General features: G+C 50.8%; 1 protein-coding gene across 2 annotated transcripts; it reads left to right on the top strand.

Annotated features, from left to right (window-relative positions):
- The first annotated feature begins 25,204 nt into the window (after positions 1 to 25,204).
- Positions 25,205 to 50,154, top strand: LOC130030247 (peptidyl-prolyl cis-trans isomerase FKBP1A). Of its 2 annotated transcripts, none has more exons than XM_056121477.1 (5): positions 25,205 to 25,308; positions 25,434 to 25,481; positions 45,094 to 45,206; positions 47,287 to 47,447; positions 49,111 to 50,154. In XM_056121477.1, exons 1-4 carry the CDS (start codon positions 25,272 to 25,274, stop codon positions 47,413 to 47,415), a joined length of 327 nt encoding a protein of 108 aa, XP_055977452.1. In that variant the 5' UTR covers positions 25,205 to 25,271; the 3' UTR covers positions 47,416 to 47,447; positions 49,111 to 50,154. The 2 variants fall into 2 exon arrangements, with proteins under 2 accessions (XP_055977452.1, XP_055977453.1); XM_056121478.1 differs by having other exon boundaries at positions 49,108 to 50,154.
- Positions 50,155 to 50,477: the final 323 nt, after the last annotated feature.

Here is a 50,477-nt window from a genome sequence, read left to right as displayed (position 1 = left end):
GTGGGCAGCATTTGCCTGTGGAGGCCCAAATAAATAAATTTTAAAAGGCATATATCAATTTCTGGAGTCCTTTTGGAAGCCTGAGAGAGAGAATAGAGTGGGCAGAGTGCTTGCCTTGCACTCAGCCGAGCCAGGTTCTATCCCTGGCATCCCATATAGTCCTCTGAGCCCTGCCGGGAGTCAGCCCTGAGCACAGCTAGGTTGACCCAAAAACAAAAAGAGGATTATGGGGCTGGAGCAATAGCACAGCGGGTAGGGCATTTGTCTTGCACATGGCCAACCCAGATTTGATTCCCAGCATCCCATATGGTCCCCGAGCACCACCAGGAGTAATTCCTGAGTGCAAAGCCAGGAGTAACCCCTGAACCCCTGAGCATCACTGAGTATGACCCAAAAAGAAAAAAAAAAGGGTTAGTTCCTTGCCCTAACTGCCACCAGCAGGGTGACCTGTGGACAGTTCACTACTGATAGGTGCAGCGGCTGCCGTGATTTGAGCACTAATTAGGTTCAACAAGCATCTTGCCTCATGCAGTCTGACACCATCCAGAAGTACTGTGGTTGACCTGGGTTTTTTTTGGTTTTTTTTTGAGGAAGACACTGATTCTTAGGGCAGCGAAGAGATTTCCTTGAAATCACACAGCAAGTGAAAGGCAGAACCGGAATTTCAGTTCCTGACTGTCTGGCTCCAGAGCCGTCGCCCTTGACCACCAGACTCAAGTGTTATGAAAAAGGCCTAAGGACAGGCAGAAGGGATGAGGAGGAGGGCAGGGGGAAGAAAAACAGTTTCTCCTGCTTTCTTCTTTTGGGAGGGGGGTGCTCACCCAGCAATGCTCAGAGGTTACTCTGGCTTTGCACTCAAAAATTACTGCTGGTGGTGCTTGGGGATCAAACCCAGCTCTGCATGCAAGGCAAACACCCTATCTGCTATACTATCTCTCAGTTTCCCAAAAGGAGCCGGACTATCATTCTAGCCCCTCTCTTGCTTTCTGATGAAATTTAGAACAGACCCGAAAGAGGGCCAAAGAGTACAAGGATTAAAGCATTTGCACACAGCCAGCCCAGGTTCAGTTCCCAGTATCACATATGATCCACCCCAGCTCCACCAGGACCCAGGTTCGATTCCCAGCATCCCATATGGTCCCCTGAATGGCAGTCAGAATTCAGGAAAGACTTTGGCCATCTGAACACTCTGAGCTGACCTGATAGAAATAGGAAGTGGGGTGGAAGTGCCTGGGGGTGGGAGATCACCAAGGCCTGACCAGAGTTTAAAGTTCTTTGAGCACAGCACCAGGAATAAGCCCTGAGCACCACCTGCTATTCCCCAAAGCAAAAAAAAAAAAAAAAATAGAATCGCCTCTGCTCTGCAGTTTTCCCATCTGTACAGTGCGCGCTCAGCAGAATTAAAGGAATCAACACACAAAATGTTCTTTAATGGCCTGTATTGCTGGTCACCTGCTGAATCCACGTGTCCCACATCAGCACTATTGATTTTGACAACCTGTCCTGCTTGCAGGGTGAATCTGGGACACATGAATATCCCGCAGATGATGAGATTTATCTGAATTTGTCAGCCTGGCAAGGGGGCAGTGCAAATCCCATGATCCTCTTGTCCCCTTCCCCGGGGCTCATCTTCTGGAGGACTTCCAACTCGGAACCCCTCGGGCAAAGACAGTCCACCAGACTTGCGAGGCTTGTCAGCATTGGTGGTCAGTGACTTCAAGAGCTCAGGGACTTGGCACGGCTTCCTCTCTGAGAGGCCATACAGTCCCTAGACCCCTGGTCAGGGGCAGTCAGAATTCAGGAGAGACTTTGGCCATCTGAACACTCTGAGCTGAACTGATAGAAATAGGAAGCGGGCTGGAAGTCCCTGGGGGTGGGAAATCACCAAGGCCTGACCAGAGTTTAAAGTTCTTGAAACAGCACCTGTAGTAGGAGGAGGAACCAAGACAAGTGTCAGCGCCCCAGATTGGGTCTGTATTTGATTTTTTTGTTTGTTTTTTGTTTTGATTTGTTTTTCTTTTTTGGGTCACACCCGGCGATACACAGGGGTTACTCCTGGCTCTGCACTCAGGAATTACTCCTGGCAGTGATCAGGGGACCCTATGGGATGCTGGGAATCGAACCTGGGTCAGCCACATGCAAGGCAAACACCCTACCCGCTCCAGCCCCTTGGGTCTATATTTGAATCTTGCTCCTCGTTTCTGGCCGAGTGTCCTTGGACCCATTGCTCCCCTCTCTGAGCACCGTGTCCTCATTTCTAAGGAGGGTATTAATTATATCTTCCTCAGAGGGTTACCGAGAGAATTAAGTCAAAGAGCGTATACGGGCACCTGCTCAGAAGTTCGGTGATCCTCGATTGCTACTTGCATTGGGGTGAAACGTGGAGAGGCTGATCCCAGACAGTTCTCAAGGTTTGTGGGTCACAGCTGAAGTCTGATCACAAGGTAAAGCAGGGTTTTGTTTTGTTTTTTTCAAATACAGATCCATAGTAGATTTAGATTTAAAACAAGTAAGAGAAGTAGAGCCCATGGTAGTTTGCAGTCAATAAGGGTGGGTGAGTACATGCTCAGTGCCAGGCCCAAGAGTTCATGGTGAAGCATCAGCACTTCAGGGCCTCACCACAGGGGAGAGGGAGAGTAGATAAAGGGGAACAAAAGCAAGCGAAGGGTAAGATGAGTCAAGAATCTTCTCTGTCTGGGGTCCATGGAGCTATCCCCAAGAAGGGGATCTTGGAGCCCAGAACTGGACATTGTCTGGGAAGTAGCCAAGTAGTCAGAGCAGGTGAAGAATGTTCCAGAACATGCAGAGGCCAGAAAACCTGAGACAAAATGGTGCATTCTAAGGAACAGAATGAGGCCTGCACGCGTGACCGAAGGGATTGCTTTGGTCTGTTGGCTTGGTTTGGTTTGGTTTAGGTTTTGGGTCATACCTGGTGATGCTCAGGGCTCTGCATGCAGGAATTAAACCTGGTGGTTTAATTTAGGTACCATATGGAATGCCAGGGATTGAACCTGGGTCAGCCACAATCAAAGCCCCTCCCCTCGTACTATCTCTCTTTTAGTTTTGGGTCACACCCATTGGTGCTCAAGGCTCACTGCACTCAGGGGTCACTTCTAGTGTGGCTCAGGGCACCATATGGAGTGCTGGGATAGAAACCAGGTTGACACAGGCATGCCGCCAGACCCCACGCCAGCTGTTTCATTTGGGGCAAACTGGAGGTGGGTGGGTGAGGCCCCTCCCCACCCCAACGGAGCTAGCCCGGACAGCCGAAAACCTCCAGAACTGAACCAACGCTATGCTCACACGCTCAGGCTGAGCCTCACCCTGGAGTGAACCTATTCCTGGGCATCTCATACTTTACACCACCAATATAGCAAGTATAGTGCACCACATGTGATGGAGTTTAAAGTAGAAGGCAACCAAGCTTAGGGGGAAATATACAGATACAGATATAAAGACACAGGCTCAACCTTTCACAGCACGTTATTAATCTCTTATTGAAGGGCTTAATGGCTCCTGAGTGAAATACAACAATCTTCACACACTTTCCTCTAAGAAAACTTTTATGTCTCGTATTTAGTGGATTTTTCATAAGCAATAAAAAATATATTATTTCGGTTCTGCTTTGGGGACAGGATTTGGGGTTCAGGATGGAAATATGGTCGTGGGAAGGTTTAATTGTGGTGGGATTGGTGTTCAGATATTAAATTAATCAAATATTGTGAAAAGCTTTATAAAGTTTAAAAAAATCTGTACCCAAGGACCGGAGTGATAGTATAGCAGGGAAGGTGTTTGCCTTGCACGTGGTCAACCCAGGTTCAATCCCATATGGTTCTCCAAGCACCACCAGGAGTAATTCCTGAGTGCAGAGCCAGGAGTAACCCCTGGGCATCGCTGGGTGTGACCCAAAAAGACAAAAAAAATCTGTACCAATCCCCTTCCCCCCCCCCCCAAAAAAGAAAGAAAACCAGGTTGACCACATACAGGGCAAACACCTTTCCCTTTATACTTTCTCCCTGCCCAAGATTTTGGATGAATTTTAATTTTTTTTTCAACCCAGTCAGCCAAGATAATAGATTATAAAATGAGAGCCTGACACATGAAAATGGATATTCTCCAAGATACCTGATAAGCCAGTTCCAGTAAAGGATTTACCATGGGCTGGGCACTGTTCCTGAAGTATTCCCCAATCCCTGATCCACGTCCAGCCCCATCAGGGAGAGAAAGAACCCAGATGGGGAGGTGGTTACTTCCCTACGGTCACCAGCAGTAGATGAACCAGAGAAGATTTAAACCTGAATATCTGTAGGGCCAGTATTGTGTGTGTGTGTGTGTGTGTGTGTGTGTGTGTGTGTGTGTGTGTGTGTGTGTGTGTAAGAAAACAAACAGCAGAGAAGTGTGAGTAGTTTGATTCTAGAGGCGAGGCAATATTCTGCCCATCTAAGTTTGGATTGTTGGTCCTGATTTCTGGGCCACGCTCAGGGGCTACTCATAGCACAGTGTTCGGAGGTCGATCCCAGTGGTGGTGGATTGGGGACCATCACACTGCCAGGATGGAATTAGGAACTTCCTCATGGAAATCCTGTGCTCCCTTTGAACTATGTCCCCAGCTCCCATATTAGTGTTTTGGCCAGCACTCAAATGAAAGGCAGCTTAACAGGAGCAAAACAGGGCCAGAGCAATAGTACAGTGAGTAAGGCACTTGCTTGCAGCTGGCCCGGGTTTGATCCCTGGCATCCATATGGTCCCCAGAGCCCAGCAGGAGTGATTCCTGAGTGCAGATCCAAGAATAACCCCTGAGCATTGCTGGGTGTGGGCCCCAAAACAAAAACCAAAAAAAAAAAATCAAAGCAAAACGGTTCAATATGCATGCAGCACACATCTCATGGAAGAAGCCCAACAAAAGTATCTCAAATGGCAGCTTAAAACTCCCACTTGGAATGTGTCTTCAGCAAGGAACAATAAATCTAGAGAAATGATAGGACAAAGGAGAGCCGCTGAGGTTTCCAGGGGCTGGGACTGTCGGGAGGTGGATCCATGGGCGGAAACCGAGCAGTGAGAAGCTTGTCTGCTTGTCCCCACCTCATCCCTTCCCCGCCTCATCCCTGCACCCCTAAGATAAAAGTCTGGCTCCAGTAAAAGGAGAATCAATGCCCTGTCTTAAGGCAGAAAATAGGGAGTTTTTTCTGGGTTTGCTGCTGCTTAATTACCTTCAGCTCAAAATAATTTTTATGTCAGAGAGGCATATTTTGGGATAATATATTCTAATTTCCTTCTTTTCCATATTTATGTGGGAGATAAATGTGTGTATGCTGATGTCTGCATAGACCCCACTCCCACGTTCTGTAAGATCAGCCAGATGGTGGGCCAGAGAGATAGTACAGTAGGTAAGGCGCTTGCGTTCTACACAGCTGACCCCGGTTCTATTCCTGGCATCCCATATGGTCCCCTGAGCACCACCACGAGTGATTTTTGACCGCAGAGCCAGTAGTAAGCCCTGAGCACTGCTAGGTGTGGCCCCCCAAACCAGAATTAAATAAATAACATCAGCCTGATGGTAATTGTGATTGTGGGCAGGGACTGGCTGTGTGCTAGAATGGGAGGGACATTGTATGCTACCGTCTGTTCTACTGTATGTGTATGTGTGCTTTAGAGTTTTGGAGTCAGGGGCTGCAGGGAGAGCCCATTAGACTGAGCACATGTTTTTCATGCAGAAGCCTGAGTTTGATCCCTGTTACCATATGTTCCCTGTACACCACTGCTGTGACACAAAAGGTAAAGGTAAAGGTAAAGGCCCTCCCGTTGTTCGTCGATTTGCTCGAGCGGGCCCAGTAACGTCTCCATTGGAGACTTTGTTGTTACTGTGTCTGGCATATCGAATACGTCACGGGGAGCTTGCCAGGCTCTGCCGTGCAGGCGAGATACTCTCGGTAGCTTGCCGGGCTCTCCGAGAGGGGCGGAGGAATCGAACTCGGGTCGGCCATGTTGGCTGCGTGCAAGGCAAATGCCCTACCGCTGAAAATTATTTTGAACCCTGTACTTTCAGTGCCTTTTAAAGATCACAAAGGCTGGGGATAGATCCCAGCATACTAATGCATGCATTCCCATCAATAGGAGTATAAATTTTTAGGAGCATCTTGGAAAAATGAATGTTCCCAAATATGCACACAAGAGAAAAAAGGAAGTAGATCCCAAAAGGCAATTTTAATTTTTTCAATTGTTTAATTTAGTAAACAACCTAAATGTGCCTTAATAATTGAATATACAGGGGCTGAAGCGATAGCACAACAGGTAGGGTGTTTGCCTTGCACGCAGCCAACCCGGGTTCAATTCCCAGCATCCCATATAGTCCCCCAAGCACCGCCAGGAGTAATTCCTGAGTGCATGAGCCAGGAGTAACCTCTGTGCATCACCGGGTGTGACCCAAAAAGCAAAAAAAAAAAAAAAAAAAGTTGAATATATAATACATGTGTATTTATACAGTAGGATGAATACCTTACTGAGTACCAGTGAGCAGATGAGCGATACAAACATACTGATGATTTCACAAACATTGATCAAAATAGTCCAGACACAAAAAAGTACCTTCCACATCATTTCATGTATATAAATGTAATTTGTGTTGGGCCAGAAAGATAATACACGGTTAGGCGCTTGCCTGGCATCCCACAGACACCTGTTCAAATTCTTGGCACCGCCAGGCTTACTCCCGAACAGAAAACCAGGAATAACCTCTAAACACTGAGTGTAGCCTATGCCCATTCCTCCCGCCTCACTCCCCAAAGCAATCTGGGGCCAAAGCAGTAGTATAGTGGGTAGCTATACTTGCATGTTGCTTACCTGGGTTCAATCCCTGATGCTACATATGGTTCCATGAGCCCCTCTATGAGTGGTCCCTGAGCACAGAGCCAGGAGTAAGCCCTGAGCACCTCCAGGTGTGGCCCAAAACACAAATAAAAAAAAAAAAAAGAAAAAGTCATCTGTGACATCCAAAAATCAGGATTGAGAGAGTTCTCTCTGGAAAGGGAAGAGGAAAAAATACAAGAATTTCAGAAGACCCCTTGCAGGGTGGAGGGGGGAGGCTGGCCAGAGGGTATTTCTCAGTCTGATTTCTCAAATTGTTCTATTCAAGGAAATTCACTGAGCTACATGCTGGATTTTTCTGTTATTTAAGCTTATTGCATGTGACTGTTTCATGACTAGAATCTAAAGAAGGGAGAAGGCATGGTATTTGCCATTGTTGGGGTTACCAATGAGCAAACCATGGGCTTTGGCCTATGATGTTGCCCGTGGGCTGCAATGGGGGGGGGATTTCAGGGTTGCTTGGGGTGCTGAGATTTGGGGGGCATGGGGTGCAGGGAAGACCCAGCTTCTGGTCTGCAGCTCCCCGTGGTGGAGAAGCTGAGGCCACAGGGCCTGTGGGAGTAGAAGGGCTTGACTCTGAGCACCCTGAAAGGCCAGTGGCTATGGGCCGTGAGGGAACTGTATGGAGATATCATTAGGTGGCTCTGGGCCACTCACTGGGAATCCACTGTGTCAGGAAAAACACAGCCTGTCTCTCTGAGCATTGTCCCTGGGCCTTTGGACTTGAAACCTGCAGGTCAGGGGTGATCCTGCCCCTCTTGGTCCTCAGGCTCTACGGGTTCCTATCACATGACCCTTGGCCTAACTCCTCCTGATGGAGGCAGATAGATGGGGGCTGGGGAGGACAGCTGGTGATGAGTTCTTGAAAAGTAATGAAATTAGGTGGGATTTAGTGACATTACTGTCACCAGCCATAGTCCAAAAGCAGGAAAGCTGAACCCAGTCTGTGGACACAGGAATTGAGGTCTGATAAGATTCTAAGAGGCCCAGCAGGCTGGAGCAATAGCACAGCAAGTAGGGTGTTTGCCTTGCATGCAGCTGACCTGGGTATGATTCCCAGAGCATCCCATGTGGTCCCCTGAGCATCTCCAAGAGTAATTCCTGAGTACAGAGACAGGAGTAACCCCTGCGCATCGTCAGGTGTGATCCAAAAAGGAAAAAAAAAAGATTCTAAGAGGCTCAGAGAATGCTGGACCCCCTCCAGAGAGAAGCAGCACCTGGAACAAAAGACTGATGAGGGTATGAAGGTGAACAGCAAAGTTCCAGACTCTTCTCCCCGACAGCGCCCTGGCAGTAGGCTCCTATGTGCATAGGAGGCCCTGCACGGAGGAGTTTTGGGAGTTAACCTCTACAACCAGCTGTGCAAAGGCAAGTGGGCACTTCCCCATTCTAGGAGGTGGAGGGGGGTTGACCCCGAATCTCCTCCTGAGATGAGTTCTCTCATATGATGGCTCTCCTTTCTGGAGAGACCTACATTCTCTCTTCATTGTTTTTTTTGTTTTGTTTTGTTGTTTTTGGTTTTTGTTTGTTTGGGTTTTTTTTTTTTTGCTTGTTTATTTGGGGACCACACCCAGCAGTGGTCAGGGGTCAATCCTGGCTCTGAGCTCAGGCATCATTCCTGGCAGTGCTCAGGAAACCATATGGGGGCGCTGGGGATTGAACCCAGATTGGCTGCATGCAAGGCAAGCGCCTTACATGCTCTCTGGCCCCACATCTCTCTTGAATGTATTTTTCTCCGCGTGTCTTTCTGTCCCTCTGTCTCTGTCTGTTTCTCTCTCCCTCCTCACCCCCTTTCCCTTTCTCACGATCACGACCATCCTGTTGTTCGTCGATTGCCTTGAGCAGGCCCCAGTAACATCTCCTTCATCCTAGCCCTGAGATTTTTTAAAAAGTGCCATATTCAAGGCTCTTTCAGGGTTAGGAGAATGAGACCCATCATTGTTACTGGTATTTGGCATATTGGGTACGCCACAGGGAGTTTGCCAGACTCTGCCGTGTGAGCAGTTTACATTCGGTAGCCTGCCAGTTTGTCCAAAGTAGGAATGAGATAATAAGATGTCAGGCAGCCGCAAATGTGGCCGTGCGCTTCCAGGAGCTGGATTTTATAGTCTCTGGGTCTTGGCCGTTGATGGGATTACACGGCGCCAGGGGGCCAGTTGGTGGGTGTGACCCCTGCCTACTGGAATATGAAGGATCTGGGTGGAGGATGCTCAGCCCCGATCCAAGCAGGCTTGGAGATCTCAGCCCCAGGACCCGCATGCCTTTGTTCCTCTGCCGGTACCTTCATGCGTGTGGAGAGTGGTCTCAGCATGGTTGTGGCTGGTTCTGGAGGTCTTCGGCTGCCGGAGCCCTGGTCGGGGCAGGGAGGGAAACTCAACCCACTCCCCTCCAAGGGGCCCCAGCGAGGACAGCCAGGCGCGGAGGCAGGAGACTCTGCACTGTTCTCTTTCTCAATCTCTAAATAAAACGAACTTCACTACCTGTCTCCTCCTGAAATTCTTTGCTGTGAGGGAAGGCAACATTCCTAGAAGATCTGGGTAGACATTAGGACTGATTCTCTTTCTCTGCAATGAGCAGTTGCTCACTCCAGCCTGGGTTCTGCAGCACCCCAAGAAATCAGGTGGTGGGGATCATTGCCCACGCCTTGGAGTCCAAGTGAGACGTGAGGTCTGCACCGTGCAGTTGCTCTGAGCAGACTCATCAGTCCTGGATTTCCCAGGCACACCCCCCTCCCTCCTCACGGGTTAGAGAGATGAGACAGACGCCTTTCCCACGCCCTCTCCTCTCTCCTCCCCACCTCACTCCTTCCAGCAAAGGCCCTGGGGAACATCTCTTCCACCTTTTCTCATCCACCAACATCCCTGAGCCACAGTCAAGGCGATGGACACAGGAAACCCATTTTCATGCAAAGAAACAGCATTGTAAGTGCCCAAGAACAGAGGAGTGAGTGCGGGGCTAGAGCGATAGTATAACAGGTAGGGCATTTGCCTTGCACATGGAAGACCTGGGTTCGATTTCTGGCATCCCATATGGTACCCCCAATGCCACCAGGAGTAATTTCTGAGTGCATGAGCCAGGAGTAACCCCTGTGCATCACTGGGTGTGACCCCCAAAAAACAGGAGTGAGTGGGTAAGGAAATGATGGTACATCTAAACAGTGGAAGACTATGCCGCTGTTAGAAAAAATTGAGTCATGAAACTGGCTTATACATGGATGGACATGGAGAGTATCATGCTGAGTGAAATGAGTCAGAGGGAGAGGGACAGAATGATCGCACTCATTTGTGAGTTATAAAAATCATAATAGGAGGAGCTGGAGCAATAGCACAGCAGGTAGGGCGTTTGCCTTGCATGTGGCCGACCCAGGTTCGATTCCCAGCATCCCATATGGTCCCCTGAGCACTGCCAGGAGTGATTCCTGAGTGCAAAGCCAGGAGTAAACCCTGCACATCGCCGGGTGTGACCCAAAAAAAAAATCATAATAGGAGACTAATACCCAAAGAAGGTAGAAACAAGGGCCAGAGCACTGGGTCATAGTAGGAAACTTGCCACAAAGGTGGGGGAGGAGGAGAGGACAGTTAGGACAGAGAAGGGACCACTGTGACAATGACAGTTGGAAATGATCATTCTGAACACAAACTGAGTGCTGAAAGGAGGTAAAATGATATGCATGATGCCCTTTCAGTAACATATTGCAAACCAAGTGCCTAAGAGAGAGAGAGAGAGAGAGAGAGAGAAAGTGCCTTCCATAAAGTGGCTGTAGGGGTGGGGGCTAGGGGTGGTGGGAGGGAAACTGGGGACTTGGGTGGTGGGAAATGTACACTGGTGAAGGGACTCGTGTTGGAACATTGTATGACTGAAAAGCAATCATGAACAATTCTGTAACTTTACATCTCACAGTGATTCAGTTAAACAAAAAAAAACTAAACAGAAAGCCAATAAAATATTTTTTGTGAATTAAAAAAAATAAAGTGGTGTGCCACTACAGAACTCAAACATTCTTCTCCTTCTTCTTCTTCTTCTTCTTTTTCTGTTTTTTTGTTTTGTTTTGTTTTGTTATTGTGGCCATACTCAGTGGTGCTGAGAAATCACTCCTGGCAGGGCTCAGGGGACCCTTTGGGTGCTTGGGATCCAAGCCAGGTCGGCCACAGGCAAGGCAAGCACCTTAACCCTTGTACTGTCTCTCCAGCCCAGCATGCCACTTTTCACTTCTTTTGGTTTGGTTTTGTTTTCGGGCCGCACTCAGCAGTGCTTAGGATTTACTCCTAGCTCTACATTTAGGGATCATTGGCAGTGCTCAGGGAACCATTTGGGGTCCTGGCGATCAAATCTGGGTCAGCTGCATGCAAGGCAAGAACCCTACCCACTGTACTTCCAGTTTTTATAGGCCATAATTTTTGTTTTGAATACCACCGGGAATGGATGGATGGATCTATCTGGCATGTTCCAATCCACTTGCAGTCATTATATACACATAAAATCTGCTGTTCTGTGGACTTTGGAACTGTTTTTAATTGGAATTTTTCCAATGTGTCAGAGTCCCGGTTCCTGCCGGAAGTAAGCCCATATGAGCAAGCATAGTCCAATTTTAGAATGCTCATGTCTCTGAATAGCATTTGTTTTGTTTGATCCTCAAGAGGTTGAACAAAAATTCCTAGCAATGTTTTAAAATTAGGAAATTTCATACACAAACCCTCTGAATCTCTGACTTCCTTTTTAAAAATTAGCATGAAAAGAGACTCAGCATTATTAGGAATTAGAAAAATGCAAATGAAAACGGCAGTGAAATGCCACTTTATATTCACTATATTGACTATAATCAAAAAGACAGACCGTAACAAGTGGTGAAATGAAGAAAATCTGAGCCCTATAGACATTGCCGGTGGGAATGTAAAATGGTTCAGCCTTTTTGGGAAAACAGATCAGCAGTTCCTCAGAAAGTCAAAATAGGCTCGGGGATGTGGTTCAGCAGTAGAGCACTGGCCTTGTTGTGTGAGGTCCCAGGCTCAATTCCAGAATCATCACTCCTCTCCCCCCAAAAAATACATCAAGCATAAAGTTACCATGTGGCTACTATATGAGACACATAAAGTGCTCACAAGCTCAACAGCAAAGAGATCCAATCACCCATCATTAAATGAGGAGGGTTCTACCTGGCAGTGTTTAGGACTTACTCCTGGCAGGGTTCAGGGGACCCCATGTGATGCCAAAGATAGAACCAGGATCAGCTGCATGCCAGATAAATGCTTTATCCTCTGTACCTTTTTTTTTTCTTTTTGGGTCACACCCGGCAATGCACAAGGGTTACTCCTGGCTTTACACTCGGGAATTACTCCTGACAGTGCTCAGGGGACCATATGGGATGCTGGGGATAGAAGCCGGGTCGGCCGCATGCAAGGCCCTCCCACCGTACTATCACTCCAGCACCCCACCCCACCCCCGTACCATTTTTATGACTCTGTTAAAACTTTTTTATGGGGACTGAAGAGATAGTAGAGTGGGTAGGGCTCTTGCCTTGCACACAACCAACCCAGATTTGATCCTTAGCCTCCCATATGGTCTCCTGACCACCATCAGGAGTAATTGCTGAGTGCAGAGCCACAAGTTAGCACCAGAACAACACCAGATGTGGCTCAAACAGCCCCCCTCTAATTTTTTTTTTATGAACACTGCTTTCAATTCTATGTTAGATCTCCCTAATAACTGATTCATTTCTGCAATGGGTTTGGGTTTTTTTTTTTCACATTTCATTTGTCTTAGCTCTTTTTATTATCAGTGACCATCAATCGTTTCTGGGTCCTTTTGCCAATTATGCATGGGAGTTCTGGTTTCCACTATGTTTTTCACTCTAGTAGTCAGTGACCAGAGTGAGGCTTAGCTTGCAGATCCTTGACAACTTTTGTGGCAGTATAGTTTTTGTTTGTTTTGTTTTGGGCCACACCTGGCAATGCCTAAGGGTTACTCGTAGCTCTGCACTCAGGAATTACTCCTAGCAGCACTCAGGGGACCATATGGGATGCTGGGGATCAAACCCTGGTGGACCGTGCGCAAGGCAAGAGCCCTCGGCACTGTGCTATCACTCTGGTCCCAGTGTAGTTTTCAAAGCCTTTGTGTCACTCTCTTGGTCACTTTGGTTTCTCTGGTCAAACTGGGTCTCCTGCTATCCTCGCCCATGCCCAAAGGGTGCGTGGTGTTTCCCCCACCTGGTCACACGACTTTGGTGGCAAGACGAGAGTCAGATCCACTGTGGTTGCTTGTGATGGCAGGTCCTTTCTGCCTGATCCACAGCTGGCGCTACCAGTCTCTCCCAGTGGGGAAGAAGAATTGCCCCCCGGTGTGCTCACTGTTGGCAGGCCCCGCTCAGCACAGAGTGGCCTTGCAAGCCAGGCCTGCCTTCCCCACTCTACTGGAATTTGGTAACTTCTCGGTCTGGATTACAGCCTTCTCCAGGGGAAGTCGAGGATAAAAACACAGGATACTCCATCGCTGTCACTCCCTGAGTCCTGGGGTCCCAAGCTACATCCCCCTCCTCCACTGCCTGGCGGTGTGCTCCTCTGTCCGTCTCTTGCTCTCCAGTTGAGCTCATCAGGGAGAAGCAGGCAGACATGAATCTCTGCCAACTTTTTCAACCAGAAGTTGGGCAAGCACATTTTTTTTAGGCCAGTGATTTTTTTTTTTCATTTGTTTCTTTTTGTAGTTTTTCTGTTGGTTGGTTGCTTTTTCTTTTTGGGCCACACCTGCCCATACTCAGGGCTTACTTCTGGCATTGCACACAGGGATCATCACTCCTGCTGGGCTCAGGGGACCACACAGGTGATAGGGATGGGTGATCTCTCTCATATGCAGAGATAAAAAGAAACAGTCATAACAAATACCCAAAGGCAACAGAAACAGAATTTGGTAGGAAGCTTTTCAAAGGGAAGGGAAAAGGAGGAAAGGGAGGAGGATTGGGGCGGTGGGGGGGCAGGGAGGGAGGAGGATGAGACAACGGTAGAGGGAAATAGATACTCCGGGGAAGGGTATTGTGAGGGATTGTGTTATGCATGAAATCATATCATTAACACTATTATAAACCACATGCCTAACATAAAAATGTTTAAAGGTTTTTATTTTTATTATTTTATTTTTATTTAAATTTTGGGTCAAACCCGGCTTTGCACAGGGGTTACTCTTGGCTCATGCACTCAGGAATTACTCCTGTCAGTGCTCGGAGGACCGTATGGGATGCTGGAAATTAAACCCGCATCGGCCACGTGCAAGGCAAATGCCCTACCCGCTGTGCTATCGCTCCAGCCCTGTTTAAAGGTTTTTCACCATGAGATCACAGTCTTCCCGTTGTTCATTGATTTGCTCAAGCGGGCCCAGTAACGTCTCCATCGTGAGACTTCTTGTTACTGTGTTTGGCATATCAAATACGTCACGGGTAGCTTGCCAGGCTCTGCCGTGCAGGCGAGATACTCTCGGTAGCTTTTTAAAATGTTAAAAAAAATAAATAAGGCCTTAGACCATTGGGGAATTTTTTCCCCCTTTTTTTGGGTCACATCTGGCGATGTTCAGGGGTTACTCCTGGTTCTGCATTCAGGAATCACTCCTGGCAGTGCTCGGGGGACCATATGGGATGCTGGGAATCAATCCGGGTTGGCCACATGCAAGGCAAACGCCCTACCCTCAATGCTATCACTCCAGTCTCCCATTAAGGAATTCTTTGACATAATGGAGAGAAAGTGCTAGGAAGTTAGATACCACCTGGGAATTGGACAAATATTGGTGCTCTACCCAAATTCCCCATGACAGACTTACGGACAGACACCTCCCCTGAACAGACTATATATAGAGGGTATCCAGAGAGCGGGGTTCCGACAGAGAAAACATGATTCTGCCACTGAAATCCTCCTCTAGTCCAGGAGAACAAGCAGAAGTCAAGAGCTGTAGCTGAAATGTAACGTGTGTACATTAACCTTCAAGGGTTCAGCTCCCAGTTGGAGAGGTAGTACAGGGATTAACACTCTTGCCTTCAGTGCTACCAACCCAGTTTGTTTGTTTTTTTAACTTTTTTTATTGAATCACTGTGAGATAGACCCTTACAAAGCTGTTCATGATTGGATTTTAGTCATACAGTATTCCAACACCCATTCCTCCACCAGTGTACATTTCCCAGCACCAGTGTCCCCAGATTCTCTTCCATCACTCCCTAACCCCTGCCATCCTCTATGCAAGGTGCTTTTCTTCTCTTTCTCTCTCCTTCTGCCCTCCCTAACTCTCTCTCTCTCCTTTTGGACATCAAGGTTTGCAATATTGATACTGAAAGGTTATCAAGAATATCCCTTTACCTATTTTTAACCCTCAGATCTTGTCCAGCGTGATCATTCCCAGCTATTATTGTCATACTGGTCTCTTCTCTATCTTACCTACCCTCAGCCCCCCCACACACATGAGGTTAGTTCCAACCATTGACCAGTCCTCCTAACCCCTGTTTTCCCTGGTCATGGATATTAGTTTTCTACTATATATCACTGTATCGCTGTATCACTGTCATCCCCTTGTTCATCGATTTGCTCAAGCAGGCACCAGTAACATCTCCATTCATCCCTGTCGCTTGCTAGTGTAGCCCAAAGGCGTATTGGAGGTTCCTTCAGGGTCAGGGGAACGGGGAACATCATTGTTACTGTTTTGACATATCGAGTACATCATGGGTAGCTTGCCAGGCTCTACTGTGTGGGCGGGTTACTCTCGGTAGCTTGTCGGGCTCTCTGAGAGAGACAGAGGCTTTTGGGGTGGCCTCTAATCACTTTTACAGGTGTTCCCAGTCTATCAAGTGAGAGCTTTTGGTCGACTGGTATGTTGTAACAATCTGTACGTTGATAGACACGCACCTGCCTGTGTCTCTGGGACGTATGTGGCCTCAGGTTGATCTTGAGGTTGATGGAGTGCACCCTGAGGTTGTTGAGCAGCTGGCAGAGCAGGACCCTATCTCAGAGAGTCTGTGCCAGGTTGAACACCTGTGCCGAGTCTCATGTCACCAGGTGGTCAGCGGACAGCACTCCAAAGTGGATGAGCCACTGTGCGCACTGCCGCCACCGCTCCATGTCTGACGGCACCAGGACTCGGTCCGGCAGTGGAGTGTGGTAATTATGGAAAATGAGTAGGGAGTGTCTTATGATGTTTCCAGGAATATGTTCACTTGTATGTGAAGCTCGGCCCAAGCATGTGGAAAGCGGCCTGGAGAATGGCAGCAGTTGGGTAGTGGAGGTCGACTGCTGAGGCTGGGTCCCTTGGAGTGGGGAGGGCTCTCACCCGCCCCCCTCTGCGGCACCCCAAGTGAAAACAGCTTGGTACGGAGTCCAGTGGCATGGTTATTGGGGGGCCTCATTTTATGCTCCCTTCTGGGAAAAGTAGCCATGAGTTCTGGATGGTGGCCAATGAGATTATCTGGCAAGCAGGCAGAGGATCTCTGCTCCCGGGTCTCGTTGAGCCCAGAGTCCAAGGTCACAAAGTTCCGCATTTCCTGAGTTCCATGGGGCTTCACTCATGCATGAGGCTCGGCCTGAGCGTGTGGGAAGAGGCCTTATATCTATCTACTATATATACATATATATTTTTTATATATGCCACAAATGAATGCAATCATTCTACATCTGTCCGTCTCCTTCTGACTCATTTAACTCAACATGATACTCTCCATGTTCACCCTTTTATAAGAAAATGTCACGACTTCATTTTTCCTAATAGCTGCATAGTATTCCATTGTGTAGATGTGCCATCGTTTCTTTATCCATTCATCTGTTCTTGAGCAATCAGGTTGTTTCCCAATTCTGGCCATGGTGAATAGTGCTGCAGTGAACATAGGAGTGCAGATGGTGTTTCTGCTGTGTGCTTTTGGGCCTCCAGGGTATATTCCCAAAAGCACCAACCCCAGTTTGACCCCAGATACCATAGACCATCCCCTTGGAGCCACCAGCAGTGATCCCTGAGCACATTGACAGGAGCAGCCTCTGAGCACCACTAGGTGTGGCCCAAACTCTTCCCCACCCCTTAAAAAAAAGACTCAACTCATACACAAAGGAGAGAGGGGAGAGGGAAGAAGTCAGAAAGAAGTGAGTTGGTGGGCAAATAGGGAAACAGAACATGAGAAGAGGGGAGAAGAACAAAGAGAGAGACTGAAGAACACGGAGTAGTGAGGATAGAAAAAGAGAAAGTTAGAAGAGCAGAGAGTAGTGAAGAAAAGGAGTCACTGATAAAAGAAGTACGTGATTGTGGGGATTATTGTACAACAATGTGAATGCTACTGAAATACTTAATGTTACTGCAGTTTATACACTTAAAAATGGTAAAGGATGGGGCTGGAGAGATAGCACAGCGGGTAGGGCATTTTGCCTTGCACGCGGCCGACCCGGGTTCGATTCCCAGCATCCCATATGGTCCCCTGAGCACCGCCAGGAGTAACTCCTGAGTGCAGAGCCAGGAGTAACCCCTGAGCATTGCCAGGTGTGACCCAAAAAGAAAAAAAATTATGATAAAGGATGAGACTGAGCAATACTACGGTGGGAAGGGTGCTTGCCTTGCATACAGAAAACCCAGGTTCAATCCCTGGCACCCCATATGTTTCCCTGAGTCTGTCAAGAGTGATTCCCTGAACACAGAGCCAGGAGTAAGTCCTGGGCACAGTGTGGCCCCAAAACAAAAACAAACAATAATAGTTAAAGAGTAGGGGCTGGAGTGATAGCACAGTGGGTAGGGCATTTACCTTGCATACGGCCTGACCCGGGTTTGATTCCCAGCATCCCATATGGTCCCCTGAGCACCGCCAGGAGTAATTCCTGAGTGTATGAGTCAGGAGTAACCCCTGTGCATTGCCAGGTGTGACCCAAAAAGCAAAAAAAAAAAAAATAGTTAAAGAGTAGGGAAGACAGGTCAATGGGCTATAACACAATGTTTTGCATTGGGGGAGCCCCAAGTTCAATCCCCAGTGTTCCGTCCACCAAGAACTGCTAGGAGTGATGCCAAAGCCTCCCCCAGGAGTAGTCCTGAGCACTGCCTGATGTAGCCCCCAAACCAAAAATAAAGCAAAACATAACCAAAAAGGTTAAGATGAAAAACTCTATATGTATGTCTCACAGCACAGCGGGTAGGGCGTTCGCCTTACAAGCGGCCAACATGGCCGACCCAAGTTCGATTCCTCCGCCCCTCTCGGAGAGCGCGGCAAGCTACCGAGAGTATCTCGCCCGCACGGCAGAGCCTGGCAAGCTCCCCGTGACGTATTCGATATGCCAGACACAGTAACAACAAAGTCTCCAATGGAGACGTTACTGGGCCCGCTCGAGCAAATCGACGATCAACGGGAGGGCCTTTACCTTTACCTTTACCTTTACCATCACAAACACAAACTCCAAAACAAATTTACATTTGCTTAGCAGCGAGAAATGAAGTATACTGAGATAGACGACAGCGTGGACAAATCTCAGACTTTCTGTTGAGACAAAAACAAGACAGCACTATCCATTCCAGTTTACAATAACTAAAGGCCAAGCGTACAAAATGTGCTGGTCACATTTCACGTGCTGGGTAGCCACGTGTGTGCAGGAGTATGTGTGCACGCAGATCAGATGGAGAATATTCTGTTGTTATGGAAGGCTCAGTTGCACAGCTCTGTTCTGGAACTAATCTACAGAGATAGGAATCAGGACAGCACTGGCCTTTCAGTTTGTTTATTTTGATTTGGAGGTTTTTTTCTTTTTTCTTTTTTTTTTGGCTTTTGGGGTCATGCCCGGTGATGCTCAGGAGTTACTCCTGGCTCTGCATTCAGGAATTACTTCTGTTGATTCTTAGGGGACCATATGGGATGCTGGGGATCGAACTCTGGTCAGCATGTGCAAGGCAGAGGCCCTACCCACTATGCTATCACTCCAGCCCTGGCACTGGCCTTTTGGAGAGTGGCAGGCTAGAAGGGCACTTTTTTTTTTCTTTTTGGGTCACACCCAGCGATGCACAGGGGTTACTCCTGGCTCTGCACTCAGAAATCACTCCTGGCGGTGCTCAGGGCACCATATGGGATGCTGGGAATCGAACTTGGATCGGCTGCGTGCAAGGCAAACGCCCTACCCGCTGTGCTATCTCTCCAGCCCCTAGAAGGGCACTTTCTGAGGTGACACTCTTCATCTTGTTCAGAGCGTTGGCTAGAACAGTGTCATACACCTTTTGTAAAACCCTTCATACTTAAAAGCAGTGCCGTGACTCTGAATTCACATAGAGCAGACAGTTCCCTCAACATGCACCAGGAGAGAGGTGAAAACTGGCTCCCTGCAGGACCCATCCAGACCCCCAGAGGAGAGTGTCCCAGGTCCTTGGAGTGACCAGCCTCATGTCTCGTGCGTGCGCACTGACTCACCTAAGGAAAAGGCAAGTACAGGGCAAACTGGACCTACTGGCCTCACTGAAAGCCAGAGGGCTTCAAGGTGGTGCCTTCGGAGGAACTGGCAAGTATGTCTGTGTGGACTTGTCATGAACCCCTGGAATAAAAAACTAGCCCCCTGGGGCCGGAGCAATAGTACAGAGGGTAGGGCACTTACTTTTCATGCAACAGATCCGGGATGTATCCCCGGCATCACGTAAGGTCCCCCTAGCAAAGTAATTCCTGAGTGCAGAGCTAGGAGTAACCCATGAGCATTGCCAGGTGTGACCCAAAATACCAAAAAAAAAACACAAACAAACCCACAAAATCAGCCCACCTATAACTGAACGTGACCCAGATCAGCTGAGGAACATCTCCAAACCCTTAACAAGAGTCTTTTGGGCATCATTTTGCTCTCTAGAGGGCTAAGCAGAAGTTCCAGACCTCTGCTTTTGTAGCCCACATCCTACCATCAAAAATGATGAGGTGGGTAGGGCGTTTGTCTTGCATGCAGCCAACTCAGATTTGATTCCCATATGGTCCCCCAAGCACCGTCAGGAGTAATTCCTGAGTGCATGAGCCAGGAGTAATCCCTGTGCTTTACCAGGTGTGACTCAAAAAGGAAAATAAATAAATAAATAAAATCTGAATGAATGTTTCTTCCTTGGTGTTGGGAAAGTGTGTATGTTTCACCAGGAGTCTTCTCATCCTAACTGCTTTTTGTTGTTTCTAAGTAAACCCATTTTGCCAATGATATAACTGACAGTTTGAGGTTAGCCAGGGATTCTTAAACTTTTTCCATGTGTGCCCTGATGCTCCAGAAATAACTCCGATTTTTCTTGCATCTGATTTTAAGTTAATTTTTGGTCATTGCATCAGCCCTTCTCTCTCTCTCTCTCTCTCTCTCTCTCTCGCTCTCGCTCTCGCTCTCGCTCTCTCTCCTCCCCTCCCCCTTTCGATGAGAGATGAGGCTCTATATGGGGTAGAACGCACAGTTTCAGAAGCCAGGCCCTTGTTACTGGAGAGATATCTAGCTCAATGAGCTAAGCATAGGTGAAACATGCTTTGCTGATTAGACAAACCCTTATTTTTCACAAAAGCCCTGAGGGAGGATACACCAAGTCACAGAGCAAATCACTGGCAATGCTAGATCTAGAGCCCAGATCTTCCTGCTATGCCACCCCCCACCCCCTGGCAACCTTCCTAGGATCCGCTGTGTTCCTTCTCTATGAATTGCTAATACCCGTAGGGGAAGTGCCCTGTGCTGGTGCCTGACCATCTGGCACATATCACATGGCCCCCAGGCAAGGCGGACAGCTGACCTCAGCTTTGGTGTGACCCTCCACGGCCCTCTGCAACGGGAATCTGGCAGACTTGTGAAGAGGCAGCTCTGTCTTCAGGGGGTCGGTCCCAGGCCCATCCTTACCTGCCTTCTGCTCCTGATAAGGCGGGGCTGCTCCCCAAGGGCTGTGAGGCTGCTTGGCGCTTGGCTACCACCTGGAGTTGGATCCTGAGCAACCTTAGTGCCTCTTGCATGTCACCTGGTCTTTGGATTCAGCGTCCTCCTGTGCACACGTGGCACTTCCTGCTTTCACTGTTGATCTGGATCCATTTGGACTTGACGTTGTTCCTACCTGCCCACTCTCTACCAAGGCAACCTGGTGGCTTCTGACACTCACGATCTGTTTGCCTGACAGTCCCCTCTGGGAGCACCTATGGGTCGCTGCCCCTGCAAGACCACCCCTGCCCAAATCCAGACACCGGAATCCTCAGTCAACTCGGAAACCTAAACCAAGGAGTATTCTTCAGACATGATGGGCTGAAGAGAGAGTACAGCAGGTTCAATCCCCAGTGTCCCATGGGATCCCCTGCCCCCAAGCACGGCCAGAAGTGATCCCTGAGCACACCAAAGCAAGCACCAGCGGGTTTGGCCCAAAATGAAAATGAAATGAAGCCCCAGACTGCCACGGGTATGAAAGTAAGCCTGCATGAGATAATATTCAAAGGGCACCCTCCATGCCCACCCTCTCCTCTTGTGCAGCCCAGGGGAGGTGCATTTGTTTCCTCCAGCGAGGCTCCTGGCATAGAAGCATCTTATCATCAACACGGAGGCCAGACAGACTCCAGGACACTTCTGGCTTGATGTCCCTGTTAGTTTCCTGAGCTGTCATGATGAATTGCCAAACTTGCTGGCTTAATCATCAGAAGTTCATTCTCTCAATTCTTGGTGGTTGGAGGGGATGAAGTCAGGGTGACAACGAGGAAAGTCTCCTTTTGGCAGTTCTGTGGGAGAATCTTTTATTTTATTTTCTTTATGGTGTGTGTATGAGGACTCCCAAGCAGTGCTCAGGGGAGTTTTGGGAACCACTCTCAACCAGACAAGAAAATTCATGCTCAGGCCTAGTGGAGTTCAGGGTCTGTGAGGGCTATACCAGGTACATCAGACAGTACTCAGGGGACCATGCAGTGCTAGAAACCAAAATCAGAGCCTTGGTCACATCCCAGACCTTGAGCTATATCTGCTGCCCTTGCTCCCTGACTCAGACACCAGTGGCTATTATTTCTGGCCAGTGTTCACATCACTCCATTTTTCAATTTTTCAAGGCCAACAGCTTCAAATCCTTCAGTTCCACAGTCACATCGTGTGTGTGTGTGTGTGTGTGTGTGTGTGTGTGTGTGTGTGTGTGTATTCTCCCTGGGCTTCAGTCTTACATACAAACAATTTAGGGCCCACCCTGATCATCTAGTGTCATCTCCCCATCTCAAACTCCTTTATCTCATTTCAAAGGGCCTGTAAGCACATTAAGCGACATTCATAGGTTATGGGGATTGGCACCGGATTTCTTGGGAAAACTGGTTTTCAGGCTGTCATTTACAGACATAAGCAACTTGTCCACTATCACTAAACCTCAGCTTTCCCTTCAGTGAAAGGAAGTTAACAGGAGTATGGGGAGGAACACTGTAGCACTGTTCTCTCATTGTTCATCGACTTGCTCGAGTGGGCCCAGTAACGTCTCCATTGTGAGACTTCTTGTTACTGTGTCTGGCATATCGAATACGTCACCGGTAGCTTGCCAGGCTTTGCCGTGTGGGTGAGATACTCTCAGTAGCTTGCCGGGCTCTCCAAGAGGGGCGGAGGTATGGAACTCCGGTCGGCCGTGTGGGCCACAAGGCAAACACCGTGGGAGAGGATGCAATAGTGTTAGCTAGGAAAGAGGGAGTGTCCAAAGCTCTGGAGGAGGGTCGCAGCAGGAGGTAAAGCCCCACCTCAAAGATGAGGGCAAGGTTGCAAGGATGTCTGAAGTTCCCCACCAAACATTCAGGAGAATCTTCCAGAGAGGACCATCTCAGAGCCAGAGGGGACTTTCCAAAGATTGAACACCAGCAGAGCAATGACAAGCAGCAGACTTACCCAGGGTTATAGAAAATTCTAGAGGACCTTGTGGTGCTATGTTTTCTCTTTATTCGGGGTGGGAGAATCTCCCAAGGGAGAGAGGCAACAGGGGACTGGGATACTGCTATGGATTTCTCTTTGGGAGGGATTTCAGTGCTTAATCATTGACATCTTTGTAGTTAATTGACTCAAAAATGACCCTTACAAAATCTTGGGCTGGTGATAGCACGGTAGGTAGGGTGCTTGTTCTATATGGGGCGAACCCAGGTTCGATCCCTAGCATCCCACATGGTCTCCTGAGCCCTGCCAGCAGTGATTCATGGGTGTGGCTCCAACAAAAAACAAATAAAAGGGGCTGGAGCAAGAGCAGAGTGGGTAGGGTGTTTGCCTTGCACGAGACCGACCAGGTTCGATTCCCAGCATCCCATATGGTCCCCTGAGCACCGCCAGGGTATTTCCTGAGTGCAGAGCCAGGAGTAACCCCTGTGCATCACCAGGTGTGAGCCAAAAAGCGCACACAAAAAAAAGAACAAAAACAAAAAACAAATCTCTGGCACCTCTCTGAGAAGATGACTCTAAGATTTTTTTTTTTTTTTAGTTTTTGGGCCACACCCAGCAGTGCTCAGGGCCTACTCCTAGCTCTGTGCTCAAGAATCACCCCTGGCAAGTTCTGGGGACGACACGGGACATCAGGAATTGCACTGCGGTGGGCCAGGTGCAGGGCAAGTGCCCTAGCCACTGTTTTATCATTCTGGCCTCTCAAAGTTCCTTTCCTTTGGGAGGATAATGGGGTGTGGGCCACACCCAGTGGTGCTCCAGAGTGACCCCTGGCACTGCATGCTCAGGGACCATTATGTGGTACAGGTGTGTGTGTGTGTATGCGTGTATGTGAAGGGGTGGGGGGTTGTCTAACATGTGTTTTGCTGTATGCAAGGCAAGTGCCTTAACAACCCTGTACTATCTCTCTGGTCCCTAAATCTCCTTTCTTTTAATCTGAAAATGGGAGGAGGTATTAAATATGAAGTAATGTGGTTTCCAAGATAAGGTCATGAAATGAAAGTTCTCAGGCAGGTTGCCTAGAGGGCTGAGTGCCAGCTTCGCATGCTATCTGCCCCAGCAACACCACACACAGTGGGGCGTGGCACAAAGACCAAAAACCAAAGGGAAAAAAATGAAATAGCTGGGATAGATAAATCAGGGTCAGTGCTGCTGGCTAACCGTGATTTTTTTCATCACCAGTGCAGGCCAGGACTTATCCTTGAGCACCAAGTCAGGACTAAGCACCTGAGCACCACCAGGTGGGGACTAAGGCCTCCCCATCCTAAAGAAATAGCTCTGCCTGCTTGTTTTTGTTCTGACACGTCTCATGGATCCAGCATCTATAAGTTGGCTGTCCGTGTTAGCAGAACACCCAGTATGGCAGTGCTACAGGCTGAATACGGTGCAGGGCGAGTCCAACCGCCTCTCACCACGACCCTAGGCTCTGAGATCAGGGACTACATCCGCCTCGTGCACAGCTGGCGTGCCTGGGCACAGCGCATGGCATACAGTAGGTGCTCAGTAAGAACGATGCATGCACCTAAGGAGCTGACTGGCTTCAGGGCCGACTAGTTCAAAGAAGAAACGCGGGACCCAAAATGAGTCACTTTAACTGAGAGCTAACGTGAGTGAGCACACAAGAGAGAGCTGACCTCTACACTTGTAAGAGTGGGCCAGGGGCCAGAGAAACAGCACTGGGGTGGGGGTGGGGGAAAGGCAATAGCCTTGCACAGGTTCCATCCACAGATCCACAGAGGCTGCCCTGAGCCCCGGCGGGCTCAGGAGGGAGGGAACCCTAAGCACAGCCGGGTGTGGCCCCGACACAAAAACCAGGCCAGGGGCTGGAGAGATAACACAGCGGGGAGGGCGTTTTTGCTTTGCACGTGGCCCACCCGGGCCCACCCAATTCCCAGCATCCCATATGGTCCCCTGAGCACCGCCAGGAGTAAGTAATTCCTGAGTGCAGACCCAGGTGTAACCCCTATGCATCGCCAGGTGTTAAAAAGCAAAACATCGAAAAAACAAAAAAATAACAGGCCCAGCTTGCCCCAAGTCACCCCGCCAAGGCCCCAGCGGAGCCCCTGATCTTACTCCCCCTTCCCCCACTGCGGAAACCCGGCTCAAGACCCGCCAGCCCGGCTGGAAGCAGAGCCGAGAGCGAGGAAGCCGGGGGGGGGGGGGGGGGGGGGGGGGGGGGGGGGGGGGGGGGGGGGGGGGGGGGGGGGCGAGCCGCGCGGCCGCGCACAAAGGCGGCATCCGGGCGCCTCGGGGCTTCCGGGCTTCCGGCCCCGCGGCCCGCCCCTCCCCCTTCTCCCTCCCCCCCACTCCCCGCCTCTGCCGGGGCCGCGGGGCCGCGCACGCCGGGCTCGAGGCCGCGCACGCCGGGCCGGGCCGCGCGCACGCCGGGCTCGGGGCCGCGCGCGCAGGGCGGGGCGTGCGGAGGCGCGCGCGTGCGCAGGCGTCGCGCGGAGAGGGTCGAGGCCGAGCAGTGGAACCCGGCCGGGTCCCGTCGTGGTCTACGCCGCCTGTCGCGCCGCCCGCCCCGCCGCCGCCGCCACCACCGCCGCCGCCGCCGCCGCCGCTGCCATGGGAGTGCAGGTGGAGACCATCTCCCCCGGAGACGGTGAGTGGGCGCCCCCCCCATCACCCCGGCCTCGGGCCCGGGGACCCTCCCGCCCCGCCGCGCGCGCAGCCGCTCACCGGCGTGCCGGCCCGACTGTCCGTCTGTCTGTCTGTCTGTCTCCGCAGGGCGCACCTTCCCGAAGCGCGGGCAGACCTGCGTGGTGCACTACACCGGTGAGTGCGGGGTCCCCCAACCCTTGCCCCAGCCCCTGCCCCAGCCCTGCCCGCCAGGCCCGGGGCGTGGCGGCAACGCCGAGGCCCGCGTGGCCCGACCCCGAGGCCCGGCCGCTGGCCGCAGCCCCCGGGGGGTCGGGGGTGGGACCGCGACGGGCCCGCCGAGCCCCGCAGGCCCGGGCCGCCGCTGTCCCGTGCGCCCGCTGCACGGAGGGGGGACGTTGAGGCCCGCGGCAGGGCGCCGAGGAGCGGCGGAACCACGCAAGGTCACGCCGCGCGCCCACACGGGGCCGGCGAGCCCGGCGCGAGGGTCCGTGCCCCCGGGTGTCTCGGCGCGCTGGTGCGGGGGAGAGAGGGGCGAGGTGGCTCGGGCGTGCGGGAGCGTCCCCCGCACCCCGCCGGAGTCACTGCGCTGGCCCAGCCCGGCGGGGAGCTGGGAACCTGCTGGGTCGTTGCCCCTCCCCGATAGTGACGGTCCAGGACCTGTGATTCAGGCGCCCCCCAGCCCGCCCTGCGCCCCGCATCCCGGTAGGAGCGCAGACGTTCCTCGGCCAGCGTCGTTTTACTTCGTTTTATTGGGGGGGAGGGCGGGGAAGCAACACCTGGCAGTGCTCGGGCCTGACTCCTGGCTCGGTGCTCAGGGATCACGCCTGGCGGTGCTCAGGGAGCCCTGTGGGGTCCCGGGGACGGCATCCGGGCAGGCAAGTGCCCTCACCCGCCCCCCTCCCCTTCCCCCTCGCCCTCCTCCCACCCGCACCTCTATCTCTAACCTAGACCCCTCCAGGGAATGTTCACGCGGTGCCTGGGACCATCTCTGACTTCATGCCCTTACAAGGCCCTCCTGGGTGGGAGGGGAGGGGAGGGGGAGCGGGCGGAGACTCCCCGGGAGGCTGTGGGCCGCCAGAGGGGGCGGTGATTGGCGGGGCCTCAGTAGTCGGTAGGAATAACCGCCCTCCCCCTCCTCCTGCGCGCTCCCCTCTCCCACCCTTTCCTCCCGGTCCTCCCCCTCCTTCCTCTGTTTCTTCCTTCTCCTGCTGGTAAGGAGGGGTGGAGGCAGTGTGGGCCCTGCTGCAGAGGGAAGAGCCCCTGGCCTCCCCGGGAGGAAACAGACTCTCCTTGGGAAGGGGAGGGGGGTGGGGAGGCGATGCCCTCCCCCTGCTTTGCCCTCTGATTTTTCTGGTCCCTTTTCCCTGGGGTAGGGGGTGGATGGAGGACCGGGACCTTTTAAAAGGGCCACCACAAGCGCTGGTGTAGCGGCCAGTGTCTGCAGGGAACCGGCCACTGACCTTCTCTGCATGTCCTGCTCAGTTGGGTGTGGATGAGAAGAGTGACCACTGTTGTGGGCTGGGGTTTGGAGGCTGAGCAGCCAGTTCCCCAGGGTCCCCTCGGGCCCTCCTTCCCCTTTAGGACTGCACATGCCCATGGGGAGGACCACCAGGCACATCATCATCCCTGGTGCCCCAGGTCCACGTGGCTGCTCCTCCTCCATGGCTCACCCATACAGCTTCTGCTGCCAGGCCAGGACCCCAGGATGTCAGCAGCGGCCACACTCCCAGCCTCGTGACAGGACCCCAGAGCATCGGCAGGGGCCCCCGGGCCTCTTCCCTGCAGCTGCTGTGTTTTCCTTGAGGGTGGCACTCACCCCCATGTCCCCAGAACCGTCGGGAGTCTGGTAGTGTGATAGGATCCAGGCTTGTGGGGTTTTTATTTCATCTTGTTTTTAATTTTTTTAAAAATTGGAGGGGGGCAGTTTGGCCTCACCTGGCGATGGTCAGAGGTTGTTACTCCTGGCTCTGAGCTCAGGAATTGCTCCTGGCAGTGCTGGGGGGACCATATGGGATGCCTGGGTTGGAACCCAGGTCGGCCGTGTACAAGGCAAACATCCTACCTTCTGTCCTGTTGCTCTAGGCCTCCTTGCCGCAAAGATGCTTTCTTGTGGGGCGGGCTCTGCCTCAGTCTCCCCCACCCGGTGGCTTTGTCTGCATGACTTTGTCCAACTGCCACCAGCCTCCCAGGAAGAACCTGTTTCAGACCTGTGGGGGTGTGGGAGGCGCTTTGAGATTTCATCTGTAGCAATTAAGGCTCTGGGAAGCGGTTCCATCTGAGGGAGCTAATTGTTGGGAGTGTGTTAGTATCAGAAAGATCTGAGGGGCTTCAGGGAAGCATCCTGGACCTCAAGAAAGGAAAAGGGATTCTCCTGGGGCCTCTTAATTTTCTTTTCGGGCGCCCAGTACCGTTCCAGAGGTTTCTATGGAGTTTTGTTGGCCAAACCTGGCAGTGCTCAGGGACCAGATGGGATGCCAGGGATCGAACCCAGGTTGGCCTCGTGTAAGGCAAACGCCCTACCCGCTGTGCTATCTCTCCGGCTCCAGGCTTCTGTTTTCATCCAACTGGGAAGGGGTGAAAGTTCAGCGGGGGGCCCTCCCACCCCATGCTGTGCACGCCCTGGGTCTCCTCTAGGGCAGGAAGCTCCCGGTGCTTGACAGTGTGTAATTTAGGGCCTTCCTGTTCGCAGGAGGGTGAAGTATAGTGGGCAGGGGTGCAGGGCTGGCAACCCTCTGACGCAGCCTGTCCTGGTTCCGCAGGTTCAGAGAAGCAGCTGTGGAAGCCAGCATCTCGCAGCAGTGAGGGGCATGCACAGCACGGGCCAATCCTAGCCACGGGAATGTTTTATTTTATGGTTTGGTTTGGTTCGGTTTTGGTTATTTTTATGTATGGGGGTGAGGAACATCGCCCTTTTTTTGTTCCTGGGCCATACCTGGTGATGCTCCGGAGTTATTCCTGGCTCTGCACTCGAGAGTCACTCCTGGTAGGGCTCAGGGGGTCGTGTGGAATGCTGGTTGTCGGAAGGCGGGTGGGAGTGCCGTCTCCCTGGTAGTGTTCGGAAAACTGGGGGTTCCACTTGGTGCTTGGGCTGTGTTGGGGACCCTTGCGTGTTCAGGGGGCTCTGCGGTGCTGGATGGAACTTGACCGGCACCCACAATTCTGCCCCTTTGAGCCATAGTCCCCGTCCCCGTGCGAGTGTTGTAATGCTGCAGTGGTGGCCTGGAAGTCAACCTCTCGCCCACTCCCTAGGGTGCCTCCCATGCCCTCTGGCCTGTGCAGTGGCCCCTGGGGGTGTGTGTGCAGGGGGCGGGGAAATGAAAACTTCAGCGTTCACTAGTCAGACACCTCCCAGTAGGAACAGGCACTGCTGTGGGCAGCTAGTCCTCATCGTGCTGGATGACTCCTGACCCTTGTTGACTCCGTCAGTGGTGCTGTTGGCCCTGCCCTGACACACAGCCTGGCTCTGTCCCTTCTCACAGCTGCAGGCCACGTGCTTGCCATTGTCACACAGCATCAAGAGGGTGGAGGAATACTTTGATTATCCACTTCAAAAGGACTGAGGGGTGGGCTGGGGAGATAGTCAGGGCTTAGGGCCTGCACCTTGCATGCGTCCAACCCTTGGTTCATCTCCAGTATCACCTGATCCGGAAGCACTGCCAAATGCAGCCCCGAATGCCACCATGCCCACCACAGCACTGCCCGTGTGGCAGGTGCTCCCGAGCACCACAGGGTCCTTTTGTCTGTCTGACCTCTGGCTTTGAACCAAGCAAAACCAAAGATTCCTTGGTCCCATTGCCTCAGGAGTTTGACTTGGAGAACACTGAGGCTGCTGGGAGGGCGTGGGCACCTGCCCGTCCCACCCCGGCTCCATCCCACTGCTGTTCTTCAGCCTCTACCTCCCCTCCTACTTTGTTTCACCCCTGCTGAATGTGTCTCGGCCAACACGCTGGAACTGTCCCATGTCTAGGGACTCCCGGATGCCACCTGTGCTCCCCATTTGTCTTCTTCCTTGGGCAGACGGGTGGTCACTGGTGAGGCCCAGGGGCAGGATCCATTTGGTTCCTTCTTCAGGTGTTTGTTCAGAAGCAGCAGAAAGCCAAAATCCGGCGACGTGGCCCTTGAGCAGGTACAGATCGCGCCTCTGGCTTGTAACCAGCGTGTCGAGAGCTTCTTTTGTGCCCCTCGCTCTGCTTTCCTGTGCTTTGCACTGAGCGGGAGCACAGCTCCTGCTGGGGGGCGAGTGGTCAGTGATGCCATCACTGCACGTGCTCCTTGTCCCAGGCACTTGAGTGACGTGTTCTTCCCTCTTTCTGGGTCCTTCTGCCAGCCATGTCTGTCTAGAGTGGACCCCGCAGAGCCTGGATTTCAGGGCTTCAGCTCTCGGAGTGGCTGAAGCTTTGCTGCAGTTGGAGACCAGTAGTGTTGAACAGAGCTGAGACTAGTTCTTCCATTTTACAAGTAGAGGAAATAAGCACTTACACAGGAGACATGGGTCTGAATGAAGAGTTTCTATTATTAGTAATTGTAGTAGCAGTAGTGGTTTTTGGGGGTTTTGGTTGTTTGTTTTGCGGTGCGGATATTGAACCCAAACCTTTAGCTTCACACGTGCAAGTGCTCTGCCCTAGCCCTGAGAATTCATGTTAAAGCAAGACCACACAGGGCCAGAGCTACAGCACCGCAGGAAGGGCATTTGCCTTGCATGTGGCGACCCGGATACAATCCCCTGAGCGTGGCCAGGAGTAATTCCTGAGTGCAGAGCCAGCAGTAATCCCTGAGCATAGTCCAGTATGACCCAAAAAGCAAAAAGAGAAAAAAAAAAAGCCAACAACCCAAAAACACCACCAGTCAGGCCACACATTGCATCTAATTGTTTGGGGTCTTTCGGGGGTTGGTCACACCCAGCAGTGCTCAAGTGTTACTCCTGCCTCTGCATTCAGCAATCACTCCTGGCAGTGCTTGGGATGGATGGGGATCAAACTCCGGTCACTCAAGTCGGCTGCATGTGGGCAGATCCCTCCCCACTGTACTATCTCTGCAGCCATTCTCTTACATTTGCGAGTAAGGGCAGTTTTCAGTAGTGTTCATTGTTTCTGGGTGGGTAGCAGAGGGGTAGTGTCGGGCTACTCCAGCCTGACTGAGCGGATTAATGCAGGTCCCAGGCTGAGAGACGTCCCAGGACTCGAGTATGTGCTGGAGCCCCATTTTCATTTCCCTGCATCACATGGTCCCCTGAGCACCGCCAACAGTGGCCCCCTTAACACTGAGCCAGGAGTAGCGCCCAGCAGCACCTGTTGTGGCCAGATGACAAAAAGGTGTCCTTCCGCACCTCCCATATTCCTGTAAACAGTGGGGAATTGAACATTCGTAAAAACGTTGCTTTATTTTGCATTGTGATTACCAGCATACAGACTCAGATGCCATTTGGCTGCACAGGTGGTGTGGGGGATTGAACTGGGCTTACCACATTCAAAGCATCTGCACTGGTCCTTTGAGCGCTCTGATCCTTTGCTTATCCTTCCGCGTTCTTAATAGCTTTTTTGTGGTGGGTAGGAATAGGGGGTGGTGTTTGGGCCATGCCCTGCCATGCTCAGGGCTTACTCCTGGCTCTAAGCTCAAGGATCACTGCTGCCAGGCCCTGGCAACCAAAGTGTTGGGGATTGAATCCAGGTCTGACACACGGAGGACACCTTACCCGTTGTACTCTCAGAGGCCGTATAATAACCTTATTTTTAAAAAAATTCAGTTGAGATTTACTCATTGTTATTGGAAGTTCTCCCCATTTTGTCAGTGTGGAAGAGTGCTCTCATACTGTTCTTAACTTAATGATCTGGGTTTTTTTGTTTTTTTTTTTTTTTGGTTTTGTTTTTTAAAGAGCAGGCTTATCTTATAGAATACCCTTCCTCTGTCCCATTGTTTTCTCCTAGTGTTGTTCAACCCCTTCCTCTGCCTTGATTTCCTGTAACCTGGCAGTTGAGTTTTAAATGTCTGAATAGTTTCTGGTAAACATTTTCGTTTGGAGACTTGATACGTGACTCCCTGTACTACATTCTCAGTACTTCTACCGTGGGGAAGGTTTTGCCAACCTGATCTTTTTGTAAAGGTCCATCTTCCCCCTTTGCGGTTGGTAGATGATCTGAGGAGTATTGGACCTACTGCAGATACTGTGCTGTCCGCTGGTCTTTCCCTGCTAGCCTTCATGTCAGTGGGTGATTCTCATCAGTTATTGATGACATTGACATGTATGAAGTGTAGGATTGGGGTATATGTGTACATGCATGTCTATCTTGGGCGCCAAGATAGACACTGGTAATTTCCTGTTAGAGGATGCTGTTGTTCACTGTATCACACCCACCACCGCGGTGTCATACCCCTCCACCACTCTCTCTAGATTTCCTCATGCCCCCTCTTCCCCTCCCAGCAGTTCTCTAGGCAGACTCTCCGGGTCTGTGATCTTTGACCATTTTTATTCCCTTATGGTGTTCCTTCATATTCCACATACGAAAAAGATCATTCGGTGTCTGTCCTTCTCTGTTTGATTGACTTTGCCCAGCACGATGCTCTCCAGTTCCACCCAAGCTGCAGCACACTGAGAGCTCAGTAGTGTTCTGTGGTGTATACGGACTGTCAGTGGTTGACTTTTTGGACCACACCCAGCGGGTGCACTCTGGGGCCACTCCTGGTGGGGTGCCGGGAATCAAGCCTGGGTTGACTGTATGCAAGGCAAGCTCCCTCCCCACTGTATTATCTTTATGCCCCAAGTACCATCATTTCTTTATCCACTCGTCTGTTTGAGGGTCAGAGCGGTAGGTTTTTAATCTTTCCAGTCCTACCACTTTCGTTAATTTGCATTCTTCTGTAAAATAGGGTAAGACCTAAATATTTCCTTTTAATTCCCAGTGTTGAAAGCGATAGATTAGTGTTGAAGACCTCCCCATGGTAACAAGTGACTTCCCTACCTCCTCTTTTTTATTTTTGGTCTCAAAGTATTAGAACTGAAATTTTACTGAGGACCTTAAAATTAATGGATTTTTGTTGTTGTTGTTTTTGATACCAGGAATGGAATGCTGAGCCAATTCCCAGTATCATCATATTTTTTGTGGGGGTTTTGTTGTTACTTTGTTTGGGGGCTGCTCCTGGCTGTTTTTAGGGGTCACTCACGGTGGAGCTCATGGAACCACATGGGGTTCTGGGTATTGATCCTGGTTTAGCCACATGCACGGCAAGTACCCTGCCTTCTTTACTAGCTCTCCGGCTCCACCTTGTTATTTTTGACATTTTCTCTGACCCACGCTTCTCTAGGGGAGCTGCTTCTGGCTGGCTTGCTATGTTCTTGACATTGCCCACTCTTCATTCCATCACGATTTCCTTGGTCTGACAGCCCTGCTTTGGCCCTGTGTATTTCTCTAGAGATCTCTGGTCACTTTCACTGGCTCTTACGAACTCCTCATTGATCATTACCAACTTAATTGTGTAGAGCTTACCTGCCATCAACTTCGCCCATTTGTCTGTATTTTGTGGGGAGGGTCCAGTGCCAAGATGGAACCCGGGTCTGGGGCAGGAAGGCTCACTATTCACTGGGCCACGTTGGGCATTGCCAGGGGCTACTCCTGGGAGTGCAGTTCCAAGGACTGAATGAACCTGGGCCTCCGCATGCAGGGCAAGTGGGAAGTCAACCCGTCGAGCTATCTCTGTGGCCTCCCATACTCACTGTATTATGAGCGTTTTGGTAGTTTAATATTAATTTTTAGGACGTATTAGTGAATTCATTTTATTTGTAAGCTGGGGGTTATTTATCTGCCTTGAGATTTTCTCTAAAAATATTGTCAGTTGCTGTTTCTCCTGGGAAATGCCAGGGGTAGGCCAGGTAACTTAGACACACAGTGGCCAGTTCTCCCTTTGCTACCCATGGCAAAGCTTGTTTATTTCTATTGTTTCCCCTCTTCTGGGTTTTTGTGGTGTTGGTTCCCCCCCCCATCCTACTAAGGGGTCTTTGTTTTTCCTTCCTCAGCCCCCTGTCCTTCTGCCAGATATATTCTAGCAACACAAAAAGGAGAAAGAGTCATGGGAAGTAGAGGGAAAGATAACTCCAGGATGCTGGCGGAGGGGAGCACCTGGCCCTTGGCCTGACCCGCACCCCTCCTCCTTCCTGCATACGCTCCCCCCCCCCCCCCCCCCCCCCCCGCAGAAGGTCTCTGCTGGTACTCCCATCCCACCAGACTGCTCACGCCCCAGCACAGGACAGGCGCTTGCTCGCTGCACCTGCTCGGTAGATGCAGTGACCTGCACCCGTGCAGCCTTTCATCCTCTAACGAGCGTGGGTCCCACGAGCGTCCATCGCAGGCAGGCTGCCTCTCTCTCCTGACCCGGCCACTGCAGCCCGGGAGACCAGACACCTGCACTGAGGGCCTCAGGCAGTCAGGCAGGGCCAGGCAGGCATGCTCCAGCCTCAGAGCAGTGAAACCTGTGTCCTACTGCGACTGGTTTGATATTTGTCTCCTTTTAGAATATGAGAGAACATATTTGCAGCATGCTGGACATTACCCTGTTTCTATGGACTAATAAAATTGTCACCACTTCTTCCAGTGCACCCAGTGCCCATAAGTTACCCTGTTGAGCTGATCTTGTTCCCACAGGGATTACTTGAACACGTGTTGGGAGCCGGGAAACAGACTGGCCTTGCCCTCGAGGTGCTGGCCTTGTGCAGAGTACGGGCTGTGTATGGCTCAGACAAGCTAGAGAAAAGGACTTTCCTAGTCTGGGGAGGGCCTTTGAGTTTTCTCTGGGTACTTACTGATTATTGATTATGTGCAAGGCACTATTCCAGGTACTACACATGTTATGTCGTGAAGACAGCCCCCAGCCCTCATTGATCCTCCTCTGTTGTGGGAAAGACAGACAACAAATACATAATGTATTTCTTGCCTATTAATTGTTTTAGTCAATAGGTGCTAAAGAGGGGACAGGAGAAAGTAGAGATTTTTAGACAGGTCCATAAAGTCTCCAATGGGAAAGTGACATTCAGATCAGACCTGAGGGCGAGACAAAAATTTGTGTGACTGAGTAGGGCCATTGCAAGGCCCAGGAACCCAGCGGTGGGTGGAGAGAAGTATGGGTGAGCCAGTGAAGATGAGTGGAGACAGCAGTGCTCGGTGGGCCTCATGGCCACTGGAAGGACTTCCCGCCACCGCTGAGTGTGAGGGCAACCGTGGGGGGGGGGGGGGCTGGAGGAGGGGTCTTTAAGCATCTGAGACAGTCTCCCTTGGATTGTGTCTGTCCTTTGCGGGAGAGAGTACAGTGCGGCACCGCCTGATGGGAACCTCTTCAGCCGTGATCCAGGTTCAGTCCTGGACCCCACAGGGTCCCCCACGCGCGGTTGGTAGGCCCAGCACCACTAGGTATGGCTCCCGAGCAAGCAAAGACTGTCCCTTGGGCTGCCAGGTCAGACTGCAGGGAAGCTGCGGTCCCAGGCAGGAGCGGGTTGGGGTGCATGCCGCCAGGCCCAGGTCCTGGTCACTCTGTGGTCCCTTCCCACTGCTGGTTGTAGCCCTCTGACTCAGCACAGCTAGGGAGGCCCCTCCACAAAAACAAGGAACCCAGGGAAGAAATTGCTGTAATGTGGAGCTGAGATCTAGCCCTGAAATGGTAGGTAGAAATGCAGCCGCTTCCTTGCTCTGTGCCGGGAGCCGTGGGCCGTGGCCTCCCACCATGGGCCCTGCTGGGGAACTGACGGTGTTTAGCCAAAGGTGCCTTCTCCATTAGGGCTGGGAGCTCGGTGACTCGCACTCAGGTCTTGTGAGACAGACAGGTCGGTTCCCTTCTTGGGGGGGGGGGGGGCAGCTGCCACCCACATCAGACCTCACAGGTGGGGTGCTGGAAGGTGCAGCCAGAGGCCTGGAAGTGGGACGGAGATGGGACCTTTAATTCACTTCCTTTATCTCGGTTCGTGTGTGGAACCTCTTTACACCCATCGCCATTGGGACAGAGGGAGTTGGTGTGTGAGTCATGAAAACGACGTGGCTTCTCTAAACATCTTATCTCAAACCCAGACATAAAAATTACTTGCAAACAGACTTTAAAGAGGACTCTCCTGGTGGAGTTCTAAAGTAGAGCAGGGACTGTTGTAAAACAGGCTGAGTACCACACATTTCTAGATAATTGGTTTCTTTCTCCAAACTCAGGTTAACCTCGCCTGCAGTTACTCACGGGCAACACTTTTAGGGACCTGCTTGTGAAAACCTCCTGTGTAGATGGATCAGTGCTTAAAAACCACACCGCAAGTGCCCGAAGCCTTGGACTCTGCAGGGGCTTTTTTTTTTTTTAACTCCACTCTTTCCCTGCCCTTGGTGATTGCTGGCACAGTGCTCAGCAGGTGTACCCCTGAACCTCCTGGCCTGGGTCTTCTAGGCCTTTCTATTCCGACCCCTCCCAGCCCTGTCCTCCCTCTGCAAGGATTCAAGTCTGGTTCCTAGAAACAAAACAGTTGAATAGTTTGGGAGCATCTGCAGGGAGAAGTATCAGCTGCCCCTTAATGCTCTTCATGCTCCTCTATCTCTCGCTCCTTTCTCGGCCTCGTGCCTTTAACTGGACACCCCCAGTTCCCATTTTTCTCACTGATTAGGAACTTAAAGGTGCTGGAAGCAAAAACTCCCCTTCTGGGATTGATTACCCCTCAGACTCTTCCTACCATATAGGGAGAAGTTCTAAATGTGGAAGCTTCATGCTTGTCCTGCTGGTTTTGAAAAATCGTGCAAGTGAAGCAAATCTGAACTTCTGAGTGCCAATGTTGCAAGTGCCAGGGGCTGAGCTGAGTTGCACGGAGACAACTCAGTTCAGGTTTGTGACCTTGAATGTCACACACAGAGACAAGAAATAATTCTTGTTGGGCTGCAGAGAATAGTCCAGCGGGGTAGGGCACTTGCCTTGTACGTGGCTGACGCCCAGCAACCCATCTGGTCCCCTGAGCACTGCTTGGTGCGGCCCCCAAACAGAAACGCTAAAATTTTAAAAAAAGAATTTTTATTTATTTTAAGAAAAATGTTGTTGGGGGTTAGTGGGCTCTTGCAGTGGTGGTCAGGGGGCTGTGCAGTCGTATCCAGAGCCTTCTGCCTGGCCAAGGATCAGTCTCTGACAGTGAGGATACAGAGCTGTCCCTTGCAGTTTCTGGGTCAGAATTTGGAATTGTCAGTTTTGCCCTGGGGCGTACCAGCGTGGGTCTCGCTTGCAGGCCTTCAGAGCCGAGGTGTCTCCACCGTGACCTCAGCCGCCTTCTCTCGGGAACACTGGCTCGGCGGCCAGTTGACGGCTGCTGGTCTCTGGGTCCTGGCACAGAGTCCCCGGAGCCACTGCCGGCCTCACTTGATCCTTCCGGAGGAATCTTTCCCCGGGTGGATATTGGAGGTGTCCATGTGCGGGAGTTCAGTAAAGCTCATTTTCACAAGCCCCGTTTAATTACTTTTTACAATTTCCAGTGAACTACACATATGTAAAGTATACAATATCATGAGTTTTCATCTCTCTTTTTTTTTTTTAATGGGAAGGGTCAAACGTGGCAGTGCTCAGGGCCTCCTCCTTGGCTCTGCACTCAGGGATGACTCCTGGTGGTTCTCTGGGGCCAGGCGGAGCCAGAGGGCAAGCCTTTGCTGTGTGCAAGGCCAGCACCTGACCCACTGTATTAGCCTCTAGCCCAGTAGAATAAGGTGTGGGTGGTTTGTTGGGTTTTTTTTTAATGCATATTTGTCCACCTTTGAACCTCTCCTTTGTTCTCATCCTCAAAACCTGTAATACTTTACTGCATTCATTTTTATTTTTTAATGTTCTAATGTTTGTACAAATGAAGTGGTCTTCTTAGTTTTCTCATATTGCTCTTACCTGGTCTTTTACTTGGCATAATTATTTGGTTTCACTGTCATTGTCATTGTCCTCCCATTGTTCATCGATTTGCTCAAGCGGACCCAGTAACGTCTCCATTGTGAGACTTGTTACTGTGTTTGGCATATTGAATACATCACGGGTAGGTTGCCAGGCTTTGCCGTGCGGGCGAGGCCGCGTGCAAGGCAACCGCCCTACCCGCTGTGCTATAGTTTCATATGTTAGTAATCATTATGTTTTATTGCTTAGTGGTTTTCCTTTGTGTTCCTTTACTGGTTAATAACTCTGTCTGACAAACGGGTTCCTGTTTGTGATGAATACAAGCGTCTGCTATGAATTCAGGTCCTTGTGCGGACCGTTGGCTGTCATTGATTTTGGATGAAAGTCCACGAATTGAGGCTGCTCTATAGGCCCGCGTTCTCCCATGAACACATAGCTTAGCTTACCTACTTGCTTTTCACTTTGCGGAAGCCCATGTTCTCTTGAACACTTAACTTCTCCCTCCCTTTCTTTTTTATCTTTCGTCTTGGGAGGTGAGGGATTGGGCCACAGTCAGTGATGCTTAGGGGTTACTCCTGGCTCAGCACTCAGGTATCACTCCTGGTGATGCTTGGGACCATTTGGGTTGCTGGGGATCTAACCAGGGTTGGCTGCATGCAAGGCAAGCACCAGCTCTCTTTTTTCTTCCCTCACAGCTTTCTAAATAAACTTAAATAAAAACTACCTTCACCCCCACCCCAAACAAGGAAGCCCAGGAGTAGAGTGACTGTATCATAAGGCAGTAGATATATGTTAACCTAAACTACCAAGCTATTTTCCAGAGGGGTGGTTCCCTTTCATGTCTTCATCCAGGACCAGACCATCCGTCTTTTAAATTGTACATGTTCTCATAGGTACTAATTGTGTCTCCTACAAGTTTTTTTTTTCTTTTTGGGTCACACCTGGCGATGCACAGGGGTTACTACTGGCGGTTCTCAGGGGACCATATGGGATGCTGGGAATTGAACCCGGGTTGGCTGCGTGCAAGGCAAACGTCCTACCCGCTGTGCTATCTCTCCAGCCCTCTCCTACAAGTTTTAATTTGAATTTTTATAATGACTCATTTTTGTGTTTGTTTACCGTGTGTTTTTGTTTTGTTTGGGGGCCACACCCAGTGATGCTCAGGAGTTACTCCTGGCTCAGCATCCAGGAGTTAACTCCTGACGGGACTCAGGGCATAACAGAATGCTGGGGATCAAATCCCCATCGCCCCATGCAAGGCAAACGCCTTACCGCCTTACCCGCTGTACTATCTCTTCGGCCTAGCGCATATATATATATGTATATATATATATCTTGTTGGTGAAGTACCTGTTCAAATTCCACATCCTTTTAAAATCGTGTTTTCCCTACCCTTTCCTCTCCCTCCCCCCCTTCTCCACCCTCCTCACTTGTTCACTACCACGATCCTCCCTCCGTGGGGATTGAACCCAAGGCCTCATGTCAGTAAGTGTTCTTCACTGAGCACCCCCCCTCGGTCACTTCCTTCATGTTGAAGAGTTGAGAGCTCTTTAAATATGTTGACTAAGCCTTAATCAGATAGATATTTTGCAAAGATTCTTTTCCATATCTATGGCATGTACTTCCATTCTTTCCTTCTTTTAAAGGCATCTTTCTATTTTTGAATAATAGTATCCTGATGGTTGGAAGGTGCTTGTGGTTTTGATTTGCATTTTCCTGAAGACGAGTGGTGTTGGGCTAGAGATACGGCTCAAAGGCCTGGAGCACACGCCCTGTCTGCAGGAGCCCTGATTCGTGCCCTGCAGCCCCCACGTCACAACGGACGTGGCTGCCTGGGCACCACCAGGATGTGCCCGAAGGAGGCTGGGGGAGCCCTGGTGTTACCTGGCTGGAGGTTCCTTCGATGCAGGTTTTTGGTTCCTGTTGTGGGACCAACCTGACCCTCAGCCACTGGGGCCTGAGCGCGGGGCCCCCACCTGAGCCACACCCGCTTTATTTTAACTTTTTTTTTTCCTGGGAGAATTTGTTCTCTTTGGGGAGGAGGGGGGGACATACCTGGCAGTGCCCAGGGCTTACTCCTGCCTCAGCTACTTGTCCCCCAGGAATGTACATTTTGTGTTTAGTAGTATATTGTTATTTAGGATAGCATTAAAATTTATCACTATGCTATTTATGTCCCTCTTCACGTATGTCTGCCCTTTTTTTAGATATAATTGACAAATGAATTCACAATAAGTGACATCATCTATTATTATATGGTTATAATTTTTTTTAATAGAGGTTAGGTTTTAATTTGTTTCATTGGTCTGGAGTGTGCATTGACTTTACTAGTTCGAAACAGTAACAGGGAAGTTGTCCGATTCTAAGTCAAGGCCATCTGGAGGATGATTGTTGCAGGGTTCCTCTTTGGTTCCTTGGGTTGGTTGCCGGAGAGTATTCTTGACTTTCTTTGGGTAGTATAGAGATAGCATCGGACTTTCTGAGCACGTTACTTGGGTTTTTGTTTCTGTGGTTGTTGTTGATTTATTTTTAACTGAATCCCCATGAGATACAAAGTTGTTTATGATTGGGTTTCAGTCAATGTTCCAGCACCCATCCCTTCACCAGTGTACAGTTCCCACCACCAGTGCCTCCCACCAATGTCCTCGTCCTCCTCCACCCAACCCCTCCTACCTCTATGGCCGACACTTCTCTCTCTCTCTCCAGGATGAGACTTTTTTTAAATTATTTTTTTTTTATTTAAATTATTTTTTTAATTTTTATTTTTTTCTTTTTATTAGTGAGACACCATGAGGTAAAGTTGACTTACACATTTTTGTGCTTGGGTTTCAATTGTACAATGATCAAATACTCATCCCTCCACCACTGCCCATTTCCCATCACGACGGATCCCAGTATCCCTCCCACCCCCCCCCACCCCACCACAGGATGAGACTTCTTTTAAAGAGCTACTCTTGTATTAACTTTAAAATATTTAATATGGGGGTCAGAGAGGTTGTACAGCGAGTACAAGGTTTTCCTTGATCTTCGACACCTCAGAAGATTCCTTGAACACTGCCAGGTGTGACCCCAAAACAACAAATTTTTAATAGGGCATTAACTGTAGTCACCAAGCTGTATGTTACACCTTCAGGTCTTGCTATTTTATTCCTTAGTCATTCGTAATCTTTAACTTCCTCGCTCTTTTTTTTTGGTCTGCTCCTTTTCCACTCCTCTGGTCTCTGGCAGCCCCCACTCGATTTCTGTTCTCTGTGTCTCGTTTGGTTTTCATTTATCTGTCCATTTTGTTCTATTTGTTCACACCTGGCAGTGTAAGGGACTGTTCCTGGCTCTTTGCTTAGGAGTGATCCCTGAAGATGCTGGGGGACCATGTGTGTGACCAAAATCCACTGCCTGCCAGGCGCCTTTTCTCATGTTCTACCTCTCTGGCCCACTTTTTGTTAAAGATTCTACATATAAGCACTTCTAGTTGTGACCCCCAAACTCTTCTTGCCCTCCCCTCAAAAAGTTTTCCTCATGTAAATGTGGTGAAGTCTTTCTCTTCTTAATTACTTCACTTAGTACAAATTCCCAGTGGTTTGTCTGTCTTGTTGTGACAATATTTCATTCTTATTTTTGTAGCTGAATAATATTTCACATAGATAATACACAGATTTTATGCACTACACTTCCAGTTGTCAGACCCTTAAATTGTTTCAATACCTTGGCTGTTGTAAATAATGTTGCAGTGAACTTGGGGGGTTTTGTTTGTTTGTTTGTTTGTAAGCCACACCCAGTGGTACTCAGGACTTACTGCTGACTCTGTTCAGGGGTTCCTCCTGGTAAGCTCTGGCAAACCCCTGATCCCGGGGGTGCCAGGGATCAAACACAGGTCGGCCACATGCAGGGTAAACACACTACCTACTTCACCCTCAGGCCTGTTACAGTGAACTTGGGGGTGAATATACTCCTACTCATCAGTAGAATTCTGGGCTGTGTCCTATTTTTAATTTTTTTTTTCTTTTTTGGGTCACAACGAGCAATGCACAGGGGTTACTTCTGGCGATGCTCAGGAGACCATATGGGATGCTGGGAATCAAATGCGGGTTGGCCGCGTGCAAGGCAAACGTCCTACCCACTGTGCTATCGCTCCAGCCCACTAGCACAGCAAGTAGGGCGTTTGCCTTGCACGCAGCCAACATGGCCGACCCGAGTTCGATTCTTCTGCCCCTCTCGGAGAGCCTGGCAAGCTACCCGTGACGTATTCAATATGCCAAACACAGTAACAGCAAAGTCTCATGATGGAGACGTTACTGGGCCCGCTTGAGAAAATCGATGAACAACGGGAGCAGGACAGGCATCTCCACACTTTCCCAGAGGCTGAACCATTGCATTCCTACCAACAATGCCTAAGGACTTCCTTTCCTGCGTCCTTGCCATCACCTTTTTGGTAATAGACATTCTAGCAGGAATAAGGCAATGTTTCAGTGGGATTTTCATTTGCGTTTTCTGGTGAAAATGAGCGCCTTCTCATGCCCGCTGGCCATCTGTATGCCCTCTTTGGGAAACTGTTTAGAGTCTCTGCCCACCTTTTAGTTGGATTGTGTGCCTTGTTTTTGTTATTAAGTAGAATGAATTCCTTGATGTGTTTTGACTATTAACCCCTTATCTGATAAATAACTTGTCTTGTTTTGGTTTTGGGGCCACTCCCAGAGATGCTCAGGGGTTATAGCTGGCTCTGCTCTCCAGGTGGGGCTCAAGAAACCATATGGGTTGCCAGGGAACAAGCCCAGGTGGGCTTTTGCAAGGCAAACACCCTGCCCACTGTACTGTGACTCCAGCCTCCAGATAGTTTTAAAGGGCAAGAGGTTTTTAATTAGGTGTATTTTATTCTCTCATGGATTGTGCTTTTTGGAATCATATCTAAGAAATCTTTGCCTGACTCACAGTTACAATGATTATTTCTTTATATTTGCTCCTAAAATGAAGGTCTAGCATTTATATTTAGGTTTGTTCACTATTTTAAATTGGTATTATGTGAAATACAGAGCGACGTTTGTACTTTTCTGGCTTCACACCCGGTGATGCTCAGGTTACTCCTGGCTCTGCACTCAGGAATCACTCCTGGTGGTGCTGGGGGACCATAGGGGATGCTGGGAACCGAACCCAGGTTGGCCGCGTGCAAGGCAAACACCCTACCTGCTTTGCTATCCGCTCCAGACCCAGTTTTTACTTTTTGCTTGTAGAATCTCCAGTTTTTCCACCTTAGTGTACTTTCATACCAGCATTGTAGTTTTCATCTGTGGAAGTTTAACTCTTCCTCCTGTCCTTCCCTTCTAATTCTAGACACTCCGTTGCGGGAGGTGAGTCAAACAAATCTTACTGAGCTTTACACCAGTAAATCTTCCTGAGGGGGGAGGAGCGCTCGCACAGCAAGCAGGGCACTTGCCTTGCATTCGGCTCACCCAGGTTCTATTGCTGCCACCACATACGGTCTCTAAGCACCGAGCGTCAGCCCTGAGCACAACTGGGTGTGATCCAAAAATAAAGTCTTTAAAACAAAATTTTACTCAGCTTTGTATGAGCACAAAATTTTGTGCTGTTTTCTAAAACACTTGGGTGATCTGGAATCAGTTGGTCCTTTTGTGTCTTCTGTGTTTATTAGGTAGATCTGGAGCAGTGCTCCGTTGAGGGGTCCTCTTTCCATCCCCCTGCTGAAGTGAATCTTCCTGGGTTTTTCATCAGCCCTGAGTTTCTCCTGCCAATAACAGTCCCTGGTAACGCCCATGCGTGGGTTCTCTGTGACACCAGGTCTGAACTCAGCGTCTGCCCTGAGCAAGGCCTGTGCTCCTGCTCTTAAAATAACAGGGAGAAGCTTCGCCCCACGTCGTCCCAGAAAAGCTTAAGAGCACTGGGTTGGACAGACAACTTTCCATCATTGTACCAGGGAGCACCCACTCTCCGGGTGAATCAGCATCAGAGACGCGGGGGGGGGGGGGGGGGGCAGGAGGAGAGAGGCCCCCAGCCTGCCTCTAGTCGGGAGAGCAGCTCCTTCCGGCAGGACCAGATTGATGTGGGGGGATGTGCTTAAGCTGAAAAGTGAAGCGAAAGAAACCCCACACCTGGGGAGGAGCTTAGAATAAGACAAAATTCTGGATTGATGTCTGTAACATCTGGAAGTTGCGTCGGCTTTGTTAAGGCTCAGAAACAAAGCATATAGGGGCCCGGAGTGATAGTACAGTGGGGAGAGTGTGTTTGCCTTGCATTTGCCGGATGTGGTTCAATCCCTGGCATCCCATATGGTTCCTCCATGCACAGCCAGGAGTAATTCCTGAGTGCAGAGTCAGGATTAGCCCCTGAACATCGCCAGGTGTGACCCAAAAAGCCAAAAACAAAAGCGTAGAGAATGTTTTTCAATATTTGCCGTGCATTTATAAGATACTGTGCTGGTTGGAGGGGTGTCCAGTGATGCTTTTTAGAGTATGCTATATTATTTAAACTCTTGAGTTACAACTCTTTGTTTATCATGAAATAAATTTAGGGGCTCACAATGATGATCAGCTTTCAAAACTAATAATGCTTTCCTGGCATTTATTGTTACATGCGAGTTTCGTTTCCTGTATACATGTTCATGTGTGTACTAGGCCCAGAGGTGCCCCAGGTAAGACTCGGTCATCCAGTGCTTCTCCGCTCATCTGTTGGCTGGTTGGAATATTTGGCAGTTGTCCTGGGCTTGTGAGCAGCGCCTGTCCCTTGGCTGTCTCCCAGTGGGGGGCTGGGAACTTTCTCTGAAGTGTCTGCTCAGGTTAGGTGGGGCTCTCCTCCAGGCTTCTTGGTCTTCATGCTGGGATTGTTCCTGTGGGCTGGGTTCCAGGCGTCCCTCTCGGCCTTGTGGGTCTTCTCCATTGAGCCTTTGCAGACAGGGCTCTGGGGCCAGGGACCACCTTGCTGTCCTTGATCCTTTGTCAGGCTCTTCCTGGTTGGTGATGTGACTGCTGGGGCGCTCGCAGTTCCTGAGTTTTCACTAGGTCCGACGAGTGTGGGGCAGGGTGACATGGTTTCAAGTTTAGTGTCTCATGATTCAGCGCTGCACATTTGGCCTGATGAGGCCTTCCGTTTACGGGGGAGATGTTTTAGATGGTGGGACCTGTGTGAGGCCCTGAGTTTGAGCCTTAGCACTGCCTTGGATCCCTTACCCCCTCATCCCCACAAGCATTGCAGCGATAGCCCTGATGGACCTGGAGAACTGAGCCAGGAGGCTGCATGACCAGGCATAACTACGTTCCAAATGACCCTCGAAGCTGCCTGGCACGGCAGAATAAAGATGGTTTAGGCAGCAGTAGTCAAGCTCTGTGACCTCAACGTCTGCCAGCTCCTCTCTGCTCACTTGTTTTGCCTGTGAAACGGGAACAGCTGGGTGGGGAGGGTTAACACGTTGACACGGGTGCTGCCATTAGAGTTAACAGAGGTTGTCTGCCTGGAGTGGAAGCGTTGCCCCGCAGCTCAGCTCTTTGCCAAAGCTGCTTTCCCAGTTACCTGGTTCCCTACCACCACCTGCTGCCCCATACTGGCCTTCGATTCTCCAGTATTCTAACAGGATCCTAATTTCTGTAAATAATGGTGCGTGAGTTGAGGGATCACAGTCACTTGCATTCTCTGGATCTTGCTGTCACGTGCACCCAAAAGGGCCCCATTTTCAGATGGGGGTGGGGAGGCTTGTGGAAGAAGCTGGAGACTTCTGCCAGGAGAGAACAGTGCAGACCCGACCGTGTGTGCTCTGACGTTGGGGGGAAACTCCCACAAACTCGGGACGACCACCCCAGCTTCTCTGCAGCCCTCCTTGGCCGGGGATCCTCCAGCCCTGAATGGGCCCTGCTGCCTGTTGGCTCCCTCCTGCCCTCCCCCGTGTTGCTCATGTTACAATTGCCCTTTCTCACAGGGATGCTTGAAGATGGAAAGAAATTCGATTCCTCCCGGGACAGAAACAAGCCCTTTAAGTTTATGCTAGGCAAGCAGGAAGTGATTCGAGGCTGGGAAGAAGGGGTCGCCCAGGTATGTACCCATTCACTTACTCTAAGTGGTGTGGTTCCTGTGTTTCAAGGGTTTTATTGATTTTTGTTTATTTTATTTTTGTTGGTTTTGGTTTGGGGCCACACTGGGCAAGGCTGGGGGTCTACATGGGATACCAGGAATCAAGCCCGGGTCGGGCACATGTAAAAAAGCAAGTGCCTTACTCGCTGTCCAATCTGTCTGACTGCTTGGTTGAAGGTTTTAGAAAGTGTGTTTAGTGGGGCCAGGGTAACAAGATGCTCATGGTGGCTTTCACTTAGGCAGACCCTGCCTGGTGGCATGAGTTTATTTCCTTCTCTCCAAAGAGAATTGGAGATTTAAATGAAAGGGAGAGAAAGACTCATTCTTTCACCCAGACTACACTGCACCCAGCATCACTTCTATAAAACATTACTGCCTTATCTCCAGGTGAGTGGCTTTGCTTTCAGAAACTTGAAGCCGGGTGTCTAGATTTCCGTCCCTGCAGGGCAGAGGCTCGGCGGTCCAAGGAGAGAGCTTTGGGGCCTGCTTCCCTCGGGAATCTCTGCCAGCCCTCTGGCCCGCTGCGTCCTGCCTCGAGTCTAGCTGGCTCTGTGTCTGCAGCCCATCCCCCGTCTCTCGTGCCAGCCATTGTCCACACCATGGCTCTTCGGAGAATGTTCCAGCGCTGGAACAATAACTGTGTTGTGTGTTCCAAGAGCCCTAGCTGCTACGGAGATAGTGTTATCAGCCAGCTCCACGCCCCAGGCTGGCCAAGTATGACACTTGGGGCGCTGCCCAGGCTCCCTTGACCCAGTGTGCTTTGGCACCAGCCACAGCCTTGTCACCTGGGAGGAGTCTGAGGCCTACACACAGCCACCCCCACCTCCCCAGCACCCAGCAGTCTCGGGCTACTCTGTGTCTAGCTTCCTGGCGCCTAGAGCAGCTTCTAAACTCTTTGTGGTCCTGCTCTTTTTTAATTTTTTTTTTTAACTTTATTTGTTTTGCTTTTTGGATCACACCTGATGATGTACAGGGTTTACTCCTGGCTCTGAATTTAGGAGTCACTCCTGGCTCAGGGGACCATATGGGATGCCAGGGATCAAACCCAAGGCAAACACTCCCCCCACTGTGCTGTTACTCCAGCCCCACAAATGTATTCTTAAAAGTGATTTTTGTCTTGTTTTGGGGCCACACTCGGTGATGCTCAGGGCTTGTTCCCAGTTCAGTGCTCAGGGATCACTCCTGCTGGTGCTTGGGGTACCATATGGCGTCCAGGGAACCAAACCTGATTCACATGCCAATCAAATGCCCTACTCGCTACACTATCACTTTGGCCCCTTAAAAAAAGTGAATTTTGACCCTGACCATTGTATTTTTTCCCCATGAAAAACCATTGGTACTATGTTCTTTGGCAGTATTTTCACTTTACACAGGAGGGTACAGGGTACAGATGCTTGTATATTGCCGTTAAGCACATAGTAGTACATATGTATGCTGCTTTATGTCCCTGAAAATTTGAGTCTTTTCTGTATTCTTAAGAATGCAGATGGGGCCGGAGTGATAGCACAGCGGGTAGGGCGTTTGCCTTGCACGCGGCCAACCTGGGTTCGATCCCCGGCATTCTATATGGTCCCGCGAGCACCGCCAGGAGTGATTCCTGAGTACAGAGCCAGGAATAACCCCTGAGCATCGCTTGATGTGACCCAAAAAGAAAAAAAAAATGTGGAAAATGCAACGTAGTAGACTGCCCCCCACCCCCGAAAGTACCATTCTTTGGATATTGTCCTTTGAGCAAAAATGACATTTTTTCAAGCACTTAGGTGATTCTTGTTCTTTCAGTGACAGGCCACTGGCCACCAAGTGGGGACACTTCTCGGGTGTTGGCTGCCTGGAGTCAGGTTCTTCAGCCCTTAGTAGAGAGGCTAAGCTCCTTGGTTGTTTCTGGAGCCAGGGTAGGGTCTGGCTGCGGCCGGATTCAGGGACTGTCCTACCACACCAGCTGCAGACTCTGGGCACTGGCCCTGGCCAAGGCACCCAGGTAGACGCAGCTCATGGAGGCTGTCAGAACTGTGCAGCTAACGGTCTCTCGTTCCTCTCTCAGATGAGTGTGGGCCAGAGAGCCAAACTGACCATCTCTCCAGACTACGCCTATGGTGCCACTGGACACCCAGGCATCATCCCACCCAACGCCACTCTCGTCTTTGACGTGGAACTTCTAAAGCTGGAATGACAGGAATGGCTCCCCCCCCTGCGTTCCCCCTGGTAAGGATATGGACGAGTGGGCGGCAGAAAGAGCCAGACTCTCAGCGCTGGCATTGGGTGGTCTGGTAACTGTGTGTGCTGCAGAGTGACTGTCGCCTCCCGCACGCCCAGCCCTGAGGCACCACTGGGAGAGAGAGAGAGAGATCTTGGGGGGGTGTGAAAGATGTTGGGTGAATGTGTGTGCAGTGCTTGGGCAAATGCGAGAGTGTGTGTGCGGACATGCAGTGCTTGGGCGAGTATGTGCGTATGTGTGTGCGTGTGTGTGTGTGCGCGCGTGCATGCAGTGCTTGGGCCAGTATGTGAGAGTTGTGTGCGCGTGTGTGTGTGCGCGTGCATGCAGTGCTTGGGCCGGTATGCGAATGTGTGTGTGTCGGGCCACTCTCAGCAGTGCTCAGATTCCCTCCTTCCTCTGTGCCCAGAGATCACACCCAGGTTAACTGTGCCAGGCAGGCGCCCTACCCACTGTACTCTCTCACCAGCCTCCATGCTGTTGGTAGGGTTTTGTTGTTGGGAACTGAACATATAGTGCCAAGTTTGTGGGACCAACATTTTTGTTTCAAGAAAACTGTTGCTGTCCGGATCGTGCTTCCGCGGTCCCCAGCCACCTGCCTCGGGGGCAGACTCAGCCACTTCAGACAGCAGGCCAGCTTGTTACTGTGGGGCGAAATCGGGGTCAGAGTTTGCCTCTGCAGCTAAAGGGTTTCTCCCCTAGTCCTGTGAAGGCTTTGAGGGACGCTGGTCCCCCTTCCTCTGGAACATCTGAGGTCCCCGAGAGAAGGGTTTCCCTGCAGGCCACAGGACACTGGGACCCCCTTCTGCTTCTGCTCCCCTCCCTTCATTTCTAGCCACTGAGCGTGGCATCCTCGTGGCACATAACATTGACAGATGAGAATCAAATTCCAGGGTACTTGAGTGCTAGTTGGTCCTCGGGGGCTGAGTGGGCAGGGGAGGAGCCAGCAGGGACTTTGTTGAGGGCTGCAGTGGCGTCGCTTGCGCCTGTCGTGGCCTTCTTCCCATGGAGGGGCATCTTTATGATTCCCTCTTTGGGGGCCATATCCACCGGTGCTTGGGGAGTTGCGAGGTGGCGGGGATTGAACCCCCAGGATCCCACGTGCAAAGTCTCCTTTAAGCATCTCCCAGGCCCTGTTCTTCCTGCCAGGGGGAGAGTCCCAAGGCTCCTCAAGCCTTTGTCTGCCCCTGTCCAAACCCTCCATGCTGCTTTGAGAACAGCATCACCTACCAAAGGCCTATCGGAGAGCCTGACAGTGTGCACTGAAAGGACGAGCACCTCAGCACAACCCTGTCTGCCCACTGCCAAAAAGGTCGGCACTTACTGCAGGGGTCTGGAAGGAACCACAAGGGCCAACCCAGAAAGTTGCAGGTTCTGGTAAATGAAGGAAGACCAGACGTACTTACTTGAGGAACCTGGGGCCTCACTCGTGCAAGGCAGGTGCTCTGCCGCTCAGTGGCACGCCCTCTGCTGCCCTCCCCTCTCCTCCCCTCCCTGCGAAGATTCAGCTGAGCCACTGGGTCTCTGGCTGCAGCAGAGGTGACTGTGCTGGCTGGGAAGGAGCTTGGGGTGGCCCCTTGTCTGGCCTGCCCTAGACAGGAAACTTAACCAGGTTGCTGGAACTCAGACTCACCTGCTTTCTGTCCCCAGCAGATGTGCCATGGAGGGACCTGGCACCCCCGGCGCCAGCAGGCGGATCCACACGGAGCTTCCCCGACGTTCCACTCCACTCTGTACAAACCTCTCCCGACTGGATGTGTGCTGACACCTGGCTTTGCTCCCCCCCTCCCCCCTCGTGTGTGTGTGTGTGTTGACCGACTCTATGCCATAAACCTCAAGTTACTCAGTTTATTTTGTTTCATTTTGGGGTGATGATTCAGTTTCAGACGTTTGGAATAGGTTTCCAATTAAGTATTTGTCGAGTATTAACAGCACAAGTCATGGGTTAACTTTAGAATAGGAATTGGTGGAGGGAGGGGGAGGGAGTTGCAAGAATTGTTATTTTATTTTCTTCTTTTCTTGGATGAAATTTTTATTATATATTAAACATTCTTGCTGCTGCGCTGTGAAGCCATAGCAGATTTGAGGCGCTCTTGAGGGCCCAAATACTCTCCACGTCGAGAGGAGTCCTTGGGTTGAATGAACAGCCCTACCTAAAACTGAAGCGGGAGGGGGGACTCTGCCCTCCCCGCCCGCCCCGCCCTCCCCTTGAATCCTTTGCCTTCGAAAGCAGATTGTTCTCACCGCCACGGACACTGCAGGTACCCGTCCCGGGCCAGGCGGCACCCCCGAAGCCTTCTGTGGCCTGGCCTGTCCCCTCCCCCCCCCAATCCTGTGGTTTTTCTAATGGATATTCAGGACTTTTGTAATCTAGCTATCCAAACTTCACTTCCTAAATTTTAAGAACTTCAACCGAACGTTTTAAGTTGAAGGTGCTGTTTGTAGACACTCACCACCAGTGAAAGCCCCGTCCTCAGCCCCGCCTTGGGTGTTCTCTTAGGATTCAGGCTGCTGTCGCAGCGTCGGCATCTCCGTCCCTGATGCTCAGCGCCCCCGCCCCCGCCCCTCTCACCCCTTTGCTGTCCTGTGTAGTGATTTGGTGAGAGGCTATCGCTGCCTCCCCCCCTCCCCTCTGCACTATGTATGAGTTTCCGGTTTTATTATTGCAATAAAAGTGCTTTATGCTGGCTTTTCTCAGCTCTGTGTGATGCTACTCACTCTCAGCTGTTCTTGGGGGCTGGGGTTGGGGGGCAGGGGGCCGTGCGACAGTGGATGGAGCCCAAGGTGGTGTGTTGGAAATGAATCTGAACAGTGGACATGCTCTCCTGTTTGCCGATCCAGGCGGTGGGGATGGAAGGAGGTAGGTTTGCATCCGGGGATCAGCATGGGGTCATCTGGGAGCACCCCCATGACCATCACCAAATGTCCATTAAATGCCTGGGAGAAGTGGGGGTCTCTGGGCAGCGCGAGGTGTGACCAGTTCACAGCCCAGGGGGGAAGTGTCACTGTCATGTCAGTGT

This window comes from Sorex fumeus, unplaced genomic scaffold (genome assembly GCF_029834395.1).
Source record: "Sorex fumeus unplaced genomic scaffold, SorFum_2.1 ptg000044l, whole genome shotgun sequence".
NCBI classification, from domain to species: domain Eukaryota; kingdom Metazoa; phylum Chordata; class Mammalia; order Eulipotyphla; family Soricidae; genus Sorex; species Sorex fumeus.
This window is presented reverse-complemented; position numbering and strand designations above follow the sequence as displayed.

What these genes read in the sequence shown, in the direction of transcription:
- LOC130030247 (XM_056121477.1), top strand. Translation starts at nt 25,272, where the DNA reads ATGGGAGTGCAGGTGGAGACCATCTCCCCCGGAGACG. An exon ending in GACCATCTCCCCCGGAGACG is followed by an intron (nt 25,309 to 25,433) that starts GTGAGTGGGCGC and finishes CTGTCTCCGCAG; the next exon opens with GGCGCACCTTCCCGAAGCGC. An exon ending in GGGAAGAAGGGGTCGCCCAG is followed by an intron (nt 45,207 to 47,286) that starts GTATGTACCCAT and finishes TTCCTCTCTCAG; the next exon opens with ATGAGTGTGGGCCAGAGAGC.